Source organism: Populus trichocarpa, chromosome 2 (assembly GCF_000002775.5).
Source record: "Populus trichocarpa isolate Nisqually-1 chromosome 2, P.trichocarpa_v4.1, whole genome shotgun sequence".
NCBI lineage: Eukaryota > Viridiplantae > Streptophyta > Magnoliopsida > Malpighiales > Salicaceae > Populus > Populus trichocarpa.
In genome coordinates this window covers 18,116,463-18,188,551 of record NC_037286.2, presented here as the reverse complement: position 1 = coordinate 18,188,551, position 72,089 = coordinate 18,116,463, and the positions used below count along the sequence as shown (strand labels likewise).

At 33.6% G+C, this 72,089-nt stretch overlaps 3 protein-coding genes across 6 annotated transcripts; 1 reads left to right on the top strand and 2 right to left on the bottom strand.

Annotated features, from left to right (window-relative positions):
- Window positions 1-10,722: 10,722 nt before the first annotated feature.
- LOC18111291 (classical arabinogalactan protein 26) lies at window positions 10,723-11,507 on the bottom strand. The gene has a single exon (XM_006389604.3). It carries the CDS (start codon window positions 11,366-11,368, stop codon window positions 10,943-10,945), a length of 426 nt encoding a protein of 141 aa, XP_006389666.2. The 5' UTR covers window positions 11,369-11,507; the 3' UTR covers window positions 10,723-10,942.
- Window positions 11,508-38,133: 26,626 nt separating this feature from the next.
- Window positions 38,134-41,638, top strand: LOC18111290 (probable indole-3-pyruvate monooxygenase YUCCA10). 2 transcript variants are annotated; one of them, XR_008058500.1, is made up of 5 exons: window positions 38,134-38,934; window positions 39,120-39,353; window positions 39,954-40,076; window positions 40,197-41,268; window positions 41,417-41,638. XR_008058500.1 is itself a non-coding variant. In XM_006389603.3 (4 exons), the coding sequence occupies exons 1-4, from the start codon at window positions 38,323-38,325 to the stop codon at window positions 40,359-40,361; spliced, it is 1,134 nt and encodes a 377-aa protein (XP_006389665.1). In that variant the 5' UTR covers window positions 38,134-38,322; the 3' UTR covers window positions 40,362-41,638. The 2 variants fall into 2 exon arrangements, 1 of the variants encoding a protein (XP_006389665.1); XM_006389603.3 differs by having other exon boundaries at window positions 40,197-41,638.
- Window positions 41,639-42,209: 571 nt separating this feature from the next.
- Window positions 42,210-50,909, bottom strand: LOC18111288 (protease Do-like 2, chloroplastic). 3 transcript variants are annotated; one of them, XM_024595221.2, is made up of 21 exons: window positions 50,569-50,909; window positions 50,088-50,270; window positions 49,956-50,006; window positions 49,139-49,212; window positions 48,882-48,945; window positions 48,426-48,470; window positions 47,806-47,913; window positions 47,361-47,438; window positions 47,156-47,222; window positions 46,875-46,933; window positions 46,526-46,625; window positions 45,852-45,931; window positions 44,654-44,710; window positions 44,081-44,184; window positions 43,833-43,920; window positions 43,652-43,737; window positions 43,517-43,541; window positions 43,352-43,423; window positions 43,106-43,156; window positions 42,959-43,019; window positions 42,210-42,876 (listed from the first exon to the last, which is right to left on the bottom strand). In XM_024595221.2, exons 1-21 carry the CDS (start codon window positions 50,743-50,745, stop codon window positions 42,632-42,634), a joined length of 1,875 nt encoding a protein of 624 aa, XP_024450989.1. In that variant the 5' UTR covers window positions 50,746-50,909; the 3' UTR covers window positions 42,210-42,631. The 3 variants fall into 3 exon arrangements, with proteins under 3 accessions (XP_024450989.1, XP_024450988.1, XP_024450990.1); XM_024595220.2 differs by having other exon boundaries at window positions 50,088-50,273; window positions 50,569-50,908; XM_024595222.2 differs by lacking the exons at window positions 43,652-43,737; window positions 43,833-43,920 and having other exon boundaries at window positions 50,088-50,273; window positions 50,569-50,908.
- Window positions 50,910-72,089: the final 21,180 nt, after the last annotated feature.

Sequence of the window (72,089 nt, the reverse complement as noted above, 5' to 3'; positions counted from 1 at the left end):
GGAAGAGCATGGAAATCGCAGCCTTCAAAGTCAAATCTCGCAATCTGCCAGTGTTGACCTTCGGCCATTCCAACTTGAATATCTGGCGCTACAGAAATCCAATTGATGCAAACTCAACTTTCTTGGATTCATGACTCAAAGGTCTATAAACGCTCCAAATTTCAGCCAAAACAGATGTCATATGAGGGAGATATGATTTTTCAAAGATGACATCTGAATTCTGCCAGCAAACAGGTTTCGTGAAGAAACGAGTCCAAATTACGTTCCGAAGCATCTAAATCGATATCCAAGTTTTTATTTCAGCAATTTAGCTCCTCTAAGTCAAAGCTTGAAGATTTCATGCAAGGCTATTTCTCCTTTTTTAGGAAAATAGTTATTGAAGTACTTAAATGTAAACAGTCTACTTAATGGAGGACTATTTTGTAAAATAGAGACCTAGGGTTTCCTAGGATATAAAAAGAATGAGAGAAGAGAAGGGGGCAACCAGCCAAGAAGAGAAAAACGCCCCCTTCCTCTTAGAAACCCTAAATTATGCATTCTTCCTTCTTTTTGATTAGTTGTTCAACAAACATGCAAGGCTAAACACTTTTTCTTGATTGCAAGGACACAAAAACCTTCGGATTTCAAGAACTGTGAGATTTATTTTACCTTTTCTTTTCAATTTATATGATGAATATGTTTGTTCTCCTATGCTTATTTTTCCTATGATTGTTTATTTTAATTGCTAGAGCGGACTCTAAGTTATTATTGTAGACAATCTATTGCTAAGTTTGGTATCAAAACCGGAGTTGTGGTATATGAACTTGTAAAGCAACTGAGTTTAATAATTGTGGCGGATCTACGTTATTAATCTTAGGGAGAACATTCAATCAAATCAAACATAGACTGCGGACAGTTATGTTTTCTTGATTAATCAACTTATCTAGTTCTTAAAGCTGCCATTAAATTAAATTACTAGTGCGGACACTGTGGTTGTTTGATGGTTAGGGTTAGTTATATGGCGGATCCGTTAACTAACCAATGTTAAGAAGAGATAAATATTCAGAATATAAATTGATGTTTCGTTTTCATGATCAGTTCTGATTTCTGTAGGTGGATGTGTGCTTGTGACCAAGGTTTGTTCTCTTGATAATTTTCTGATTTTATTAAATTTCGTTTGATAGTTTTCTGTTTTCTTTTGCTTTAGCCTAGATAACGTCCAAACCCCCCCAAATTGCATATTATCTAGCATAAAAATCTGACTTGAATCTTCCTCGTGGGATTGACCCCTTGCTTGCTCTATACTATCTTGTGTGTTGTGTTTAAAGCTAGGGTAATTAATTTGTGCGACCGCGACATCGCAACAGTGCATCAAAGCCATTAACATGAGAATGAGACCTAATACTCATTTTGACGAAGCTGGTTGGAAATTTCTTATGACATCCTTCAAAGAACAAACCAATCATGCATTCACCAAAACACAACTAAAAAATAAATAGGATGGATTCAAAAAGGATTGGAGGATATGGACAAAGCTCATTTCTGAGACTAGTGTGGGCTGAAATAGTGAATTAGGAACAATCCTTGCTAGTGATGAGTGGTGGAAAGAGAAAATCCATTCGTGATCTCTACTATTTTATTTGTTTTTATCTTGTTTCATTAATTCCTAAAATATTTAATGTTGCATTAATTACTTGAACTTCTTATATATAGGAAATAAGAGGAGCAAAAAAGTTTAGACATGCTAGTATTGAACCATTGTTAATGTTCGAATTTGATCGAATGTTCTCCAATATTGTTGCTATTAGATAGTATGTGTAGGCATCATCATCAAGAGTCTTTGGTGGCAAAGATGTTGGTGATGATGGCACTAGCAATGCCAATATTGCTGAGAATGATTTGGAAGAAGAAAACGATGATTCAGAGGAGGATAACATTCCAAATTTTATGAATGACATTTCTAAAATGGTTGGTGGGGTTAATATGCCCAGCAACAGCAACACAAAAAGCAGTGGCAAGAAAAAATAAAGAGATCATTTTGAGGTTTGAGCTGGAAAGAAAAAAAACTTTTGGAATTAGCTTACAACTATTGTCACGGTGGGATCAACTAGTTGTGAGCATGTCGACCAAGAGTGATTCGACATCTTTGCATATGGATTGGAAAGGGTATAGTATCTTAGAGGTTATGATTGAGCTTCACTGCATTCCACGAGTCACAATTGAAGATAATTTTTATGACTTTGCTAGTGAGTATCTAAGTTTAAGAATGAAGAGAGAAATGTGGGCTAGTATGGGAAATCTTGAAAAAAAAATTAAAATGGTTATGGAGATGTATACGCGAAGTAAACATCCTTAATTGATAGGGTATGTACTTTTTTTTCCTAATACATGAATTTATTTGTTCTTTATAAATGTAAGCTAAATTGAATGTGGTATGTTATTTAACATGTTTGATAATTTATTTAAATATTTTTACACGTGCATATCAGTGATCTGGCAATTTTGATAAGATGAATTTCCATTTTATGCTTTCTTGAAGTTGGTCCGATGTTGTGTTGTAATTCAACATTTGAACCTATCAGTTTTTGGCATCTACATGTCGGTAACTTTTCATTGTATTATTTCTTTATTTCAATGTTATGGAAGTTAGAAACTTTTAAGTTTGTTGGTTGATTGTTGGTTTGGATGTGTTTGTCAATTTTTAGCTTGTGATTTTAGAGACTAGTTGTTAACGGTTTTAAAGAAATGTTTGTATTATAGATGTTTTATAAATCCATTAGAAACTAAACTTTGTTTAATTAACCTTAAACATGTATTATAATAGTCTGTATGTCATTGTTACAATTCTTTGTAAGATGACAATGCATGTGCTGCAATGGAGATACGATGTCGTGTGATTTACATAAGTGTTTAAAAAATTAATTAATGGTGTTGCTTATGTGATGTAAACCTCATGATTATGTGGTCATGCAACCCACAATCAAGATTTAGATATGATCCTAGAAAGCCAAAATAGATCTGATAGGAGTGTGACACAATGAAAACTTGTCTTAGAGTACCAGCACTATTGGAATGAAGTCGAATGATGTCACAAAGCCAGTTAATCTTTGATAAGTCAAATTAAGTTTGTTCAAGAACTAAAAAATTACAAAAATCTCTCTCACATGAAAACTAAAAAATTCATAAGTATTACTCATCAATGGCTTTCTTTAAATTTAGTCTTACATGTATTTAAATAGATCTGAAAAAATTAACTGTAATGGATCTATCATTGTTGGCTGAATTGACCCACATATAAAAACTGACTCAAAACCTTTACTAGTAAACCCAAACCCTAATCAAAACAAGCCTTGGATCCTAGCTGAAAACAAAATATTCATTAAACTCAAACAAGCTTTGGGTTGTAGCTAACAAAATAAAAATAAAACCCGAAGTCCTACATCTTTATCTATTATGAGATGAGAAGAAGAAGAAAAGAAAACATTGTAAGTCTGAGACAAGACTTATTTATAGCTTATAAAGTTGCTCAATAATCCTAGGAACTAAAGGAGAAATTATCACCCCTTTGGTTTTCAAGTTAGAATAGGATTCTGATTTCAGCCTTGTATTTATCCTTCTTTTGGATGGAAAAAAATGTTTCTTTAATGCTCATATTTGCCACCTCTTGGTATCCTTTCAATATTAGAAAACACAATTAAGTTAAATTATTCTCCTTGCACAACAAAGAGACTATGTCGGCCATGTGTTTCCTAAGTCATCTTGAATTCCTTTATTTCTTTTGATGTGTTTTCTCCTCACATGATAAGAAAATAAAATAATAAATCCTAATATTTAAATAAAATAATCAATGTTCTCACACATAATAGAAAAATCAATATTAGTTAGGACTCCACAAAACACATAGAAACATTACATAATAAGGCTAGCCGAAACTAATACAAAATTAACAGCTTTTTTGTCAAAACTTCATGGCTAAAATAAGAAAGGATTAGGCCCCTCTTGTATATGGATTAAATGTACTAAGACATCCTCTTAATGCTCTAAAAGATCCTCAAGTTTAGTCCTAGCCGAAATTTGCACAACCAGTTCATTCAATATTTCTTTCAAGGCCTTCACTTTAGACCAAATGATGGGCCCACTTGGAACGTGTAATGGGTCCTTGGTGTTCACAGGTTGATTCACATCATTATAGTTAAACAACTATGCTGCAAAGTTGTTTTTGTAAAGGTTTTTTTATTTTTTTCCCCCCTTTTTACATGGAGCTAGAACACCATCAAAACCAGAAAGTAATGTCCAATTAGAATGAAAAAAAAAAAAAGAAGAAGAAGAAAAGAACAGAACTGTCGGTATCTAGACCACAATGTAAGCAAAGTTGTTGACACAACATTGCCTGCTTGCAGGTTTGTCAAAAGCAAACAAAAAGGGTGATGTGCCGCATCTTTTGGAGACTTTCATGTCAATTATTCAAGCATGTGATATTGTAACTTGAATCAATTGTTTTTTTATACAAGCAAACCGACAGTAAAAGGAAAGAAAGTCCGAAACTTTAAGGACTTGAAATCGTGAACAATTGAGATAAAACAGAATCTTGGCAGCTATCACATGCAGAAAATAAGGCAAAAAAAAGACAGGACACTGGAATCCAATTGTTCCAGCTCATAGACATAAGGTTGTAGTGGAGCAGACAATTAATCCCAATGCATACATAATCTATACAAAAGATACATAGATAATTATTGAGCATATTGAAATTTTCCTTATAGCATAAATAATTGGAAGCTCGCCTGAAATACAATATCGGCGAACAATTGCAATTGTTTCATGCCAAACATCATTTTCTTTATTCTATATAAGTCAAGGCTTCTATTCAGTATTCTGATAAATAAATAAAAAAACTACCTTGACTAGCAACATTAAGTAATAAGTTAAAGGATCTGGGGAATTCATTGTTCATCTATACTCAATATATTGTGAATTACAATAGTAATTTATAGTGTATTTTTGTTTTTATTTTTTTGTTCTTTTTTTTACTTTTTCTTTTTTTTTTTCCAACTTTCCCCCTTTTTTTCCGTTTCTTTTTTCTTTTTTTTTTCAAAAGTGCTTTCCTTTTTTCCAACTTTCCCCTTTTTTTTTGTTTATTTGTTTTTCTAAAATTATCTTTGTCGATTTTACTTTTTTAATATTGAGCTGGTTAAAAATTTCGCTTTGTAATTTTTTTTCCTTTAAAATATTGTGAATTGCTACGGTGTTTTCCCACATGGTTTTTCTATTTTATTTCTTTATTTTTTAAAATTGTATTTTTTATTATATTTTGTTAATATTGAGCTGATTGAGAATTTAGTTTTGTAATTTTTTTAAAAAAACATTATTGATTGCTATAGTATTTCTCCGCATGGTTTTTTTTTTTGAAGATTTTCTCTGAAATTATCTTTTTCGATTTTATTTTTTAATATTGAGCTGGTTAAAAATTACAGTTGCAATATGTGAGAAAAGCACTGTAACTTTCCTCGCAAATTACTGTGAATTGCCATAGTGTTTTTTCCCACATGGTTTTTTCCAGTTTCTTTTGTGTTTTTTTTTGTAATATTTTTTTTCAAAATTATCTTTGTCGATTTAATTTTTTTAATATTAAGCTGGTTAGAATTTAACTTTGTAATAAAGCTTAATCATGTGGGGAAAGCATTGTAGCTTTCCTCACAAAACACTGTGGATTGCTAGAGTGTCTCTCAACATGGTTTTTTTTTCTTATAATTTTTTCAAAATTATCTTTGTCAATTTTATTTTTTTAATATTGAGCTAGTTGAGAATTATAATTACAAGTCATTACAAATAAGGTTAAATCATGTGGAGAAGCACTGTAGCTTTCATCACAAAACACTGAATTGCTATAGTGTTTCCAAAATGGTTTTTTTTCCTTTTTTTTTTGTTTTTTGTTTTTGTTTTTTTTCTAAAATTGTCTCTGTCGATTTTATTTTTTTAATATTGAGCTTATTGAGAATTTAGCTTTGTAATTTTTTTCTTTAAAACACTGTGAATTATTGCGCAGTGTTTTTCCATATGATTTTTTTATGATTTTTTCTAAAATTATCTTTGTCAATTTTTTAAAAAAAATATTGAGTTGGTTAAGAATTATAATTACAATAAAGCTACATCATATGGGGAAAGCATTGTAGTTTTTCTCACAAAACACTGTGAATTGCTACAATATTTCTCTAAATGGTTTTTTTATGATTTTTTCTAAAATTATCTTTGTCGATTTTATTGGAGAAAACATTGTAGTTTTCCTCACAAAAATGTCAATTGCTACAACATTTTTCCTTATAGGTTTTTTTCTTCCAAAATTATCTTTGTTGGTTTTTTTTTTAATATTAAGTTGGTAGAGAATTTAGCTTTGTAATATTTTTTGCTTTTTATTAACAGAAAAGCTAAATCATGTGGCGAAAACACTATATCTTTCCTCACAAAACACTGTGGATGGCTACAAATCATTTTGTTCAGTCTCTAAGTTTTTGATCACCAGCACAACTTTTTTTTTCGTCATGAAATATTGGCTCCATCATACCTTTAGTTTTTATTACTTATCTAGCATTGGTTCACAATTATAACACTATAAGTACATTTGTTTTGTAAGCCCGCGGCAGCGCGCGGACATGTCATCTCGTCTCTACTAAAATAGTTATCTGCAATTAAGAGCACATTGGAGTTTTGATATGTAAGTCATAAATTCATTCTTTCCAATTGTTTATTAATTTTTTTCATGCATTCATATATATGTTTCTTAGGGTGTTTTTTAAAAACATTATTCATTTGTTTATTTACCCGTCATTATAGATATGGATGATCCACAGTTTAATGTTATATTTAACAAAGATTTTAATAATTATTATGAAAATATAATTAATCATGTTGTAGACCATATTAATTATCATGATTGTGAAGGCAGTGGTGCCTTTGGAAGGGTTAGTGATGATGGAGACGACGAAGAAAACGACAATGACAATGATAACAAAGACGATGATGATGACAATAACAAAAACGACGATGACAATAACAATGATGAGGATGGTGAATCATTATTTAGGTGACAATTTGATATGCAAAAATTAAGTTTATGCATAGCTCGAGCTATAAACATGTATTATATTAATTATATGCATAAAGAACCTTGAATGGTTTCATACAATACAAGCATGTGTTGGTTGAACGAAGTTTTAAGAGGACATTGAAAATGATGTGTTAACATGATTAAGATGGACACTACAACTTTCTTGAGCCTTTGTAACGATTTAGAAATACAGTATGGGTTAAAACCTTAAAGAAAGAAGAGTGTTCTTGAGAAAATGACAATATTTCTATACAATAGGATTAAGGGCTTCAAATAGGAAAGTGCATAAGAGATTTCAGCATTCTAGTGAAACTATTAGTAGATGCATAAAAGAAGTCCTTAAAGTAGTATGTTTGTTTGTGGTAAATGTCATAAACCTGACGATTCTGAATTTACAAACACTCAAAGAGAAATTGCAATGAATCCAAGATACATGTCTCATTTCAAGGTAAGACGTATGTTTTTTTTTTATTGTTAAAGTCAACCTAAATTGTTTAATGAATGTTGTTAAATAATTACAATCTAATAGTCATTTATTTATTCATATAGAATTGTATTGGTATAATTGATGGCACACATGTTCGTACTTGCATATCATATGAAAATCAAATTCCATTTATTAGAAGAAACGGTTCACTGACATTAAAATTATGGTTACTTGTATTTTGACATGCAATTCATGTTTGTGTGGGAAGGATGGAAAGGTAGTGCACACAACATATATATTTTTCTTGAGGCTATTGACAATAGCAATATAAAATTCCCAAAACCACCGGAAGGTAGTAATATGATAGAAATTGAACCACAACTAATGTAAGTTTAATAATATGCATTTTTATTTACTGATTTAATGTAAAATTTAGCATGTTGTTTTTAATTGTATGTAAATACTATTTGATTGATGTTGGATATCCCAATGAGTATGGGTATTTAGGTTCATATAAAGGTGCGAGATATCACTTATAAGATTTTAGGCGTTGTGGACAACCAAAAGGTCGGGAAGAAGTATTTAATCGTGCACACTCATCACTACGTAATGTGATAGAACGTTCTTTTGGAGTATGGAAACAGAGGTGGAGAATTTTACAAAACATGACTGCTTATCCATGCAAAATGCAAGTTCAAATTGTAGTTGCATTAATGACATTATATAATTACATTAGAAGGAGATCACAAGATGATGTGGCATTTGTAAAATTTGATCGCAATCCTAATTTTGTTCCCGATGATTTTTTACTTAATGTTGTTGCACGCTCAAAAAGTCATGGATCGTAAAGGCCTTCCCGTATGGATTTTGTGCACGATGGAATTGTAAATAGTTTAATGAGATAAAAGAATAATCTTTTCCTAAAGGATTATTCATTTCATGATGTAATAATAATTAAATCTATATTATTTTAATTAAAAAACAATATTAATATATGTTCTTTTCAGTCATTTTATTACCAAACCTCAATATGAAAAACATTTTTAACTAAACAAATTAAACTGTTTTTTGTTCAACTTCAATTTAAAACCACAATTTTAGCCAAATTCATATTTTATAAAGCCAACCTTAACTAAAAGTGATTTTTATTAAATAGTTTTTTTTTTCAAATCACAACCACAAAAACTACCACAATGCCAAACACGCCCAAATTTGTCCTCCAGCGATGGCAACAACTACCGTTAAAGAAGAAACAAAACAGAGAGGGAAACAAAACAGAGAGAGAAAAGAGCTTAAGCTTAAAGTGGTTAGATCTCTTTCCTTAGTTTGTTTGCCTCACCGTAGGCCAAAGAAGAAAGAGGAGTTGATGATCTACCCAATCTAGTGGATCTCAGTTTGTTCGGGTCATTAGAGCGTGATTGCACACACCACCATCCATGGACATGCGTGAGCTGCACGCACCAAAGTTGTTTTAGTGACTTCAAGTTGATTTCAATCTACTTTAACCTCCTAGAAAGATTGATTTTGCACATAAATGTTTTTTTGAACATGCATGATGAATTGTGGGATTTTTGTGATATTGATTTGTTTATGGATAATGATCTTTAATTTGATGTGAATTATTAGGATTATTGGGTGTGTTTTTGAATGATTGGATTGTTTTTTTTTATGATGTTGTGATATTGTGTGGTTTGTGTGCCCAATGTGAATTTAATGTGGTGGATATGTGCGGATAAATAATTGTGTTGCGCATTCATGAGTTTATTATAATAGATTAATATAGGATAAATAAAAATCAATGATTTTTATCCTTAGAACTCGATCTAAAAATGGTAAGAAGATCATTTTGAAAAAAAAAATTATTTTTGACTCGTAAACATGGGTTTATGGTTTTAGTATTGATATAGGATAAAAAAAAACCCTCAACGATTTTATCCTTAGAAGTTAATTAGAAATGATAATAAGATCACTTTAAGAAAATATATATATATTTTCAACTCGTAAATATTTGTGAATGGTTTTATTATCATATATTGACAGAAGATAAAAAATAAATCTCCAAAGGGTTTTATCCTTAGAAGTCGATTTATAAATGATAATATATATATCAATTCATAAATATTTATTTGTGGTTTTTTATCATAGATGGATATTAGATAAAAAAAAAAAAACCTAAAAATGGTTTTTATTCTATAAATCAACAAAAATAAAATATTTTTTTTCAAACAACAATAACAACAACAACAACAATAATAATATATTTTTAACTTGTAAGTATTTTTTTTTAAGGTTTTATTATTCATGGATCGACATAGAATAAATAAACTATTGATAGTTTTATCCTTAGAAGTTGACCAAGAAAATAATAAAATTACTTGGAAAAAATATTTTCTACTCATCTTTCAAATAAATAATTATTGAAGTTTTGGTTAAGGATTTTATTAATCATGATCTACTAAGGATAAGTAAACTGGCATTATCCTAAAATGTTTTCTGAAAGGATAGCAAAAAAATTTAATATGAAACTTTATTATAAATATCCGCATAAAAAATATTTTTATGACATGTTAATTGTATTTATTTGTTCACGCAATATAAGATTTATGAACCATCATTGGACATTATCCTAAAAAATTGCTTAAGGGATAATAAAAGCAATTAATATGTAATTTTATATTTCATAATAAAGAATAAACATATATCACTTTAGAAAAATCTCAACATGAAAGCACATTAAATATATTTTATCATTAAAAACTAACAACAATACAACTTATTTTAAATAAAATATATATGGTGATATGTTTATCTTTTTTATTATATAATCAATTTCTTATAAAAAAAACTTCTAAAAACTAGTTAAGGGTTCTAAATATTATAAAATTAGATAACTTTTTTTCCTGATATTAAGTAAAATATCAAATCTTATCAGGTAATCTATAGTTTTAGAAGGTAAATGATATTAAGTAAATTGTTTTTGGTTGGAAATATAGAATATGCAACCTCACAGACGAGTTGTCAATAAAACATGGCACAGTAGAAAGGAAAACAGAGAGAACTATACATTAGTGATTAGAGAATACTCATGGCTAGCAAAGCATGCAATCAAACAAGCACTGTGACAGAATCAAAATTTACTACTTCACCATCTAGATAAACCTCCTGTAATCTACAAATAAACCCTCATTATGTCTCCCCAAGAACACTGAGATGCAAAGAAATGGGACTACAACTTTAATAAATTACAGTTTGTCTTTTGAAGGGAATTCCTATCACAAACTCACAACAATGCCATTCACTTTCATTCACCTAACAACACAACAAAACATATACAATATATGCTAGTATATGAAAAAGAAGAAATGTCGAAACGTTAAAAAAATAAAATTGGAACCACTATTAACAATAATTGAGCTGTCACCGAGAGGACCTCACATGATACCAGAAGGCTGCACTAAGCAAAACACCAGCAAACCAAGAAAAACAGCTAAGTTTAAAGGTCCTGATGAAGTTAGAGACACTGAAGAATAGGCTGGCAAAGAACCAGATGGTGAAATTGACGATCCTGCAGGGCCAGGAGCTAGCATGTCATCTGGATTTGGAGGGCTTGGATTTGAAGGAATGGTTGGTATTGATGACTCAGTAGGAGAAGGTGCTCCAACTCCAGGAGTAGGAAACAACGGTTCAATATCTGGTGATAAAGTTGGAGGAGAGAATGAGGGGGCATCATGCAAAAATGCAGGGGCTGCTGATATAGTAGAGAACTGTACGTGTATTTGAGATGTCAAAGCTGGTGAGGAAAAATAGGCCATAAAGACCGTGAACATTGCCAAGAATATTGAGCAAAAGGAAGCCATTAATTTATTATGAAATCAATACACCTATGATTAAGTAACTTCAATAAATGTGTCTAAAGAAGATGATGGAGGGCAAGGGGAGCAAAGGTGTTTTTATAGGAGAATGTGAGTAGGATCATGGACATGGCTAAGGCTTAAAAGCTATCAGCAGGTGACAGGCTGAGAAGTGCTGGGTGGGAACTGAGTGCTAGGAGCCAAAAGGTTATTGGGACCCTATTCGACAGTACAGCTCTGCATTTTGGCTAAGGGACAAAAGATTGATGAGCAAAAATCAACTAATAAATCACATGAAAGTTGGGTGTCTTTTATCCTCTTTTACTCCGTGAAATCCTGTTTTTGAGGTTTAATAAATTTCTGTCATATTTATAATGACTCTAGGATTAAGTTAAGTTGTTTCTTGTTGCAGTGATTTTCTGTTTCTTTCTTGAGGTGATGCCATTAAAATCAATACTATATACGTCTGTATTATTGATTAGAATGACTTTCTCCTACTTGAGGTCTAAAAAGAGGGGCGGAAATACTTTCAGAAAGAAAAAAATAAAGGAAGCAGGAGAAAGGCAAGGAGTTAGAGCAGCAGCTGCTCAATGGGGTAAAAGATTCGTATCCAGTTGGCTAATTGGGTAATCAATCATCAACTAAACAAATAAAGCATCCAGTTCCTGTTTCTTCACAAGATTAATAATCTTTGGAACAAGGTGGTTTGACCATATACTTTACCTTTCTGTGTATTTGGTTTTTCCCCTTCCTCTGTGCTTAATGACCCGTTTGTTTGTTTTTATGTTTTAAAAATATTTTTAAAAAAATTTAAATTTTTTTTTTAAAAATTAATATTTTTATATCATTTTCATTCGTTAATATCAAAAATAATTTTAAAAAAATAAAAAATATATTATTTCATTATATTTTTAAATAAAAAATATTTCAAAACAAAAAATATTTTAAAACGACTACATTTACATTTTAAAAAAAACTTTCTGGCCACCATGGTCAGGTACGGTAAGACGATGGTGGCCAAAGAAAGTGCCAAATGATGCCACAGGTAGACAGCTCACTACACTATAATGACTTTTGTTCTATTAGACTTTTGCATTTTGTAAGAGACGGCTGTGAGTGGACCACGGATGGATGGGTGTTTTAGGCTCCATTTATCTCTTTGGCTGTGAAGACGTTTTTATTCTGACTATAATTTTAAAAATTATTTGGATATAAAAAGTATTCGTAGGGTTCATTTTAAATTATGATAAAAACTATATTTTAAATAAATTATAATTATAAAAGTTATTACAACGTCAAGTACACATAGCAATCTTATAAACTTTCATTCTGGAAAAAACAAATCTCAATCTAAAAATATATATACACACACAAACACACACATGGAAGATAAGAATGTCTCGTGTCGCTGAGTTATTCAATCATCGTGTCGTCAACCTTGTATTTTTTTGTGCAAGTGTTTTCATCATTACACGTTTTTCCTGTCTTTTCTTTTTGATAGTTTTATTCAATAAATTGAAACTTCTTACTCCAAAATGTAGGTAGAGAGTGGAGCGGATTTCCTTCTCCCAAGTTTCTTGATCTCCGTGGGTGTGTTTTTTTTTGCCCTTTTTAGTTTGAGAGGAGACTAGGTGCCATGGAAAAATTGTTTAAGATGTACTGTGCTTTATGCTATTTTTGTTTTTTGATGTTTGCTGAATTTATTTACTCGAATTCATGGAAAGCCTAAGAGATGTTTAAGGACATGACAAGGTAGCTTTAGTCCTGATTCACGTTGGTCTACTTAAATTAACCCTAAAAAAATAATTAAAATTATGTTATTTTGATAAAAAAAAAATAATAAAATTTATGGGTAAAGAGCTAGGTTTTAACTAGGTAATAGGTTAACTCAAGATTTTTTCTTTAGTTAGTCAAGTTTTTTTTTTTGTTCAACTCAGATCGATCCAGGCTCCAGGTAAACCTGTTGGGTTGATCCGAGTTTAACAATAATGATAAAGACAACAAGGCTAAAAGTAGTTTTTTTATTGAAAGTATTTTTCATGAAAAATGAATTATTTTTTTTATATTTGACAGTGTCATGAAAAATGAGTTAGAAAACACTTTCTAGTATTTAGTTGTACTATGAAAAATAAACTGAAAAACAACTTTTTAATATTTTGATTTTTTTTCAAGTTTATTAAAAGAATAGGGATCAAAACTGACAGAAAAAAAAAGTTAAAAGATGATGAAATTGAAAAAAATATATTTTAATTTTATAAATGATTTTAAATGAAATAAATAGTAATTATAAAAATAGAAACCAAATATGATAGATGAAAAGGTTCAAGGAGGATGAACTTGAAAAAAAAATTCAAGTTAATTAATTATTTCAAATAAAATAAATAGCATTAAAAAAGATCAAATGTGATAGATAAAAAAAATCTAAATTAAACAACGGATAAAAGAAAAACAAATAACAATAGAAAAAATAAGAACTAAAATTGATACAAAAATTAAATTAAATCAAATTTTAAGGGATGAAATTAAAAAAACTCATATATATATATATAACAACCAAAAGATTGATATAATCAATAAATAATATGTTATTTTAAAATTTATTTTCAACTTATTGAAAGTGTATCCCGTTTAAAATAGAAGAAAATTTTATTTTTAGAAACCAAACTAAAACTGAAAAAAAAAATTCATTATTAATTTTCACAATAATAAACATTAAACAAACATAAAAAATATATTTTAGAAAATCATTTATCATGAAACAAGCGGAGCTAACACCCCAACCTACTTCATCGGAAGAAAAAAGAAAACTGTCAGATATATAAATGCTAGATCTGTCTGAGCGCTTGACCAAAGTCGGAGTGTCCACCATTTATGGATAAGCGACTTCATGATTGAAGATTTTAACCAGTATTTAAATGTTGTTCTATGAACAGTATGAGAGTTTTGCGAGAAGTGGGCTGGGTATTACAAGTTGAGGAAACAAAGCTATAGAGTAAGTAATTCAGGCTTTGCTCTCAAAGCAGATTCAAGGCCTCAGGTTCTCCCAGCCCTATACCAAAATGGCACAAGGAAAAACTCTCCAGCAAGCCTCGAACTGAAGGCTTTTTTAGAGTCCATTTTCTCTAAATTGGAGAGCTCGAGTGCAACTAAGCAAAAAGATTCTTTGCTGGACATAGACACCTTTAGGAGAAAGTAAAGGTGAAAAGATGAAAAAATTATTATGTTTCAGTAAATAAAATAAAAATAGAGAGAAGCATCAGATGACATGACGAGAGGAACTTAGGTGGTAACAGTTGTTCGCACCCAAATCTGATTTTGGGTTTTTGCGACAAGTTAATATTGAGTTGAATTAGAATCTAAGAGTTATAGATCAGGCCTCGGTCGGTATTGGATTGCAGATCAGGTCTCGGTTAGTATCAGGTTGGATTGGAATCTGTGGGTTTCGAATAAGGCCGAATTTTTGGAATTTAAGTGATATGTTTTTAAAATAACGTGGAGTTGGAGGACTCAAAGTTATTAATTCAGAAAACACATTAGGGGTTAAAGCTAATTAGCACATTGCTTGTTCTCCTTTACTCCATTCATTATAGATTCTACCACCACAGGAAATCCTAGCAAATCTACTAAAGCTTATGTTATCGATTCGTTGTCTTATAAATCCGGATTTAATCAAGCTGAGTGGCGTGGTTTGTTTTGGCTTAGGATGTTTCCATATCAAGGTACATACACAACCACATGGTTCTCAAGGTGCACCTAAACTTCAATCTTTTTATTAGTGATTGATTCAACTATTAATCGATTTAATTGACTTAACTTATAGCTTTATTGAAGAAGAATTAAGTTTGAAAGCCTAATTCATGTTAATTAAATTGCATGAACTATAAGTTTTGGGGATCAATTTTAAATTTTAATAAGTTAATTGGTCAATTCAAAGGCTTAACTTCATAGAAAAAAAAGTTAAAGGCCAATTAAGATTTTAATTGAAGAGATTCAAAACTAAAAACTTAAGTGCAGGTGTAAATTCAGAGACCAAGATTGACTATATTAGGAGTTAAATTGAGACAAATTGAAAGTTTAATGGTCAATTAGGGATCAAATTGCATAATCTGAAAATCAATGATCAAGTTATTAAAAGCGCGCGAATTAGAGGATTCCATTTGACATTTCCAAGGATCTAATTGCATGATTCAAAAAGTTTTTTAGGTTAATTGAAGGTGCATGCACTTAAATTTAAAGTCCAGGGACTGGAATGAAAACCCTAATTTTTAGGGATTCAAAACAAGCGACATGATGTTTGGGGTTTTATTGAAGAGAAGGGATAACACGTCATTCATCCATTGTTCTATTTTTTTTTTCCGGTTGAGAAGTTGAATTGAGGAGCCACCTTTAATTAAATGAATGTAGTGTCTTTGACCACTTTAAAAGTTGTAATCAGCACTAAATATCTATTACAGACTTTATCTACAAGAATCATTTATCTTTATTAAACATTTATACCTATTTGTCTTGAAGAAATCGCCAACATCTTTGATTAGAAGAGTATTATAAGTTAAATCCCACCTTTGCATTTATAATTTATAAGAGAATATGTTAAATATTTTTATAAAAATTCAAAGTAGTTGTTATAGAAAAATAACCAAAAGCATAAACATTTTTCTTGGCATTTTATTTTTATTTTTTAGGTCTCAAATACACTACCCTATTTTTTCAACCTCTAACATGTAATGCCTGATGCATGTAAACAAAGGATCTCAATTTTAAGAGGCAGAGAGTTGAGTTGTTTCTTTCTACCTCGTATTAGGCTCCACAAATAGCATATACTCGTATATAAGCTTGAGGTATGTTGCAGTTGAATTAGATTTTTTTTTTAATACAATTAAAAATATATAGCTTATAGAGAATTATTTGATATTATTATTAATTTTGATCTAGCATGTAAATCTTAAAATTATTTGATGTGACTTATTATCTAATTTAAATTTAAAATTAAATTATACATAAATTATTTCATAGTAATTTAATTAACTTAATTGACCTAACAAAACTTGACCTATCTATAAAATAAATCTAAAAATAAAAATAAAATTAATATAAATAAAAAAAACTCAAAACCCAATTCCTTTAATAGCATGAATTTCAATATAAACAATGTTACCCTTAAATAATGAACATTAAACAATGTCACATCACTATCAACGTGTTTAATTTGCACATGATTATTAAATGCTTCCACCTAATTAGATATGAGAGAGATCCCAGCATGTCTGAAGGGAACATTGTAGGACGATATCATAATAAAGTATCCTCTACATCTCTCCTTCTATACAGATTATTATAATTTGTATAATAATTTTAAATAAAAATAATATATTTTTGCAAAACACAGTACCATCGCTGCATTGGGCTACAATGTTTTTTGTTTTTTCATGAGATGAAATGACGTGGAGTAGAATGTACATGAGATTAAAATGCTCCAAAAGACATCACCACAGGCACATGTTTCCTCAGAGTTCTTGTGGTATATATAGTGTCGTACCCTGTTCAACATGATCCGCGCCTCATTTATATCTTTTTTGGACAGCAAACATATAGTACAAACCTCTCATCTAAATAATTCACAGTCGCAGCCACTGCAAGCAAAATGGTTGATGATGTTATTATCACTAAGACTTATATGATTGTTAATTTTAAGTTTTATGAAATTAGTTGAGGTGTGTATAAGCTGATCCGGATACCCACATTAAACTAAAAAAAAAAAAAATTACCTCGTGACCATATAATAAATAGTTTGGAATAAAAAAGTTTTTTTTTTGTGATCTCAGGTTTAAAATTTATGGTTGCTAATATAATGACCACTAAAACTTATATGCTCGTTAATTTTAGGATCTATAAGATTAGTTAAAGTACGTGCAAGCTGGCTCGTACATCCAAACCTTATGTATGGTTAATTCTCTAATAGTAATAATGCTTACAGCCCTCTCTATTTTATTTTTAATTTTCTACGCGCACAATTAGAGAACTCAAACACCTTTTTTATACCTGTGTTTCTACGTTCCAACACAACAAGATCTTTACTATATTTTGTAATGGCACAACCAACCTTGGAGAGTCTTAGAATATTATATATAATGGAGAAGAGATAAAAACATTATAATTTGTTGTTGGGATTGTCTTTTATGGTAAATTTATTAAGGTTTAGTTTGGTATTTTAGACAGAAGCTCTTAATTAGTAAAAGCAAATTGATTTAAATCTTTTAAATGTCATCAATAATAGATGAGATGAAATTTTTATTTGAGAAAAATTGATAAAATAAAATGGTTTAAAATTTAATTGATAATAAAGTAAATTAGATTCCGAAACTTCCACTAGCTAGTTAGAGCTATAATAGTAGCGGTACTAGATTAATGCTCTCAAAACACCATTGGTCAGATTAAATTTTTCTTGATATAAAAAAAAAATCAAATGATACTAGTGTTAAAGGTACACGACATAAGTAATTTACTGGTTGAATAAGTTTGATTAATTTAATAGTATGATTAAAAAAATTATTAATAGTAAATAAAGTGAAAAAAATTATTAATAGTAAATAAAATGAAAAAAATGAGATAATGACTCGTCACTCCATTGTGGACACCTTCCACTACTAGAAAAAGCTCACTGAGACTATACATGCTGTTACAGCAATGACTCGAAAAACAAACCAATCAAAATATCATGAAGTTGATCATCTCATACTTATATTTAATCAATTAATTTAAATTAATTAAAAAACAAAAATAAATTAAAAATAAATTCAACAAAGAATAACAATAAAAAAGACCTAAAAGAACCTGAATTATTTTCAACATTAGTGAAAAATCCTATAGAAAACAAAAAAAAAAAAACAACAAAGCACAATTTGTAATTAAATAAATGTTGAAGATTGAAATTGAAAAAAACATAAGCTTAAAAAAAAGAAAAAAACAAGTAAACTCGGGTGAATCTTCTAAACCTAAATTAATCTTCCAAACTCGCAACTTATGAAATTCTAGACTTGAACTCAATCAAGAAACTCAATTCTCAATCAATTTAATTTTAAATGATGAAATGAAAAAAAATATCAATTTTTAATTTTTTTCAAAGCAAAAAAATAGCAATCAAAAGAATGAGAATCATATGAGATAGAAAGAAAAATGAAAAATGATGAAATTATAAAAAAATAATTTTAAAAATAATCTTAAATAAAACAAATAATAATAATAATAAAATAAGGATCAAATCTGACATATGAAAAAAAAATAAAAGGAAGTTGGAATTGAGAGAAATTCAATTCTATAAATAACTTCAAATAAAACTAATAGTAATAAAAAAAAACAGTGATTGAATATGAAGAAAAAAAATTAAAGAGCTGCAATTAAAAATCAGAGGGTCAGGAGTGGAAATTAAGAGGAAAGAGAAAAGAAAAAAAATAGTTATTTGTGTCATACCAAAGGTCCTTTGTGCACATGTGTTGTTCGGGGAAGGAGAGGGTTGCTAAGACGGTTCTAACATCACCCTGAAAGCCACTATTTGGCAACTGGACAACTCCACACGTATCATCCGAATGATGCGGAAACACCCCCACACACTAGTTATTTTCTGTCTTTAAATAATATTTTATATTTATTAAAATATCCATTTGTCCTTTTAATCCAAATGATTAAAACAAGAAGTAGCAGGATAAAAATAAATAAAAAAGCATTGAACAGTAGTTAAAGAATTTTTAAATTTAAAGGTAATTAAGTTATTGTATTGTGTTTTAAACAATGAAAAGTTGAAACAGCCCTAGATGCAAATTTAATATTTTTTGTTTTGAAGAATAATATAGTTATTTTACTGTGTAAAGAAATTTTTGAAGATTATATTGTCCTTAATAGTTAGGACAATTGTTTTTGTTCGCAGAGGCAAAATTGTTTAAAGACAAAATAGTTATTTGACTGTCGTAATTCATACTGTTTAATTATAGTACTTTATACTGTTTAAAACCATGTTCCGTTGAGATAGTTGATTCATCCTGTCCTACACGTAGAGACTCTCTGCTCTTCCTTTTCATATTCCCCAACCAACTTTTGCGTCCAAATTAAGTTTACTTTCTCTAATCTTATTACAAAAAAAGTCAAGGGAATGGTGAGTTATTATTATCTCTCTCTGTGCAGTCATTTTCAAAGAATCTGATCAATTTGGAGTTGTGCTGTGCCCGTCAATTTAACAAGACACATGCTTCTCTCTTAATAATTTAATAAATCTTTATTTGGTGGTTGCTCCTTGCTTTTTCCTTCACGTAGCTGATGTCTTAAGTGGTCATTGTCCTACGATTGGCCAACCGAATCCCAATCAAGCTGGCAAGTAAACATGCATGGGGTCCGAACAACATTAAGATATGTTAGTTTATATATTAATCAAGATTATTTTTTCAGAAAATCTTTTTCAAATATTAATTTTATATATACTGGAGGCATTTAATGAAGATGCCGTGGTTTATATTCTTTGTGTGCGTGTTGCGTGTATATATACACATAATTGAAGTCTTGCGAATTTTTTGTCATACTTATATTGACCAGAAAAGGGGGCGGCAATGACAAAGTCCAGATGCTTTATTATAATATCAGAGAAAATAGAGTAGCACGTCTTCCTTGTCATTTAAGAAAAATAAATGGGCCTTTCTTGCCATGGAACCCACGTCATGTGCCCGAAATCAAATCATGACACGCCCTCAGATCGAGAAAGGTTTGGATAGTAAACAGAATAATTAGTCTTGACGATGCAAAGATTATACAGCCAAAGGGTGGAGTGGTCAAGAAAGTCAGCTAACTCTTCCAACTTATTGAGTTATAGTCCTGAGATTACTTAAGGTAATTTATTTTTTTTGAATTTATTAAATAAATATAAAGAATGTGTTTCTAAAATCATACATAAAAACTTTAGTTTATGATGAGCGGTTCATTCTCTATCTTTTGAGGTTGTAAGATGGATTGGGTCCAAGATCTTCACGAAGACGTTGGTGCTTAATCACCTTTTTATTATAATGAATTTAATGGTTAAGTTAGAGTATTATTAAAAAAATAAATTATGTCCATGAATGGTCTATTCTAAACCTTTTATTTTGTTTTGTATTATTCTATTTATTCCATGTATAATATTTATACAATTAATATGAATAATAATTTAAGGATATGCCAATTTAATTTTCTTTTGTAAAGCAGTAATAAATAATATTTAAAACATATTAGGAGGCAATGACCATCTCAATATCAAACTTACACAGGTTCTATTAAAATATAGTAAAAATAAAAAACAATAATTGTCAATCTAATAATAATTTGATTCAACTAATAGAGATAGCCAAGGTTTTTAGATGAAAGAATCTAATAACCTGAGAAGATTTTTTTAGCCTGAAAACCTAAAAAAAACTAGAATAATTTTTTTTAAAAAAAGAGTTGAATAATAGAGATAATTATATTGAAACATATATAGTATTGGCCACTGATTACAAGAAAAGAATTCTCTATTTATAAAAAACACTAGACATGGACCCGCGTTGCGTTGTGTCAAAGTGCTGGAATTTGTTATTTTTTAATGAAAAAATAATGTTTAAGTGCCAAAATATATTTTAAAAAGGAAAACAAATTCACAACTGATAAAAAAACCAACTATAGAAAATTGACTAAATAAAAAAAATCATGATAACCTGAAAACAAAAAACCTAAGTTAACATGACAAACATGTAATCTGAGTAATAAGGGTCAAACCAACCTAGGTCAACCCACCAAACTTGTGATCCAAGTCATGAGATCATGATAACTTGAGAAAAATAAAATAAATAAAATCATAAAGTCTATTTAAAAAATAATAATGTTAAATGATGAAATTGAAAAAGAAAATAAGTAAAAAAAACAAAAACAATAGTGTTAATTCACATTAACTTTTCAAACTCGTGAATTGCGTCATTAGACTGGAAGCATCCTATTTGGAATAGCCATGAAACTCAATTCCTAACCAATCAAATGTTGAAGGATGAAATTAGAAAAAAATTCAATTATACAAAAGGATCTAAAATAAAAAAATATAGCAATTAAAAGAATGAGGATCAAAATTGAAATAAAATAAATAAATTAGAGGAAAACTATAATTTTTTTATTGAAGGGTGAAATTGAAAAGAAAAATCAATTTTAAAAAAAAACAACCAAAATAATGAGGACCAAATTGAGAAAAATAACATATCACAAATTAGGATTGAGCAATGAAATTGAAATTTTAAATAAATTTCAAAAACAAAAATTAGAAATAAAAAAAACAAGGACCGAAGTTGAAATATTAATATAGATTAACATGACAAACCTGTAACCTGAATAATAAGGATCAAACCAACTCAGGTCAACCTGTCAAACTCGTGGCTCAGGTCATGAGATCAAGACAACTTGGTATAAAATAAAACAAAGAAAATCACAAAGCTCAGTTAAAAATAAACTAATGTCAAATGATAAAATCGAAAAAGAAAATAAGTGAAATAGGATATCAATCCACATTAACTTTTCAAACTCATGACCTGAGTCATTAGACCGAAATATCCTATTAAGAAAAACCATGGAGCCAAACTCCCAACCAATCAAATATTGATGATGAAATTAGGAAAACAAAAATCAATTATATAGAAGGATCTAAAATAATAAAAAAAATAAAAGAATGAGGATTAAAATTAAAATAAATTAAATTAATTAAAGGACAACTACAATATTTTTATTGAAGGGTCATATTAAAAAGAAAACAAAATCAAAATAATGAGGATAAATGTTTTTTTAAAAAATAACATATCACAAATTGAGATTGAACAATGAAATTGAAAAAAAAAATTTAAAATCAAAAGAATAAAGACCGAAGTTGAAATATTAGCATACGTTAACATAACAAACTTGTAACTCGAGTAATAAGATCAAACCAACCCAAGTCAACCTGCCAAACTCGTGACTCAAGTCATGAGATTATGATAACTTGATAGAAAATAAAACAAAGAAAATCTTTAAGCCCATTTTTTTTATAAAAAAAACTAATGTCAAATGATGAAATCGAAAAAGAAAAAAATTAAAAAAATGATGTTAATCCACATTAACTTTTCAAACTCGTGACCTGGATCATTAGACCAGAAGCACCCTATTTAGAAAAACCACGGAGTCCAACTCTCAACCAAATAAATATTGAAGGATGGAATTAGAAAACAAATTCCATTATACAAAAGGATCTAAAAAAATAGCAATTAAAAGAATGAGGATCAAAATTAAATTAAAATAAATAAATTAGAGAAAAACTATAATATTTTTATTAAAGGGTCAAATTAAAAAGAAAAATCAATTTAAAAAAAAGGAAAAAAACAATAAAAATAATGAGGACCAAATTGAAAAAAAATAACGTATCACAAATTGGGATTGAACAATGAAATTGAAAAGAAATTAAAATTTTATAAAAGGTCCAAGAACAAAAATTTAAAATTAAAAGAATAAGGACCGAAGTTAAAATATCAACCTAGGTTAACATGACAAACTTGTAACCCTAGTAATAAGGGTCAAACCAACCCAAGTCAACCCGCCAAACTCGTGGCACATGTCATGAGATCAAGATAACTTGATAGAAAATAAAACAAAAAAAATCATAAAGCTTATTTTTTTTCTAAAAAAAAAACTAATTTCAAATGATGAAATCGAAAAAGAAAATAAGTAAAAAAAAATGATTTCAATCCACATTAACTTTTCAAACTCGTGACCTGGGTTATTAGAGCGGAAACATCCAATTTTAAATAACTATGGAGCCCAACTCCTCCCAACCAATCAAATATTGAAGGATGAAATTAGAAGAAAATATCAATTATACAAAAGTATCTAAAACAAAAAAAAATCAATTAAAAGAATGAGGATCAAAATTAAAATAAACTAAATAAATTAGAAGAAAATTATAATTTTTTTATTGAAGGGTGAAATTGAAAAGAAAAATCAATTTAAAAAAAAATCAAAAGAATAAAGATCAAATTTGAAAAAATAACATATCACAAATTGGGATGGAACAATGAAATTGAAATTTTACAAAAGCTCCAAGAAAAAAAATTATGAATAAAAAGAATAAGGATCAAAGTTGAAATATTAATAAATAAGAGGACAACTCTAGAATTTTGAATGGTCAATGCAAATTTTAAGAGGATAAAAGAGAAAAGATAGAAAGAAAAAAGAAAACACCTATAATGAGCCTATTTTTAATATAGTAAAATTATGGAATTTAGGGTTGAATTTTCTAAAAAGATTCAGGTTGTTTTTATTGAAATAAGAATTTGAGAGATAATGGATTGAATGGAAATTAAAGAACTAGGGACTTAATTGCAAAAACTAAGATGAAAAGAAAAGAACTTTGTTGGGCATATTTGAGGTAGCCCGGACCTCTAAGGTCTAAAATAAAAGTTTAGAAATAATTCATTGCTTACTATTCTTACTTAAATCTATTAACACTATTTATAATGGAAATTGCTAACATTTTATTTGAATTTAAAAGGCTAATCTTGTTTATTGAATCAAATTTGGGGTCCTTGATTTGCGGAAGACTATTTTTTTTTTGTTGGTTCAAATGTTGTCATTTTCCTCTACATAAATATCTTGTTCCACGTGTTTACCATGCAAGATACCTGAATAGTAATTGTCCACTTGTCATCATCTACACCTAGCCTTCATGTTTTCCTTTTTCTTTCCTTTAACGTCCATCATTATGTTAAAAATATTTTCAAACATGTTTTTTTCGATATGCATGATATCTAGATTATGATGGAGAAGATTAGTCTTCTAATAAGGAAGCTCGTAAAAAATTCTTCGCTTTACCTAATTGTCGGTCACACGAAAACCAAGAAACTTCTGCTTACCAGATTGAAAATCAAATATAATGCCCTCGTACTGCGAGACCATGTCATAAAACTCTTCACTCAACGGTACTGGCGGTGCAATATCTCTTTCAACTCTACCTACAAAGAAGTCTTTTATGTTATTTCTGTATTTGTGATCGGTTAGCAAAAACATTTGTTGATAATAAAAAAAGATGCTTTACCACCATTTTTAAGGTGAAAGCCTTGTTATTTTTCACACAGTATGGACATGCTAATTTTCCATGCATGCTCCAACCAGAAACTCACTGGAAAATCATTGACGGTCAACATAAAAGTTGTCTTTATCTAAAAAAATTTGTTTCCTTGAGACATCATACATCAAAGTCTCTAATGACCACAACTAATTTAACTCATCAATCAATGGTCAAAGACAAACATCTATATTCATACTTAGACTATTAGAACTGTATATGATCGTAGATAAGAACATGAACTTTTGTCTCATACACATCCTCGATGGAAAGTTATAAACCATGAGTATCATCAACTAACAAGAATAGGATGCAATAAATGACATGAATGGATTGAATCCATCTATACATAACCCAACAGGTACATTTGTTAGTTCCATTGAAAATTGAGGATGAACCCTATTAAACTACTTCCAGGCTTCACTATCAGAAGGGATCATGACTCTATCTGCCGCATCATGTGAATGATTTCATATTATGTACTCAACAATCTTTGAAAACATGAATAACCTTTGCAATCTAAGAGTGATTGGAAACTATCTTAGCTTTCTATATATGAAAGAAATGTTTTCCCAATAGTTATAGGTTCATATCGAGCATATCTACAGGTTTTGCACTCGGTCAAATCTGTATTTTCAAGGTAGTACAACTTTTAGAAGTTTGAACACATGTTGATTTTCTGGTATCCTAGGCTAAAAGGTTTCATCATAGATTTAACAACATTAAAGTTCTTTTTCTGTCTATTCCCTTCAAGTAAAATGTTTCTCTCACATTCAACGATTCTTTCATAACTGGCCTCACTCAGGTCATGACCTGATTTGATGGTGAACACCAATGCGATGACCAATAATTTATTATGATTTGTGCATGTATCCCATAATGGTTTGTTAGAATCTTTCAAGAGATCAGAAAACCTAGCCGCATCTGCATTTGGTTCTTAATCTATGATTGAACATTCAATTATATAACCATGATTCATTAATATTGCATCCATAACCTACTCCTATAACAATTATTATTATCATTTATAATAATAATTATTGAACATATATGCAAGTTGTTAAACTAGAAGTTGATCTAATCTTCCTTTCTACCATGGTCTTCTAAGGAACATATGATTCTCTGTATGTAAACTAACATAAGTATTTTTCTATGAACCCTTTTTGTAAAGGATACATCATAACAATATTTGGATCAAGAAATATTTTATTTTTACACCTCTTACATGGACATCTAATATCACCTCCACTAATTGATACACTTTAGGTTCAACCTTGGATTCCATATAGTAAGCATTCGGTTATGTGTTTGAGATTGGTTGTTAATACGGTTCAATAAATGGTTCATCCTTGGGTTTTCCATGATGCGTTTTTACTTAAGGATGCATTCTGTCATATTAAGGTTCTTATGGATGATGGGTTTAGTCCAATTCTTTTAGTGGGTAATTCGGCTAAATCAAGATAGGTTATGCATGAGATGTTTTTAGGCAGTAAAGAAAGTTTATTTGGAGTGTATTTTGGGTCTGGTTTGGTCCCTATCAATGAATATGGATTTGGACCACAAGAGGTCCAAAGTTGGCTTGGGTTAATTAAGATGTTGGGATCAGATCAAATTTGTTTGGGGTTGATTTTCTAATTCTACAAGGACTTAAATCAACAAAATATTCTCTTAAAATTCAAGGAAATTTCATTTATTATTTTCCCTATTATTTAGAAGAATGTTTATCAAAAAAGAAAAGAAGAAAGTTTCTTAGTCAACAAAGGATGTTAGGGGGGCTGTCAGATCTAATTTTTTAAGATATGGAGGATTAATTAATGATTCTTCTAGTTTATGAAGAAAACTAAATTAGCAGGTATAAAAAAAGAAGATTTTCTTCATTAATTGTCCATGTAAAATAAGGAAACCAAGCACAACAAGGTAATAAGACTTTAAAATTAATTTCACATTCAGATCAAATTTCCTAGTCTATTTGGGACTTTCTAGGGGTGACAAATCTGATTCTAGCATATCTAGGATATTAACTTTGGATTTTTATTATTTTTATTATTTTCTTCTTAGTATTTGGTTTATTATTACTCATTTGGGTCAATTTTGTAAGTGAGCTCAAATCAGCCCATATATGGGGATCCATTAGGGTTATTTGAAACATTATATAAGTGTTTCGTATGTTGAAAAGTAGGTAGCCATGGATTTATAAAATAAATTTGTGTTTTGCCCGATGCAACATGTTATCTTTGCTGGGAAAAAGATCAAATCTGACTTATCAAGGTATAAGTGACCTTGTGGCATCATTCAATTCAATTTCAATAGTGTTGGTGCCTCCGAACAGGTTTACATCATGTCACACTTCTCAAACTTGATTTTCAGTTTCCTTAGGGAAGTATCATCTTTGTTGGGGGTTGTTTGATCACGTGATCAAGAGGTTCGCATCACTAATATTTTTTTGGATTAGATAATGTATAATTAATAAAACCCATTCTCATTGCAATAATCCATTTTACGCAACCCTTCGGGTGAAACTCGATACATCTAAGAACGATAATCAATTATTTATATCGCACATGTATGACGTCGTGGCGAACATCGTTATGAACTAGGATCATCAATATATGGGTTGAAAAGAAAAGAAATTCTTGTCCTTTATCAGTATAAAAGGGATGGAGTCGCCACTTAGTATTTTGGTCATTAGAAACCCTAATTGGTCTCAAAGTCTAGATAAGAGGAATGGTTGTATATAGGAAGGATATATCATTCCTAGTACACCTTACCAAAGGTGAGTTGTATTGTTTATTTTCTAATATAAACTAAGGTAGTGTTCTGTTTTCTAACCGTTGGTCTTATCAGGTTAAAACCTAATTATTCTTTTAATATTGAGAATACATGTTATGTATAAGTTTATAATCCTTGATATTTGAACAAACAAAATAATTTTTTTTGGTATTTTAAAATGTAGGTCGAGTTCTCATGGTTTTTATAAATTGATTATTAAATAGAAAAACATGTAAAGATATCAGTAAAACTATTTTTCTTGATTTTTTGTATTTAAAGATGTTAAATCATGCCTTGTATTTTTTTTTTATGCAAATGTGATTGTTTTTTTAATTTTGGGAGACTTGGCCATATGCAATTTAAAATAAAGTTGTATTTTTTTAGAAGAAATATATTTGTTGTTTTTGTGGAAGGGAAGCAATTTAATATTGAAAAAACACCTTACGTGTAGGTTAGGTTACAATTCCAGTTATTAAATATGGAAAGGTAAAAAAGTGGGGAATTCAAAATCAATTGCAAAATGATCTTCCAAAAATAAAAAATTTATTAAAAACTGGAGTAAGACCATGTTCAAAAAGAGAGGCGATGATAGATGGCTGACTGATGAGCTTGCGATTGATGATTATGACAATGGAAGTTGCTAGAGTCAGGTAATGGGTGTTGGTTGTTTTAGGGATGTGGAGTGAATGGCTGCTGGTTTAGGAAGATATGCTGGATTTATGGTGGACAGAAACTATCTTGAGATGAAGCTGAAAAGTCTATGTTTTTCTATACTACCAACATAAAGCAAGATAAACTATGGGGGAATGAGATGATCCAAATAAAAAATAATAATGAAAATGGCCTCTCTTGTGATTTTTTTAGAGAAAGGAAATCATGGCCATTTTTTTTTCTTTTTTTTTTGTTGTGTGAGGAGAATGAGAGCGGGTCGTGAATGGTCTCTGTTTAGGCGAACTACTCATGGTTCGTCATCGGGTAACTAACATATGGTCTCTAATTGGGTAACCTACTAATGGTTTATATTCAGGTATCCTGCCCTTAATTTCTGATCAGATGACCTTCTTGTGGTTTGTTTTCAGGTAACTTGCCTGTGGTCTCTAATCGGGTGACCTGTCCGTGGTTTATGATTGAGTAACTTACCTATGGTCTCTGATTGGGTGACTTATTCATGGTTTGTATTTGAGTAACCTATTTATGGTCTTTGATGGGGTAACCTACCTGTGGTCTCTAATTAGGTGACCTACTCGTGGATTGTGTTCAAATAGCCTACTCGTGATCTCTGATTGGGTGACTTGTCTATGGTTTCCAATCAGGTAACTTGCCCTTGGGATGTGTTCGAGTAGCCTGTCCATGGTCTTTAATTGGGTGACTTGCTAGTGGATTTTGTTCGGGTAACCTGCCCGTGATCTCTGATCGGGTGACCTGCTCATGGTTTGTGTTCCGGTAACCTGCTCATTGTGAAAAATTTATAGGATTTTTCATAGATAATTGGTGATAATGTCTTGGAAATGTCTTATTGTCCTTTTCTAAAATGGACTATCTTTTTATTTTTCTTTGGATTGTCCGTATTAGACTTCTTGTCATCTATTAGAGCCTTATTGGTTTTAGAATCTTGGTGGGTAATTTTTACTTGTTGGACTTTTCTTTACTGGAACCTTGCTGGGTTTTTGATCAATTGGAGCCTTGTTGAGCTCGGATCCTTGCCAGAGTTCTAATCAACAGAAACTTTGCTAAACTTAGAATCTTGTCTGGTCCTAATTTGCAAGAATTTTACTGGACTCTTTTTTTAAAACCTTGTCGGGTCATAATTTGTTGGAGTCTTGCTGGACTCTTTCTTTAAAACCTTACTAGGTTTTTCATCAATCGGAGCCTCACTAGGCTCAAAACCTTGTCAGGTCTTAATTTGGTGGAGTCCTACTAAACTCTTTTATTAAAACCTTGATGGGTTTTTAATTAATTAAAGCCCTGTTAGGCTTAAAACCTTGTAGGGTTTTAATTTGTTGGAATCTTGCTAAACTCTTTCTTTGTTAAACCTTGCTGGGTTTTTAATTGCCAGAGCCTTGCTAGGCTCAAAACCTTCTCGGGTCCTAATTTATTGGAGTCTTGTTGGACTTTTTATTTGTTGAAACCTTGCTGGTTTTTAATCATTGAAGCCTTGTTGGACTTAGAATCTTGCTGAGTTCTAATTAGTTGGAGTCTTATTGGACTTCATTGAAGATTCTTTCTTGTGTAATTTCTGTGCGAAACTTTGTATAATGCTTTAAATGTTATGCATGCATATTTACCTGGTTTGAAATATAGGTCCCCTTTTCTTGCCATCTCTCTATTGCTTGATGAATAAGGTTAGTAATTTATAAGATAAGTTTTCTTGGTCTTTTGACTCTTCAACTTACATGGCTTTTACTCATGTGGCTAATATGTTTGATTGCCTCTTTGTCGCACTACCTGGACGTTTAGGCAATAAATGAAGCTTTACTCAGTTAATCATTCTTTGAGAAGTGAACCTCTCTTACCTATGATGTTGTCCCCTAGTCGGACGGTGCCCTAGTATGAGGTGTGATCCTAGTTATAATTGACCTTTGACTTTTAGAATTTTCATTTACCCTCTAGTGTGGGGTGTGATCCTAGTTATAATTGACCTTTGACTTTTAGAATTTTCATTTGCCCTCTAGTGTGGGGTTTGATCCTAATTAGGATCAATTATTGATCATTGGAATTTCCATTTACCCCTCAGTATGGAGTGTGATTCTAGTCAAGGTTTTATAAAGAAAAAATATCTTATATAATGGTTTAGAACTCGCATAAGATTTTAAGTTTCTATGAATTAATGACTAGTGAACGAACTAAATGAGATTATGCATACAACTAAAAATATGGCCCAAGAGTTATATGATATGAGTTTTTTATTTTTTGTGTCTTGATTCAAAATTGTTTGGTCATCTCAAAATAGAAATTGGTTGAATGATTTGTTTACCACCTTATAAAAAGGTGTCTAAATACTGTTTTAAGAAAACATCAAATTATTTCTAAAATAAAAAAGAAAAAGCAATTTTTCAAAATTATTTTGGAGAAAAAGGTATTTTACAAAACTGATGTGGTCAAAATATTTTGAATAGAGTCATAAGATCAGTAATAAGGGTCAATTTTGTGAGTTTCAAAGGGGTTGCCTCTTAGCGTTTTGTATGGCACGCCTTGGGGTTCGATCATTTTTGACATTATATTTATCCAATCATAAACAACAATGTAATGTCAAGTTATTATTTTCACAAAAACATCTTTTGATTTCAAAATAATAAAAAGGTAGAAAAGGCATATCTCATTAAAAAGATGAGATGCAATCCCAAAACAAAAATATAGAATAGCAAAGTTCCATAAAAAAATAATTGAAAATGTAACACCCTTCTCAGATCAGCTTCCCCAATAATATATGTGTCTCGTTAGAGTTTACTAACCACCTGTTATGTTGATGATGTTCCAATGACAATGTGGTAGATTACATTATCTTTCACAAACTCAACTTGTCCCTTGCTCATCAACTTACAAGCTTGATATTCTAAAATTCTTGTGATTCTTAGTTGAGTAGCTTTGGAAAAAGGTGAAGACGTTTTATGAATCTAGTTTGCAGTAAATTGTAGTGAATTTCAAGGCAAGACAATATGAATATTTGAATAACTTGAGGTGTTGAAGGCAATAATTTGCAAACTTTGATTAATCAGGTAAGTATCAGAAACAAATTTTTGATGAAGTTGTGAAAAGGGATAAATGGGCATATTCATAGTGAGCTTCTCAGCAATGGCTTCCATATATGGGGGCTTCCTTTTGGAGTGAATGGTTTGTCTTATCAAATCGGTTAACCAAGCCATTTTCTTTCTTAGAAAGTTATTTTGTTTTTGTTCAGGCTGGACTCTCATATTTGCCTCTTGTAGATCAGTAGGGGTTGGTGTTTAAAGGTGGGCCTATATTTCTTCTACAAATAAAAGATATGCAATATTGTAAAGTTAATAAATATGATATGCTTGCAAAAAAAAAAGTAAATTGAATACAATTTTGCCCTTCAAAGGGTGGCAATAGTCATCATCCAATATTTTATTACACCGACAAGGAAATTCATATACATCTCAATCAATTTGTAATAAACTAGACTTTTGTAGAATCTATATAATGACTATTTACCACTTAAAAGTCATGGAATTCAGGATGCTACATGTTAGGCTTTCCTTGATGCAATTTATACATAACACATACAGCCTAAGGATAGGTTTTAATCTTTAAGTGAACATGAGTATATTTTCTACCTAGTCTCAAAAGGGTCTTAAATGTCCAATGACAGTCTTTGTAAAGACAATGTGGGGGAATTGCGAGGAATGGTTAAGGCATGTATGTCCACCATTACCAAGTAGGTGCTCAAATATGAGTTGAGTATTTTACGCATCTGAACTTTGACCAATAGTCATAGGGTAAATTGTTAATCCCTACTTAACTTAGTAGATTATGTATGCTCTAAAAAATTAAAGCAAGTGATGTATGAGACATTAATTTGTATTCAATATATAAATGTATGTGCAATATAAGAAAATCAAAGCATAAAAAGTATGCATGCTGATAATAAAAATGTATAGACCAAAAATATAAAACACATCAATCAGATAAACAACAAAGTTTAGTCCATAAGTGTTCCTAGTAGAGTCACCATTTTGTCGCATGTATGCGACATCGTGGCAAACGTCCTCTTAGACCGGGATCTTCGGGATGTCGATGGAAAAGATAAGGAATTATGTCCTTTATTAGTAAAAAAAAAAAGAAGGATGGAGCCTTTACCTAGCATTTTGGTTACTAGAAACCCTAACTGGTCTTGGAGTCTAGATAAAGGAATTGATTGTGTATAAGGAGAATGTATCATCCCTAGTACACCTTACCTAAGGTAAACTGCATTGTTTATTTTTCTAATATAAACTAAGGTAATGTTGTGTTTTCTAATTGTTGGTCTGTCTAAGGTTTTAAAAAAATCTTTCTCGGTGCAGAGGTCCTTATTTTATCAGGTTTTAACCATTCTAATGTCAAAAAATATCTTTTTGTATTTTTCTTTTAATAAAAGGAATACATCTTACGTATAAGTTTATAATCCTTGATATTCAAACAAAAAAAATAAAGTTTTTTGGTATTATATATGCAAATATGATTTTTTTAATTTTCAGAGACTTGACCATTTGCAATTTAAAATAAAATTGTATTTTTTAAAGAAAGATTTTTGTTATTTTTATAGAAGGAACCAATTTAATATAGAAAGAGTGCCTCGTGTGTAAGTTATAATTCTAAGTATTAAATATGGGAGGGTAAAAAAGTAGAGAATCCAAAATCAATTACAAAATAATCTTCAAAAAATTCAAAATTTATTAAAAACTGGACTAAGACGCAAATAAAATGTTTTTATCAAGCTATTTTAAACATGATATCAACTCAAGACGAATTATCGTTCATGAACTCAAAACCGAGTAACACAAAAAATCCACATGAATCTTATTAATTTCACGAACTTCGTTCAAATTTCATGTCAATTCTAATAAATCTACAAAAACCTAAACATAACTCATGTACCAACATTTAACGTTCAAAAACAATCACAACCCAAAAAAAAATAAACTCGCAATTCAACATAAATTATCAAATAAAAAATACAAATCACTTCAAATCAAATAATGTCCAAACACTCCTGAATTTATACACAATAATGAGATTTCGTTCAAAAATTCTTAACATTTTATCAATTTGTCCAAAAAATAATTTGAGGTTATTGATCGGTCTTTTGAGGTGTTTCGCATGCTCGAAAACTACTAGAATCAAGCCTGAAGATTGCTTGAGGTACAATAACATTCCAGAAAGCTTTTGGAAGTGGTGGAACAGTGACGACGCGTGGTCTCCACACGCCATAGCCACTAGCGGCGCGTGGGTTCACGTGCCATCGCTCATGGAAGGCCAAGACCTGGTGGATCTAGAGCAGTTCCTCATCTTCTTCCTCTTTATGCTGGCAATGGAGATCATCACTACCTACAAAAGCATAAAAAATCCACAAACAATCTATTTTATTTCTTTTTTCTTCTCAATTGTTTTTTACCCACTACCTATTGGTTTAACCTTTTTTTTCTTTATTGTTTCTCGTTGCTATCGATCACCACCATCATTTATGGCTGAGTTAGGATGTTGTTGTGGTCTTCGGTTAGGTGGATGCTATCTGTGGCGGGACTCACAACAACTAGTGGTGACAAGGGTAGTATAGAGATGGGTTTTTTTTTTTTTAATGATGATAGTGGTGGATGAGGAAAGAGACAATGGTGAGGGGATTGGTTTGTTTGTGGTGAAAAGGAGACGATAGGCTTGGTGATGATTGTTGATGTTGTCGTTGGAGATGGTGGTGGGTGAACTTGTGGTGGTCGTGAGTTGTGATGAAGAGGAGAAGGGTCAGTGTGAAATGGGTCAATTCAGGTTAAAAGACGGTTGTCAGTTTTTAAGAGTGAGTGAGAAAAGGGTTGTCTTTATTTTTGTTGGTTTGGAGGTGAAGGAGAGACCAAAGAGGTGCGGTAGTTGTTAAAGGTAGTCTTGGTGATTGGTTCCAATCGTTGGTGGCAAGGAGCCGATCACGACAGGGAAAAAGTAGAGGAAAAAGTTGGTATGTTTTGACTTTGTCAAAGAGAGGCAATGATGGATGGTTGACTTATGTGTTTGCGGTTAAAGATTGTGGCAATGGAAGTTGTTGGAGTCAGGCAATAGGTGTTAGTTCTTTTAGGGATTGAGAGTGAAGAGAGGTTGATTTGCTTTTGGTGGAGAGTGAATAGCTGCTAGTTTAGGAAGATGTGCTTGATTGTGATGGACAAAAACTATCTTCAAAGGGAGGTGAAGAGTCTGTGTTTTTCTATATTATTGGCAGAGAGCAAGATAAATCATGGGGGAAGGAGATGATCTAGAAAAAAAAATGAAAATGACCTCTCTTGTGATTTTTTAGAGAAGGGAAATCATGGCCATTTCTTCTTTTTTTTCTTCTTTTTTTATTGTTTTGTGTGTGGTATGTGAGGAGAACGAGAGCGGGTCATATTTTTTGGTTCTTTTCTTGGTTTTGGAATTTTTTTGGGAGCTGTGTTTTGGTGTGTGTGATAAATGCTCTTAACTAATTGCTCTCTCTTTTTATGTGTGAGATTCCCTCATTATTTATAGACAAAATAATTTGCCTTTTTCCTCCCAATTGCTTGGTTTCTAAGCAAACTTGGTGACTAAGCAACCCAAAATCACTTTGGTCCCTCACTGTCTTTCTTTCTTTACACTTTGGTCCCCTTGTCCAAATATGTTTTCCTTTTTGATGTATCTTATTTTTTGTATTTTGAAATTTTTTTTGGAATGCAATGTCAACGTCAACTCAATAAGAAAAATTTATCGATGATTTTGAAATGAGCGCGTTAAAAACCGAACTCGTCAAAAGTAAATTTTTAAATTTTTTATTCTTTTGAAAAGACATTAAGAATGTCAAAAACAATGCAAATACATCATAAATATATTTTTTGAATTCTTTGTTGTTTTTTTGCTATTTTTTGGATTTTTTTTAAAAAAAAGGGGTAAAAAATCGGGTTATAACAATTTATATAAAACTTAGAGAAAATATTGATGACAACATGTATTATAAGTAATCTGAACGAAAAAGATTATTTGTACCCAACTAATTAGCTATCATTAGTTTAATTCAAACTTATTTAATCTATTGTAATAATACTCTTAAATCATTATCAATTTTCTCTAAAAAATCAAATTCCTCTAAATTTACCAAAATTTTCAACTTAATAATTAAATTGATTAAATGTGAAACACACCCATTAAATAAATCATTATTTATTTCATTATAAAAAACATAAGTTACAAAATCAAAACCAATTTCATCAAATGACAAATAGATAATTTTTTAAAAAATCTCAAACAAACCCTAATATGTACAAATCATACATTCATATAACAAATTTCTATAGGAAAAAACTATAATACAAGTAAACACATAAACAAATTACATATACTACATAAAAATGCTAAAAATTAACATTTTCAAAATGGGTTACAACAACAAATGGGTAGTTTTGCTTACTTGATGTGGTGAATCTTCAAAAACAAAATTAAACCAGAATAGGGGTACTGACAGACTAAGTGTTGAGATGGCTGGATTTGTGATAATGAGAGCTTGATTTGTGACAAAATAAGGAGGGCAAGGATATTGTATGTTGTTTTCTGCAGAATAAGAAGGAAGGAAAAAAAATGAGAGAGAGAGGAGAGGGGTTGTCTGTTATATTATAATTTAAATATTACTGATGGAATTAGCTATTGACATATTTCATTGGTAATTCCATATGTAATAATGACACGTCACTTTTCTATATATTTTTTTGTTTTTCATTCTTTAACTTCCAACTGTAATTTCCTCAGTATTCACCAATAGAATATTTTCATCGGTAAACCGAGACAAATAGTAACATCATTTTCTGTCGGTAAATGTCACTATAATATACCAACAATATTATTTCCATCAATATTTTTATTTGTATTTTTTTTTTGTTTTTCATTCATTAATTTTCAATTGTAATTTCCTCAATATTCACCAATGAAATATTTTCATCGGTATACCAAGAGAAATAATGACATCATATTCCGTCGGTAAATATCACTATAATTTAGTAACGTATTATTTCCGTCTTTATTTGATAATTTTCTGGTAGTATAACTATCAAAAACATGCCATTGGACCAAATCGATTTTAATGAATCCAAATCTATAAAAACAATAATAAATTTATATGATGTAATAAAATATCAAAATAATAACGAATTTATATCTTAGTTTAGTATAAAACTAGGTGTTGGAAAAGTGATGGTGACTTTTCATTTCCTTATACTGGTGTTCAGAAATCTTTGTTGTGTTAAAGGTGGCCTAACTCGAGTAAGTGGCTACTTATGTCGACATATATGCATCTGGAAATTTAATTTTGTAGACCTAAACCATGGTTTAATGCTTGTTATATAAACTTCTCCTAGTTTTAATTGATGAAGAATGTTTTGCTTGATATGGTGGGCGATTGAGATTTTTCTTCATTCCATGTATGGGTTTTAGAAATCCAAACCTAGACGAAGCTTGCCTTTTCAACGTGAGTGGCTTTCTTATTTATTTATTTATTTTTGGATTACATTTGATGGGTTGATTTTCTAGGTCAAGAGAATACCTAATGCTTGATGAGTTATTTCCTAATCTTTTTTTCTTGCGCTAATTGCTGAAGATTTTGCTACTTTCTTGGAACTATTCCAAAACTGTTTCAACAATCGACTGATTAGGAAGCCGCCGGCCCGCCCTTGCGAAACAACTATATTTTATCATGTTTGGTTATTATGAAGGGAATGCAGGATAATTTTAAATCTGTGCAATATCAATTCGATCAAGGATATTATCAAGAAATCTGTACAGTGACTAAGGAGGTCAGCTCTTTTATCATTTTTTTAAGTTCAAATCTTTGGACAAACTGTAGTACGGATTGAAAAACAATTAACATAAAAAAAAATATTCAAGTTTTAGAAAATTATTTAGTATTTATTATTAATCAAACTAAGCAAATCAACTTTAAAATCTTATAATGTGACTCCTTATCTAACCTGTATTTAAAATTAAATCGTGTGTGGAAGTTGTTATGACGTGATTCAATCGACTTGATTGTTACAAAAATAACTCGGTTGACCGATAAAAAAATCTAAGGATAAAATTGACAGAAAAACCTTCCCAACCCAACTTCTTGTTTAGCTTAGGTTTAAAATTAAATCGTGTGTAAGTTACCATAATATAACCTAATCAACTTGGTTGGTCCAAAGACAGCCCACACTTGAGTGGTAAAAAAAATACAAGGAAACAAATTATGAAATTAATAGGAAAAAAAACATTTTAACCAAATTTCTTGTCTAACATGATTTTAAAATTATACTGTGTGAGAATTATCTTGATGTGATCCAGTCGACTTAATCCTTTCAAAAGCAATCTGAATAATTGTTAAAATTTATAATAAAATTGAAGAAACAAAAAACACTATTTATATACATATATACTGAATATACATGAAATTTTCCAAATGTTTTAAGTAGAGGAGCTTAATAAAACACAAAAAAACTAATTTTATCCAGTGATGTGTTTTGTACTATCTAAATCATTACTAGACGAACAATATCATGCATCAATCAATCAACGAAATTCTCTCCTTTTTTCTACATAATAAAAAATTTCAGCTTATATATGCTTTCTTTTGGTCATATATTTGAAATATAATGTTAGAAAATAATTTAATTATAAAATTGATGTTTATAAATTCAAGTTTACTCCAAGTTTTGTAACTAGCTAGTTCTTCTAAATTTATGGTAATGTAAACTGACAAATGGATGAATATGTTAAACTATAGAAAGCTTGGGGATGATTTTAAAAGTTGGGGACTGATTTATTAGAAACTGCAGTTGAGGACTGATTAATTTTTAGTTATCTCAAAAACTTAAAAAATAATAATCTGATAGTTGTAGTAATTTTTGGAGTGTTTTCTGAAAAACAGCATTTTTCAAAAAATAAAATAAAATGGAAACTAGCATAGTTCAATTTTTTTTTTAAGAAAATAGCAGATAACATTGGATTATATTATTGATAACAACGCAACCTTTTTTTTTAATATACAATTTTTTAATTTTTAATTAAATCATCAAAATTATGTTGTTTTGGTTGGTAGAGGACAAGTTTTACTTAAAATCTTAAGTTAAACTAAAAAACTTGTATATAATGCTCAATAACGTATTAAATTGCATTAATTTATGTGGCTGTGTTATTTCCTTATTTTGTGCTACTTTTCCATTTTTGAGAGTGCTATTCAAAGAAAATTTAATCTGTGTTCATATAAAGCCACTCGATCTCTGTGCTTTCTTCCATACTCCTTATCCAACAACCTTGTCTTGTTCTATCGTTTCTCGAGAACGAAAATCAAAGGAAACGAGATCGAAAGAGGGCGCACTCATTCCCCGAAAAGATGCAAGACCCAGTTGCAATCATAGTTGGAGCTGGTCCCTCTGGCTTAGCCACCTCTGCCTGCCTAAACCAGCATTCAATCCCTCACATACTCCTTGAAAGAGAAGATTGCTATGCTTCTCTTTGGAAAAAATACTCGTATGATCGTCTACGCCTTCACTTGAGAAAACAGTTCTGCGAGCTACCTCGCATGTCATTTCCTGACTCATACCCCACGTATGTCCCAAAAGATCAGTTCTTACAATACTTAGATGACTATGTTTCCCACTTCAAGATCAGTCCCATGTACCAGAGAAGTGTTGAGTTTGCGAGTTTCGATGAAGAAGCCAAGAAATGGAATGTTAAGGCTAGAAATGTGAGTTCTGGGGAGATTGAGGAATACTCTGCGAGGTTTTTGGTGGTGGCTAGTGGAGAAACGAGCAATCCTTTTATACCAGAGTTCGAAGGATTGAACACTTTCACTGGAGAGGTTCTTCACTCTACTGAATTCAAAAATGGAAAGACTTACTGTGATAAGAATGTTTTGGTTGTTGGGTCTGGTAATTCTGGCATGGAAATTGCATTAGACCTCGCAAACCATGGTGCAAGAACATCAATCGCCATCCGTAGTCCGGTAACTTAGCATTTGGCTCGATCAATCTTTAATTTGTTTATTTCGAGTATAAATTATTAAATGTTTCTAATACTCTGTTTTTTTTTTCTTCTTTCAGAAAATGGTTTGATCTCAAATTATGATAACTAACTAGTATGTGTAGATTAATGAATTGTATATGATTGGACCCATGTTCATGCTTGCAGATTCACATTCTATCGAGGGAGATGGTATACTTGGGATTGAATATGTTGAAGTATTTTTCATGTGGCATGGTGGACAAAGTTATGGTGATGCTTAGCAAACTTGTTTATGGAGACTTAAGCAAGCATGGGATAAAGAGACCAAAAGAGGGGCCGTTTTTCATGAAAGTTGCTTACGGGAAGTATCCAGTTTTCGATGTCGGTACCTGCAACAAAATCAAGTCCGGAGAGATCCAGGTATGTTATACATGTATGAATTAGAGAGAGCAAGTAATGGATTTCTTTTCGGCTTAATTAGCTAGCAAGTCCTTAAATATACCCAAAAAAAAAAAAAAATGGCTCACAACGGAGAAATTCTTACATTAATCCGGTTTACCATGAGTCCCACACACACACATGATGGGTTCAGTAATCATTTTGGTAGCTTCTAACTTAGTTATCAGCAATCAATTTGCTACTAATTTGGTGTCAATGACGTGCTGTCGTGCTCAACTCCTCTTTTTGCACACAAAAGTAATGAGATCTCAAATTTATACAGCTGTTGACAACAGTTGGTTCCATGAATGGACGACAACAACTATCATCATCATCATGCTATTTAAAGATTTGTCGTCTTGTTCACCTAAATCATAAGAGTTTATATAATGCGTATGGATCACCTTGGACACATTTAACTTGGAAATTACTTCATTTGTCTAGTAAAGTTCTCTGCAAAACCATGTTGTATTGCCAGAAAGTTCCATTCGGCTAATAATTGACTGTGTTTGTGCTTGCGTGTATGCCGACAGATGATTATGATGATGCTAAGCTCGTGAATTTTGGCTTTTGTGTGCCCAGGTCTTGCCCGCACTAGAAAGCATAAGAGGCAATGAGGTGGTATTTGAAAATGGCAAGTCACACCCCTTTGACACCATTGTTTTTTGTACTGGCTTCGAGAGATCAACTAATAAGTGGCTCAAGGTGGGTAGCTTTATTAAACCAGCAGAAAGTTACCTCACTATTTATGAATCAGTCAGCATAAAGAGATGGAAATACTGCATGTGTTTACGCGCTTTGACCAATTATAGTTGTTTTGACCAGGGGGATGATTACCTTTTGAATGAAGATGGGATTCCAAAGCCAGGTTACCCTAACCATTGGAAGGGGAAGGACGGTTTGTATTGCATTGGATTATCAAGGAGAGGTTTGTATGGAGCTAGCGCGGATGCACAGAATGTAGTCAACGATATCAAGGCACTCATTTAGATGGCTTTTGGTTAATGCCCTGAATTAAAAAGATGGAAATAATAATTAAAAAAAAAAGAGAAAGTTGAAGAGAGACATGATTGTGTTTGATAATAGTGTATAAAAGAGAGTGATTATCTTTTTATTATATTATATTTAATTGATAGTAAATAAGACTATAAAATGTAAAATGTATTATTCTTAAACTTATATATTTTAAAAAAAATTAAATATTATTATTTTTTTCCTTAGTTTTTAATTTAATAATAGTATAATAACCAGTGTTTTAAAACCCGGCCCGGCTCGGCGGGTCGACCCGGGATCCGGCTGACCCGGTGCCGGAACCGGGCCGGGTTGATGAAAAGACCCGTTAGGGAATTGACCTGGCAAAACCCGGTCGACCCGGTGGTTCGACCCGGGACCCGGTTGACCCGGTAGTTCGACCCGGGACCCGGTTGACCCGGGTAAACCCAGCTGAGACCTGGCTGCTGTTTTATATAGATATATATATGTTCAACGACGTCGTTTTTAGCTTTAGCTTTTTAATAAGCCTTATTAATTTTTGGCAAGCCTTCTGCCTCTCTCCCTCTCCCTCTCTCTCTCGCACTCTCCCACAATCTCACTTAGTTAGCCAAGACTGCAAAAATGGGAAGAAACAATTTCTCGATCTTAAGTCTTAACAATTCTATCTGTCACACTCCTTCCCATTCTCTCCCTCTCTTTCTCCACATATTCCCCAACAGATCATCGCTTCTTAGTCCTCCTCAACGACTTGTCACTCAAATCTTCTCACTCAATCTTCTTCAATTCTCTCAAATCTCGTGGTTTCGATCTTGATTTCAAGCTTGCTGATGACCCAAACTCGCCCTTCAACGTTATGGCCAGTACTTATATGATGACTTAATTCTGTTCTTTCCTTCAATCGAAAGTAAGTTGTTGAATCCAAACAAATTGTTGTTTGTTGTTATCAAGTTGTGATTTTTATGATTCAGTTTTCGTTTTGAGAAAATGGGTTTTGTTACGATTTTGTTTTTTTAGTTTTCTTGGAATAATTTGTAATTTGGGATTTTTTTTAGGATTTGGTGGTGCGTTGGATTTAGCTCTAGCTACTGAATGTGGGGTTGATTTCAATGAGGCTGGTGTAGAATTTATGATGCATTGAATGTTTTTATCATTTTATTTTATAAGAGTCTGTCATTGACGATTTGGCTTGAAAAAAAAAGAGAGCAGGTCCAGGCTTGAAAGCTCGCTGGAATGAGTTTATATAAAGCAGATAATAGAATTATTTTGTTTATCGAGTTTACGTTATATTGTTGGATCCATTGCCTATTTGCCTTGGTTATTGATCAATGATCATAAAAGTTTTTTTTTTGGGTTGACCCAGGTTGGCCCGGGTCAACCCATCTGACCCGTGACCCGGTCATTATACCGGGTCAACCACCGGGTCGGGTTTTAAAACTATGATAATAACTTGATTAGAAAACACGAATTAGCCCAATAGATTAAATCAGGTCTAAATTTTAAAAACAAATTTAAAAAAATGGGAGAGAATTAACCCAATAAAAAAACCTAAACGCTTTCATAGTAATAAATATCATGAAACATCCATCCCTCGCGTGTGATTGTATACGTGAGGGTACAAGACGTCTATGGTGTTGCATACTCGACTTTGTTTGAAAAAGATAGGTTTGAAGGTCCTGGAAGGTTTCAGTTGCTCGAGTAGTGGTGAATATATTACCTGTGCGTTTCATTTTCCTAGTTAGCTATTCTCAATCAACTTACCATTTCAGAGCAATTAAGATCGGAGACAGACCGGTTTCGTAAATCCACGATCCCCTGCTAGTAATTCAAAGCCCAAAACAGACACTCTCCAAAACTTATCTTCCCGGTAGCAAACTGGATGTATTATATGCCGCGTCAAATGTAACAATAAATAATTTAATTACACATTTTTTTCTAATCGTTACATCAAATAACTTCAAGGCTGACAAGAAAAATGAGCCCTTCACTAATTAGGCTTTGCCTAATTGATGTCTAAACATGCAAATTGGTTAAAATCTATCTATCTGGGAATGCCCAGCCAACCAAACGGAATGAAAGGATAATTGAATGGAAAGAACGGAAGACCATGATCATGTGATTGCACCAGAAAAGGAGCTCGTGTAATGACCTTGAAAAATGAGCAGAAGCATGGCATTTATCAATTTGGTGTCTTTTGAGGTTATAACCATACTTCCCAACTATTGAGTGTCGTGATAGAGCTCAACTCAGATTGACCTCCCAATTCGGTATCATGCCCAGAGGAGTCCATCAAAGCCAATTTCCAGATTTGAAATTGGGCTGTTGCCAAAATCCTGAACTGCAGCTTGGTTGTCTTTCAATGAATCCACATATGGCTCCGATAGATCGGAAGATCGTTCAGATGGGATTCCATAATCTTTGAGAATGTAGAATGAAGAAGCACTCGCTGCTTCTCTCTCCAGCACAACAAGGTAATTGTCTTCAAACTCGAAAACTAAATATTTGTTCTTGCATGCTGATTAAAATCACAAAAACATGAGGACAAAAGTGAAAAAGGAGTAAGGAACAAAAAAACAGAGAAGGGGCAGTCTGCTTACAATCGACAAGGTGTGCTAGGTGATGGATGTTTTTTATTTGAGTTCCATTGAACTTCAAAACCTGCAAGTTTTTATTCTTCTTAGTACGTGTGCAAATAATGGCAAGCAGGTGCAGATAACAGTTGTTGCTGGTTATAGATAACGTGCCTGTTGATTGCTCATTTCCTCATATCCAAAGTTGACTTCATTTGCCAAGACCTGTCAATAGAATGAAAATAATCAAGGCAGTGCTGTACTGAGATATGCCAACAGTTCGTTAAATTTTTCAATAAAACAAGAATCTTGGCAATGAGATATGATCCTCCTTCAGTAAAACAAAGATTTAATAAGTACAGAAAACTTGCCACTGTAATTAAAGCACACGAGATAGTAGCATCGCATCTGCAAACTTACCTGTGATACGATAACAATTTGCTCCCCTTTGAACCTTGCCAGAGAATAACGTGACTTTGCTAGCAGTTTCAACTGAAGGAAGATAAAACCAATCAAATTAAAAACTATAAAAGTGTATTGGTGACCAATGCAAAAGGTGTTAAAGCAACCTGTCATGGGACTTACCCCTATAGAGTCTTCACATTCCTCCCTGTCAACAGGGGAACAAAATCTCTTGCATTAGCATTATCACTTACAGCAAGAATACTATTATAAATTAACAGATTAATCACATTACTGAGTGCTTGGAAGTATTCATACTCCATCAGTGGTTCCGAAAGTGGGGTAAACACCAAACCAGCAATTATTAAATACGAAGGCTGACCTCCATCAACATGATATGGAACCTTGAAGCAAGAAGATAAGAATCCAATTTTTTTGATATATGAATCTGATAAATCAACTCATATATGATGTAGAGCCAAGATTCTAATGGCATTACCAAATTCACTCTTGGATTAAGAACTACTTTAACTTTCATGAATGACCCAGCTCTAATTATGCCAAGCTCTGCCACATCACCTGTGAATCTGTTTAGAAACACCATTATATACATACAAAAAAGCATGAAGCCCAAAGAACATTGACTATTTGGATATTAAAGAACAGGCTCAAACAAGGTTATGAAGAGACTGAGAAAAAATTCAAAGCCTAACATAAAGAAATAATGGTTGAACTAAAGCCCTTTACTTTTGACTAATAAGATAACGGAATGCAATGCGCTCATTTGATCGAAATGGCACTGTTCCTTCACATCCTACATTAACATCATCAAAGCTCACAATCACGTCCCCCTGAACAGAACAACTACAATCAAAATTCTCAACAGATAAAAATTAGAGGTAGAAAGGAAAATCCATCTCAAGAAGAAATTACTTATTCAAGCTTTTAGTATTATTCATAAATCAAATCACACCACTAACCAATGCAAGAAAATGAGGACTACCAATTCACACAAAGACTGAATCTTGTGTAAAAATAAATTTGCCTGTCTAGAGTTGGTTTTTGGTGTGGCATTATTAGGGAGCTTTTTTATGAAACATAAGTATTGCTATTACATTTTCTTCTATCTTCAGTATTCCTTAATCCTATTGCAGTCCGAACACCAAAAAAATGCAGCATGGATATTTATATATAGATTAGTTTGGCTGACAATATTGAGAAGCACGATAACAATAATCCAAGGTTTTCCTTCCTGATAACATGTTAGCAAGAATAGACTAGTTGCAATTCAAGCTTTGAAGCCACTAATGGCCACTGTACCTCCTTTAAGACTCTATTAGCATCAGAGATTGGTTCAACTCTTCGTACCAACACACCCTGCACAAACCAGATGTTATAAGGGAACTGCTCGACAGATTCATGCTATGAAGTTGCAAGGACATAACTTTCACCGGATATACCAATTGGAGGTTACTGGGGGGGGGGGGGGGGGGGGGGGGTGGGTTGAATGCTTCACAAATTACTTGAAGAAAGCAAACAAAGGCTACAAATGAATTGATTCCTCCATTTTCCATTTTTACAGGAACATTGAAAAACTCCCCCTTCTCTACTAATTGAAAATGTGCAAGTTTTTCACAACATTCAGCAGAATGTTCCATACATTGGCAACATACATGAAACAATCTACAAAATGATACCACAGTTTAATCACATGATAAGTAAAGCTTGAAATTTGTAGAGAAAATATGAAAGTGTACTTCACTTTTAAGGTAATTATAAATGTCTATTAGTTTAGGTACCAAGGAGGTGCTAACCATTCGCTAAAGCAAGAGGAATGAGGTAACAAAGAAGGCTGACTATACATCACATAAACTATATGCAGAATCAGTATGTGGAGAACTCATAAGGGGGCGAGGAAAAAAACTGTCAGTGTGTATAGTTTTAACCCAAAAATCCTCCATACTTCATCCCCCTGAAATAGAGATTTTCATCTCTTTTCATAAACCCAAAAATATTGCTGAAAGTACACAACCACATGAATCACTTTTTCCCCACAACATCTCTAAACTTTTTAGCTCTCAATACACTGAACTGACATAAACTAACAACAACCAACCGTCCCATAAATAACAGCTGCATTTCAAAATTCACTTTTTCCCCATGCGGTTAACCACCTCCAGTACCACTTTCCACCTCCATCATTACTCCTCGATCTGCTCCAGCAACCTCGCATTAGCTGCTGAATTATCCTTCCAAACCTAACTTGATCCACCCATTGGCAAACCACCCATATTCACAAAAAAAAAAAAAAAGTCTCCGGTACTCAGAATTCGTTTTAGCAAGTCACCATAGTAATGCCACCCCAAGCTCATAAAGTTAAACTTGTGTTACCTTGAATTTACAAAAGCACATCCACAGTTTCAAAAGAAAAAAAAAAGACCAGAAAAAATTACAAATTACATGAACAATGCCAGACAATCTGAAAGCCAAAAAAAAAGTGCTTGACAAAGAGGCATACCTCATTAGAATTTACTTTTAACCATGCACGTAATGCTGGATTCTCCAACTTTTGCAGCAACACACCAAGGGAAGGAAAGCCTAGAAGTCAGGCAAAAGGAGTTTTATTGGGACAATCCCAAATCAACTGCATGACCAAGGTACATGCTAGGTTTGCATTACAAAAATCAATCAGGTACCAGTACGTGAAAAGAAAAGCAGAGCAATGGTTAATCTAGAAAGCAACAAGAGATATCATAAATGTTACTAAATAGATTCAAAAGGAATTCAGAACATTCCAAGGCACTGATATATGTCTATAAATACTCTCAACAACCTTCACAACAACAAATGAGAACTAAGAGTATCTACACCAGAGAATAGCCTGCAGGGACCTATTAAAGAACAAGGGTAAGATAATAGTCACATGAAACTAGCAAGTTAAAAGTGGTTATTGAAGAGCCAAAACGAGCAAGAAGCCATTACTACCTTTGCACAAACTTGATAACTAGTAGTTCTATATGATGTTGGTCAAAATAAGAGCATGAAATTTTTAGAGGAAGCTTGGTCCTTAAAATTGGCATGCCTTTCATGCTTGTCAACATTCAAATTCTACACATTGACTTTCAATGCCAGAACACAGCATAGACAATACAAGGAATACACCATATAAACATATGCAAAAAAGTATCTCACCAGTGTATCTCCCAGTTCTCTCATAGTCATTTAGAAAATGAGATACAACTGTTGTTGGAATCACATATCCAATATTCTCGACCTCTTCAGATCTGTATACCTAAAAGAAATGTCTCATGAAAATGTCACAAGGAAAGAGATGCAGCAAATGGAATATGAGTTGTTTGCTAAATCAACAGCAAAATATGTGGAGAACTTGCTTTTGTTTAAAAACAAGAAAATTATAAACATGATGTAATATCAAGAAGAAACTGCCTGGGGGAACCCTCATTCTTAGAATCTAGTCATATGGAAAAATAATTCTAGACCAAATGAAAACTGGTGCATATCAGCTAGCCAGAGAACCTACCTGAAATGCTACTCCAATGCACTCCCCCTGGTCACTGAATGCAGGACCACCACTGTTACCTATAACTAACTAGTATAAGCAGTAGCTATCACAGAATGGACTAAAGCCCTGAAATAAATAAAAGATGCAGACAAACACACATGCATACACCCATAGAGAGTTGTAATAGTGATGCACCCAGATATATGCAATCTCCAAAATGCAAATATATAACCTGGAGAAGTTTTGACACACGGAATGGATAGACAAATAAATAAGAACATGCATATGTACATACTAACCAGGATTTATTGCTGCATCAATTTGAATGCCCAACAAATCAGATGATCCATGCGCATAAGATGTAACCTGATAATAATAAATTTGATAGCATGATACAGAAAATTTGCTTAAACATGTTGGTCAAGGGAGAACATCACACAGACAATCATAGACATGTCAGAAATAGATGAACAATCATATGATTTCAATGATGGGTAATCAAACCTCTATACGAGACACAACCCCCTTTGTCACTGAAATGGTGTCTCCACCAAGGGGATATCCTACAACTGTTACTGCATCCTGCCCATTTAAAATGCAGCAGAAAATGACTCTCAAAAAGAGAAGTACATACAAAACAATTTGAAACTTATAAGTTAGAATTAGGGCATCAGTCTGCATTTTCATAGGAAAAGTACATGACCTCAGCGTAAACAGTAAATTAAACTATCACTCCAAAGAACTGCTATGATGAACCCCAAAGGTTTATTCTCATGAGCCCAAAAACATTTGATGCAGGTTTAAGTAGCACCAAAATTATAGTTTCTACAATCATTTAACGGGGTGTGATAATTTAGGGCTGTTGCAAATGCTAGGCCAAAAAAGTCTGTAGACCTAAGAAACATGAGGGGAGAGGGCACTGCGACCCTAAGTGAAAGGGTAATTTGACCTGAAGACGTGGTAAGCATCCAAACTCGAGTGGTTCTGCTCCTTCCCAGAATTCCTCACTTTCTACTGAAAGCAAAGCTATATCGCAATCAACTCCTCTGGCCAGTACCTGTGTACAAAATCACTGAGAGGAAAGTAAGTTGCAATACCTTGTATGTCTCACAAGCAAGATCAATCCATGCCTTGGTTTGTTTCCTTTGTTCTATAGCGAATACCATGTCAACAGAAGCATGAGAACTTTGAGAAACTAGTGACAGGTTGAAACAATCATATCGTTTGTTTCCAAAGATGGCAGGCGCAACTGCTAGTAAGAAAGTGCTGGAAGTCATAGCAGACACCAATTTCTCTACACCATGCTTCTTGTAAAAGATGCTTTTTGTTTTTCCAAAAAAAATAACTTCGAACAGATCCACTGAAACTCATTAATATTGGGATTTTCATCCAATTTTCTCAAGATCTATGTACACTTGCTCTCAAAGTACATCTAACACACCCTTATCACTTCCATTTATGGTTTGGGACTTTAAATAATATGGAAAAAGATTAAAAAAGAAAGGGTATAGATACGGAGCTATTAAGATCATTAAAATATCTTGCAACTTCCATAGGATAAAGAAGTACCTTAGCCACATATTTGGTATCATCTCCCCTTCTCTTCACTTTGACCTGCAATCAGAAAAGGAATTTTTAAAAGTTAATTTGACAATCTTTACCTAAATATCATGTCTCAAACTGAAGAAAACACAAATGATTCTTTTGGTTGTATTGAGCAAGTCTCTACCAGTGGCAGGGTGCTCTTATAGGAATTCCAAGCCGGTATTCCATATATATCCCCATGTCCAGTCCCTATGCATCATGCACTTTCTAGCATGTCTATCAAATGGAAAAGGGATGGCCAGAGTTCTCAAGGGCTGTTGATTAGTGACTTAGTCCTTTTGATTTGCTATTATTCTATCTCTAAACACAGCTACCTAGATGTTCTGGTCTTTTGAGGGCTTTTCTTGTGGTTTGATCACTTATGGTAAAAGGCAATTGATAAAATCCAAACTAAGATTGAAAGTTTAGGCATGAAATAACCTGTGTATAATGTTCAACACAATGAGCATTTGTCAAAAGCTTTCCATTGCCGATCATAAAAGCACTGCATAACAAACAAGTAAAGAAATGAAGAAATCAATTTGCAAGACAATGTCGATTCAATAAATAGCATGCACAGCAGAAACGAAATATGAACAGAAATACATCTTAACAGAGCCTGCTGCGACCAAGAATTTCTTATTACCTTAAAAGAAATTTATGGAAGACCTAACATGTAAATATTTCAGAAAACTCACCTTCCTGTGCTTGTGTATTGCCTTTGCTTTTGCCAGGGAAGGGAATAATCAGGCTCAGTATGGGTGCAGTAGACCTAGACACAAAAAAAAAAACATTTTCTAGCAAAGTGCAAGCACATGCAGGAAAAAATAAGTCAATTCTACAAATTTGTGTCAAGGAATTGAAATAGGTAGGCATATTATTGAGAACCAACAGTTGAGAATATTAGTAAATGGTGACGTAAAACTTAGCTTCACACATTAGTTTGGATAGCAATAATTGCTGCTCCCAAACCTCAAGCTTCCGAGGAATATAAAAGAAGAAAGACAATCACATGCACCCTTGTGATAATATGCCCAGTTACTCGGTTATGAATGTATCAACATCTATCAAGATAGAAGGAATTTCTCCTCCAAGTAGTTGTTAAAGTAGCTGAGAGCAATATCTTAGACATCCTTGATGCATCATCTAGCTCTTTGGACAAGACTCATGTTGAATTCTAAAACTACGTAGGACATTCATGGACTGTAAGATAGTTGTGTCAATTGGATTGTCCCATATCTAGTTAGTCACTCATTGCAATTTTAGTAACGAATACAAGAGTAATATCCTGATGAAAACTATACTAATTATGAAGCACAGATTGCAAATAATGATTAACGTGGAGCTTAACAAATAGATGGAATCTGCAAGCATCTACATCTAATAGAACGTAGCATGTTCAAAGACAAAATTAGCAATCACAGGACCTTAACCATCAATTGAATGTCAAAAAGACAGGAAATGACAGAACATAAAATTGCAAGGAAATGGAGTAAAATGTGAAAAAATTATCACCTTGACAACTGCATCTAAAAAAGCTGCATCTTTAAGATTCTGTGGCTCAATCTGAATCAAGAGATGAATAAAAAAAACTTATCTAAATTACTAAAAGCAACAAATGGGAAAAAGGAGAGCATGGAATCACACCTGTTGTTCCTTCATATCAAACTTAGACTCATTCTTATCTTTTCTTTGCCCTCCGAATGACTTAAAAGCCGCTGATTGGGATCTGCCTGCTTTCCTTTTACCCCTGATTCCATCATCATCATCGAGTATATAGGACCTCTCGTCCTTCGATTTCCTCGAAGATTTCTTCTGTGAAACACCTTCCTTCTAAACACAACCAAACCAAGATTTCACAAAATAATCGGTTAAACAGGATAATTTTGACCTTTCTTCTTTTTTAAAAGAAAAAAAAATATCAATTCTAGCTGTGTTAAAGCAGAGATAGTTCCTATTTATGACTTAGAGAGCTGAATTTGTTCAACTAATTAGAATTCCTAGGGTTTTGACTAAAATGACAGTCGATTATGATTCTAATCCAGTACTGAAAGTGCGTTTATTTATTTATAAATGCAAAAAATGAAAAGAAAGAAGGGGGAGAGAGAGAGATAGATTATGGTTTTACAAGTTCTCTATCTCGATTAGAAGAAGGGCGTCTCTTGTGATTGACGACGGCTTTACAAGTGACCGAAGCAATGGAATGATGCGACGTGGCGAGATATCGTTGGGAAGAAACACAGCAACGGAATTTAACGGTGGAGGTGAGAACAGAGAAGCAGCAGTTGGCGACTGCCGTGGCCATGGTTAAAATGATGTAGCTGCTGAGTGAGTGACTCTCTTTCAGCTCAGTCTTGGCTCACTACCTCACTCAGTTTTCTTATCTCTGCCTGCCTGCCTGCCTAGCTAACAAAATGGGATTGGATCAGGTCCCTGGTTTTGGCGCCTTGATATTTGGCCATTTGGAGTGCTTCTTTGATACTTGAGTGACTACTCTACAAAGGTTATGCGCTGTCGTTTAAGGCTCGCCTCGCGATACGATATTACGAGCTGCGCTTCTTCAGTCTCTCCATTTGTTTCGGGTTAAAAATTAAAATAATAATATTATAATTATTTCCCATTTTATTTTATCAAATGTTAAGAGCCACCCCCCTCCCACCTATGAAAACGTAAAAACTTGTTCAGAGAAAAAAATGTTTTATCATAAAACGAAAATAAGGTCAAAATGTTGAGACCTTAAAACTGAGTCTGGAATTCGCAAATGATAAAGTTTTGGCTTTTAATAGCAGATGTATAAAAAAAACCGGATTATATGTAATATTTGTATTATTTAACTTGACTTAACTTATTAAAATTTGATAATATTGATATTTCAAATGATAATAAATTAAAAAATCTAATAAATAAATATCATGGATAGGGTGCAAGTTGAGATCTTTTAATCCCACTCAACCCGACCCAACCCGTATAACTTAATGTAATCAATCTTAATCCTATGTATAAATAATATTTTTCCTTCTCTCTCTTACTTTTTCCCCTCTCTTTCCTTTTAATTTTATCATTCAAATTTTATGTGCTTAATTAATTATTATTTTTTGTCTTTTACTCATATAATCGGTTCTCTTTTGCATCTCAAAATTTTTTTAAATCGTCAAATAATAATGAAATTAATATGCTTAGCCCACAAATATATGTAAAATCCATGAAAGATTGATCGTCAGGGTCTTCTCTAGGAAATACAACATGAACAAAAATAGAAAAAGATTAACATATCTTGCAATGTGTTGCCCTAGATAAAATAAGTTTCAAGGATTGTATCTCTATTTATATAAGAGAATCTTTTGAACTTTTCAATAAACAAATTAATATTTTATCTCCAAGTAGTCTTGTTAGATTTTTTTTTCATGATGTTGCATATCTCTATATCTATAATGAAATTGTCATGTCTTTAAACAAAATCATCATGTCTCCAACGAAAATATCCACGCATCTAACGATGTCTTTAAATGAATTCTCCAAGTCTCCAATAAAATCTTCATATCTCCAATAAAATATTTATGTCTCTAAGTAATGAGCTTTCTAAACCATCATCATGATAATTTCTCTATTGATTCTCCATTATTTTTCACTCTCCAAGGGAAAGCGTTTTTTGTCCTCGAAGGAATAAACAACTCAAACAAATTTCAAAACTTCTACGTGACATGTTAAAAAAACCACGTGAAAGTAATATGACCTTAAAGTAAATGTTTTTTTCCCTTTTTACTTTTGGTGGTTAAGTCTTTAAACATAAATGTTTGAAAAACTAGGAGGATGGTTATCCAAAAAAATGTTTCTTAATGGTTAGAAATCTGTCCATTTTAGGACAACAAGTTATGACCTAGCTTACCTAGATGTTCGCTATGTTTTTTGCCTTAAACAATCTTATAAGCGGTCCAAGGGACCATTATTCATCTCAAAAGGCTGCTTTCCAGCCTAAAAGACTACTCTCTAGCAAGGTTGTCAATTCCGTTTCGGTAGGTGTTTTGTTTTTTCAATTGGAATGGAATGTTTCAGTTTCGGAGTGTTTCGATGTGCCGTTTCGGGGTTATACTGTTCATATATATATATATAACAAACATAATTCAAATTCATGATAAATTAATTATAAATTATGCAATACAAACACAATGTCAAACAAATATAATTTCAAAATTTAAAATATTTCTAAATAGTCAAGATTAAATAGATCTTTAACTTAAAGTAATTCAACTTAAACAAAATATCAAAATATTATGAAAGTAAAATATTTTAACACAAATATTTTAAATATAAAGTTAGGTCAATGTTATTAAGGCTAATAGAATCTAAAGTATCCCTTGTTTTGCTCAAATTCCTACAAAGTATAAACATAAAAAAAAAACAACATGAATATAAACCATATATATTAATGATAAATCTAATTTTAAAAAATTAATATCATTGTTAATGAAAATAGTAATAATAATTTTCAATATTATTATCAATATCATTGTTATTGAAAATAGTAATGAAAAAGAGCTTTTTATAATTAGGTGGTTTAATTAATTAAATTGAACAAGGTTCAATTTGATTCAATGACTTTTCAAGAGCGGAACGGAACATGTGGAATGAAACCGGAACGTTCCGAGCGGAATTTAGCCGAAAAATCCGGAACGGACCAAGATTTAAAATGAGATGAAATTTGTTTCGTTTTGTTCCGTTTTTTGAATTGGTATGGAATGTTTTGGCCTTTTCGGGCGAAACGGAACGGAATTGACAACCTTGCTCTCTAGTCCAAGTGGACTACTTTTCAGCCTAAGCATTTGCTCCAAACTAGACCTTGTCCTAACCATGCTGAGACCAAATCCATATGTGCAAAATCCTAAAGCCTAGTGACTGACACATACAATAATGCAAAGTTACGACATTCAAGAAAGTCAATACAATGTTACACTCTCATACACTTACATTTGAATTATTAGTACGCCACTTATCTTTTTTGTCAATGGCTATCTTCCACCAATTTGTCTCTTCAATAAGCATTAATATTTCTTGTCAATCACCTACAAGTGTCAACCTTTTCCATAAATGGCACAAACCAATAATTCATCTTCTAAGGTTACTTATAAAAGAAAACAATTATTCTTAATCATTACTTCACTCTCTATAAGGTAATATCATATGATTATTTTGTATAAATACCTTAAGTCACCAAGTAAACAAATTCATTTAAGAACACGAGTTTATACAAAAACACACATTATTCATAAATACACTCTTTCATGTTCTTTGCTCTCATTCTCTTTCCTGTATATTATTTTCCTCCTACAATTTACTAATTTAGGCATTAAAGAGTCTTTTATTTTGATAGAGGACTTCTATTAGAGGGAAAACCAAGCCCAATGATAAAGTCCTCATTCAAAACCATATATCTCAAGCTAAGTCATAGCAATGTAAAGCCCAAATCTGATATGAAATTTTAAAAATGTCATTAATAGAAATATATCCTAAATTCTTCATAGTTTTTTAATTCTATTTAATTGAACTCAATTGTAAACAAACTCTAAATTGCATTGGTAAGTCTTTTAGTGATGGAAATTAATGGCCACATGTCACTAAATTTCAATTTTATGCTCAACAATTGAGATTTTAGATAATTTTAGAAAATAAAAATTCTCAACTACTAAAATTCTAGAACATTTTAAAAAATACTAAAATAATATTTTTTTTTAAAAAAAATAAAAAATATTCAAGAAATAAAAAAATAAAAAAAACTTGGCCAAAAAGTTTTTGAACAATTTTAATAAACAAAATATATACTTTCAAAAACATTATTTTTTTTTAATAAAGATACATATTTAATAATGCAATACCTTAATTTTGGTATTTATTAAATATTTTCAAAAATTCTAATTAACAACAAGGATCATAATTGTTAAAACCAGTTTAGATCACAGAATTGACTTGAAAACTTAATGATAAGGCCTAAGTTGGATTAGGTTTAACATTAAACCAATCAAGGAATTGACTTTGTTGACTAACCTAATCCAATCCACACTTGTGATGTGGACCTTTTGATGACATGATCAAGCAACCCAACAAAGATGATACTTTCCTAAAAAATCAAAAATCAGGTTTGAGAACCTTAACCCAAAGTTAACATATAACTAAGAACAAAAGATATTGGGATTTGTGAATTGACACCAGATGGTTAGTTATACCTTGATATGTTAGGTTTTCTTTTTTGTCATAACAAATAACATGTTTCCTTTAAGCAAAATACAATAATATTATTAATATAAAGGCTGCTGAAATTAGCAGCAAGGAAAATATTATATAGTTCTAAAATAATTAACTCTAATAAACCCATGTTGGGTTACAAACCATTGAGCTTTCAGCTAACACAAGTCTAATGCTAAAATAGACCTGAAACACTTAATTTGGGCCAACACAAACTCAATTGAACTAAAAACCTAAACTGAAATATTATGGTTCAAATAATACTTAAAACAACATAAAAACTAAGTAAAATATTCAGAAAAATATAAGAAAACAATTAGCCTTTAAAACCATCCATAGCTTGATTAATTTTCTTATGTAGTCAGGTTTGACTTGTGTTTACCGCTCGTTTTTAGACCTCTTTCCATGCTTGGAACATGCTGTTTTGAATGTTTGATCTTCTTCTTTTGTTTGGTTGAATTAATGCTCTAAAAAATAAGGAAGAGAGTTATTGAATTCTTTCCTTTTAAAAGCCCTTCATAATCTCCCTTTAAAGTAAGGAAATCCTGCAAGAGAAATGAATGAAAACAATGAGGAAAGTCCTCAAAATTTGGCCACCTTTTGTTCTCCTTGTAAGGAAAGGAATCCTTGCTTATAATGGAGAAATAAGTAGGGGAATTTACTCCTACACACTATTGTCATTTGGTTTCCATGTTAGATATGGAATCCTTTTCCAATATAGAGACACAATAATCCCTCTCCAATTCAACCTTGTAACTGCCCATCATGAACCCAAACTTAGCTAGGGTTTTTGACAAATCATAGGAAAAAAAACCCAATACCTTAATTATTAATTAATCCTGGCCACTTTTGGACCTTATATAGCCCAAGCCCATACACATCCACAAGGCCCAAATCAGATCTGACCAAAACCAACTCCTCTATAATTGGGTTAAACCCATTAACACCAACAAACCCATTCTGGCCGAATGCAATCGTAAGGTGAAAACCCAATATGGATGAATGGAATACAAGCTAAAACCTAAGGAAAAACCCCCCACTTGGCCTAATGATTTTTCCCTTAAACCCAAGCTCTCAACCGAATCCCCATCATGAGGAACCCAAGGTCATACCATAGGCTAAACTGTATCAACTTGGCTAAACCAATTCATTGATATTAAAAATAACTTCAAAACCATGTCACTTTTGTCTTTTATAAAAAATAAGAAAATAAAATGGATTGACTTGATGACTTAATGATTAACTTGAAGACCTGGGACCCGAGTCCTTTACTGAATTAGATCTTGAGTCAGGTTTGGCTATTATGATCAAGAGTAGTTACTATATCCAAATGGCTACAAAATTCTACTTTTATAACAATTAGTAGGTAATTGAAAGTGATAAGAATCATCAAGCAACAACATATGATCTATTAGACCTATTAAAAGGTCAAGGATCAAAAGGATTAAGAAGGCATTCAATAAGCTTATTCAAGATATTTGGGCCAAGTCAAGTTTTAAGACTTTAACAAGGGATGATCATACTTTAATTAATATGATCCATGTAAAAAAAAAGGAGATTTTTATCGGGTTCAAAGTATTTGGTAACCTTGGTAGCATAGAGAGGTGACAATAGCTTGTGTTTCCTTTTGTTTTGTAGATTTCCTCTTTAGTAAGGTTTTTTTTATTATTCAAGGACATTAGAGGAGGTTTTGAGTTTATTTTTTCTATTGCACATTTTTGTACTAACAATGATAACTTTTGATCTGACCGTTGGATCAAGCTAAAATTTTATTAGAATATTATAAATGGTTATTTTATATAGGGTTGAACTTTCATAGAAATTAGATTTCAAGAAGGTTTTGAGATAAAGCTCAAAAGCTATTGTGTGAGAATTGCTTATTTTCCTAGATGGTTTAGGAATATTTTTTCTATTTTATTTAGATCTTTTTTTTTTCAACCTTTTTTAGAACATTTTACCTAGTTTAGATAGAGTTATTTTACTTGTATTTGGAATTTTTTTGGAAAGACTTGGTTATTGATTTTAGAATAATATTTTATGTGTGGTAAGATTGCTTATACTCTTGGCTCTTCATCAAACTTTTTAGGACTTATCAAATATTAATTGTCTTTATAACATTTTTCTTTATACTTCCAATTCTTGAATATTTAAAATCAATGAGTTGGGACCTTTCATCCAATAACTTCAATTTCTTGATTCAGGTAATTATTAGGTCAATTTTTTTTTTATCAATTTGATTTTAGCTTTCTTGAGTTATTTTTTATCTTGATTGTGGGTTATATGGTTCTCACCTTCCAGGTTTGCATCAGAAAGTTTGTTTATCATTAAGTCCAAATGAGTGAAATTAATGAAATACGATAAATATTGGATAAATTTGATAAAATGTTTTTATATAGGGACTTTTACAAATCGATGCAAGACTAAGAGTAGAAATAAGTGGTTTTTATTCTCCTTTCTTTGTACACATCGAAAGCAAATATCTATGCATTATGCAGCAGTAATCAAAACATCTCACTTCATAGATAGAGAGGTGACCAATAGCCTGCCTTTTGAAATCCTATTGTGGTGGCATTTAGACCCTTGTTTTGGTAGGGTAGAAAAGTTTAAGTGCATGTTCGCTACCCTATCATGTTAAAACAACCCTTTGTGTGCCTCACTTCCACTAACAATATTAGGCTGCTTGGTTTATCTTTGAAAAATAAAGTTTTCATTAACTTAAACATTAGAAAATATCATAATTTCCAATAAGATATTTTTCATGTTAGTTGATGGTGCAAAAGAAATTAATAAAAAAAATATAGTCATTTAGACTACCAGTTAGGATTTTTATACCTAGCCCCCCTCCAAAATTAATTCTTATCCCCCTTTAACTATGCATTTCTCCTTAAAACCAATGAACATATTTCATAGTCAAAATAGACTTAGTATGAAAATCCAACGACCAAGAAAAAAAAGGAGAAACCTAACAGCTAAATAAGAGAATAAGTCTGCACAAAAACTAAACATAGGATGTTAGAGACACACTCAAGCTCTAATGATGAAGAAGACTATTAAAAAGATCATGGAAAAAAAGTATAGACACCAAGGAAGACTATTGGATGAGGTCGTAGTGGGTCACACTACTCCACCCAAAGACAGTGATTGACCCACTAGTCTAACATTTGCATTACACGTGCCAGTGTTGAAACTTGCCATTTGGGCCATGCCCAAATGACCAACCCTCTCCATATCCTTTCTTTTCTCTCTCTAATTATTCTTCATTGCCAAGTAAAAATATATTCATGGCATACACCTCTATGATTCTTTGCAAGCACCACTTAACACATACACAAACTTTTATTGCAACAATATTTTTCTATACATGTAATGTTTTCTATGTTATGCAAAGCAAACACCATTTTTCTTCACTAATGACATAACCAATATCACAACTGTAACAACATTAATCTTGTAAACTCAAAATATATGACATATATTTGTAGTTACCAATTTTTTTTATATATACTTATATGTTTTACTAACAATTCGGTAAAGTTTCCTTTGTATTCTTTCGATACCAATGTTGTAACCCATTTTTGGGTCCCCCATACAAAGATAAAAATAAATATAAATATATAGCCGGAAGAAATTAGAAAATAATAAGAGGTGGGAGCGCTCAGGAAAGGATCAGAAAAATTGATTAAGGAGGTCCAAAAATACAAGGATTGAAATTTTTTACAGTATATACTTGAATGATGAGAGCCCTGTGGCAAAAAGGAAATTTAATTTAAAGAGAAAAGTCTAAAATTGGATGTTTATGGACTTAATTAGATTTTATTGAAGGTTTAATTGAATTTATAGAGGGTTTGATGGCAAGAAAAATTGCTTTTTAAGTCAATTTGAGCTTTAATTGGAAGAAATTAAAGTTTTGGGGTCAATTTATAATTTTTGAGAGTTGATTTGGTTAAATCAGGGGTTCAATTGCATAAATATTGAAGTTTAATGGCCAATTAGGGACTTAATTAAGAAAATCCGAAACCAAGGACCAAATTGGAAAAGGCGCGTAAATATAGGGGTTGTAATTAACAAAATCAGGGGCCAAATTGAAGAAATTAGAAGTTTATTGATCAATTGGGGGTCTAATTGCATAAATCAGAGGCCAAGGATCAAAGTGGAAAACGCGGCCAACTATAGGGGCAGATACCGAATTTGCAGGGATGCAATTGAATTATTTCTTAAAATCGAAATTTACATTGTGAGGACTTAAAAGAACAAAGGATAAATTAAGGACTAGTTTGAAAAAAGGATGCTGGCGCCACCTTTAAATGAAACGACGCGTTTTTCATAAAACGGCGCCGTTTCATGTAAAAAAAAAAAAGGTGCAGAACAGTGTCGTTTTGAACGACACTGTTCCCCTTTCTCCTTCCCCTGGACGTGCAGCAGGGGAAGGTAATTTTTTTCTTCTTTCCTCGTTGACCCGACACGCCACCTGCCTGCCAAAGCCGCCCCCCCATGCACTCTCATGATCAAAAAAACCAAGGAAGTCGCGCCCTGCCAGCCCCACCCATTGGCCAGCCAACCCGGTGCTGTGGCAGGGCAGCAAAGCCCTACTCCCCAGGCGCTGCTATAGGGTGGCAATAGGGACGCCCCCGCTCCCTTTTGCCCTATAAAGACTCCACCACAACGCCAGCACGCGAGAGGACGAGAGAGGGAGAAAAAGGGGGAGAGGCAGAGAGAATTAACAAAGGAAAAGAGAGAAGGGCACGAACCGAAGAGAGGAAAACGGACCAAAGAAGGAAAGAAAACCGGGAAAGCCATAAACAGGAGAGGGACTGTGAGGGTTAGAAGAGAGGGAAAACGAACCGAAAGGGAAAAGAAAGAACCGACCGAGAGGGACAGTTAGAGGTAAAGGAGAGTGGATCGTGAGGGTTAGAAAAAAAAGGGGTGCTGACGAGGTCGGGTCTTGGAAAGAAACATCACCTAAACCAGAACAAAGGGAAAAGGAAACGCAGCAGAAGAAAAGGAGGAGAACGGAGGAGAGGGGAAGAACAGGAGCCGCTTTCTCCACCGCTTGAAACAGTAAAGTTATTGCTTGGAGCTGCCGTCCGTGAGCCACGACACTGCCACCGGCCTCCACCATAGCGCCGCCAGCGAAGCAGTTCAACCAGCAGGGCACCACCTCCTCCGCATCAGGTACACTTTTCTTCCCCCTTTATTTCTTTTGGTTTTCTGCGTTTTCCTCCTGCATGCAGAACGTTCGTTCTGCATGCAGGAGGATGGGGGGAAATAATTCCCCCCACTGGTTGATTTTCCAATGCTGGGCCAGGCCGGTTCTGGCCCAGCAATGATGGGTTCCTTTCACTGGGCCAGGCTGGTTCTGGCCCATTTCTGATGTGTTTGTGGGCCAGACTGACTCTGGCCCAGCCCGGCTGTCTGGGCCAGGTCTGGCCCAGACGGAAATAGAAGACTTTGTTGGGCCGAGATTGGCCCAAATCCCTGATGGGCCGAGATCGGCCCACCCCTTTTTTGGGCTGAGTCCAGCCCAGTTAGTTGGGCCGGCCCAGCCTAGCCCACCTAACATTATTTATTATTTATTATAATGTTTTATATATTATTTTTATATAGATATATATCGAAAAAAAATAAAAAAAAATCCTGAAAAATCCTTGAAAATATTGTTGATTTTCCTGCATATTTTTATCAAAAATGGTTTAATATTGGTTTGTATTTTTATACTGTAAAGATACAAATCCAGTATAAAAAACATCGAAAAGTTGTAAAAAAAAATGTGTTTTTGCTTTCAAAAAATCTGAAAGATCCTTAAAAAATATGGTTGATTTTTCGGCATATTTTCATCAAAATTGCCTAATATTGGTTTATATTTTTATACCGTAAAGATACAAATCCAGTATTAAAATACCCGGTTTTCGTCAAAAACAAAAAAAAAATACATAAAAAAAAATGTTTTTGGTTTTAATGCATACGGCCTAGTCTCTCCAAAATTAACAAAAAAAAAATCATCACATCATATTTTCATATAACAAAAAATATATATGTATTAGCATGCACTTTGGTTTTAACAACAAGTTTGTTAGAACCACGAGAACTAGGCCAATATTTCAAAAATTCTAAAAAATCTTTTTGTCTTCCTTTAGTATTGGGAATTACGAATTTATACGTAAAACGTATTCCTGATATTAATATATATTTTTTTCCTATAGACGTTAGAACGGTTAGGTTTTTACCCGATAAGATAATTACCCGATAAGATAAGAACCTCCTTACTGAGGAGGACTTTTCTTAAACCATAGACAGACCAACAACTAGAAATACGATAACACCTTAGCTTTTTATCAGACAATCAAACAATGCAGCTTACCTTAGGTAAGGTGTATTTGGGGTGCTAATACCTTCCCATTACGCAACCAGTCCCCGTACCCGATCTTTGAGACCAGTTAGGGTTCCTAGTGACCAAAATACTAGGTGGAGACTCCCATTCCATTTTCGACCAATAGACGACAAGAATTTCTTGTCTCCCCATATTTGCCAAATAAGTTTACATTTTAGATTTAAAGTGGGAATCATATTATTTCGTCGCGACGCCGCACACGTGCGACAGAATGGCGACTCCACTGGGGACCTTGTAGACTAAGCTTTGTTTTTGTCTGATTTGTTTTTGTTTTCGTGTGTTTATTGTTAATATGCCTTTCCTTTTGTTATCTGCTTATGTGCTTTAAATATTTTACAAATATTGTCTCATGCATCTTATAGAATTGTCACATGCATCACATACTTTGATTTTAAGAAGCACACACAAGCTTTAAGTTAGGTGGGGGATTAGCGATCTGCCCTATGACTATTGGTCAGGGTTCAGATGCGTGAAACACCCAACTCATATCTGAGTGTCTGCTTGGTAATGGTGGGTATACGTACCTTAACTGTTCCTTGCAACGCCCCCATACTGTCTTTACGAAGAACGTCACTGGGCAGATATGAGACCCTTCAAGACCAGATAGAAAACCTACCAATTCTCACTTAATAAATAGAGCTTGTCCTTAGGATGTGTATCTTACATTCATTTGCATCATGATTAATAATGTTAAATTCATCAATCCAGGTTTTTGAGCTAAAATCATGACTAAGTACCTATCTTTCCAAGAGTTTGGGCAAGAATCCGAGTTGACTCAGGTAGCTGAAGGGAAATGCCCAAGAATCGATGCTAGTAGGTTGCCTTGCATTACCAAGATAAATCACATGGTAAATGACTTGGGGAAGTTATTGTCTATTATGGAATATATTGATGAGACTATTTTTGAAAGGCGATATGGGAGAATTGCACAACTAATGAGGTTACCCGTACAAGCAGCAGTAATCAAAGCCCTACTGAATTTTTAGGATCCTAGTTATCGGAGTTTTACCTTTGGGAATATTGATATGACACCGACTTTGGAGGAATATGAAAGGATTCTAGATTTTCCAAACAACAGCCACAGGATCTACCTAAGGCGAAGATTTGAAGACACAGCTTCGGAGGTAGTCAGTTTATTAGGCCTGGGAAAGATCAGCCAATGTAGAGTCGCCGAGGGGGGATTCAAATGGAAGGTCATTGAAGCCCGAATGAAGAAAAATGCTGAAGAAGGCAAGTTGGGAGAGGAACGATACAGGTTGGTGGCCTTCGCCATTTTTGGACTAGTATTGTTCCCTTTCGAAATCGGAGTCATCAGTTTGGAAGCAACAAGTGTCTTCATAGAATACGAGCGTGACCGGATCAATCCCTCGTCAGCCATTTTGGGAGAAACCATGTTATCACTCAACCACTGCAGAATGCATGGAAAAGGAGCCATGAGATGTTGCATCCCTATGTTGTATTTATGGATTATCAGTCATATCGAAACACCAAGGGACATCTTTAACAACTTTTGGTGGTTTGACTTGCGACCGTTAAAGGTTACCATGGATGAGACTTGGAAGAATTGGGATGAGAAAGCATGGATAGATAAATACGCAGCATTGCCAAGGAGCAACTTCAAATGGAAAGCACCATGGATGAACAACGCCATCTGCACAATGAGCTGTGGAAGCAAGATATGGGTTCCTTTGATTGGTGTAACTGGGTACATCAGTTACGCCCCCGCCCTCGTAACAAGGCAGTTGGGTGGAATGCAGTATGCACCAAGAACTCTAGGTTTAGCTGATTTCATCGGTTTATTCAAGCACCAACCGTTCCTCGAAGAGATGGAGCTTATCCGACAAGATTGGGAAAGACCCCTAATGGTAAAAAGGGAAGAAGGGAGCAATTTTGAAACATCATTCAGCCAGAATTATGCAGTTTGGAGGAATGAAGCGCTTTCTGAAGTGAGGGATTTCTCAACACAAGAACATCCAGAATCAGCGATGGAGCAGCCAAAAAGGAAAAGAACTGATAATGAGGAAGAGTTAAGAAAGCAGCTAGAACGATGTATAATTGATCTCAGCAAAAGTAAAGGGCAGCAACAGATATTAGAAAGTCAATTAGAGGAAGAAAATACGATGAGGGTTTACTTGAACCAGCGGTTGGAAAAACAGGATAAGCAGTTAACGTTTTTAAAGGAATGGTAGAAAAGGGTCGAGGTAGCTGAAGAAATAGCAAAAGGGGTCCAGGCTGAGTTAAAGAATCGAATGACCGAATATGATGAGCTGGTTAAGAAGAATGGGCTCACAGAAAAAGAGTTGGCAAAGGTTAAGAGATCAACAAAAGGCAAGATGAATGTTGACAAAGAGGTGATGGATTCCTGGAAGAAGGGAAAGAGCATTCTTTTAAGGAAAGTAGAAGTTGAAAAGGAGAAGAATCGGCTAGCCCAGCTCGACATAGAAGAGGAAAGAAGGATCAGAGCTCAATATATGGTGCAATTTGAGGAAGAGAGAAGTGCAAGAAAGGCCGCTGAGTCTGATATGAGAGATTACCAGAAGAGAGCTGAATCTTCGAAAGGAAGGATGATGGCTTTACAATCTGAGATCGAGATACGAGAAGGAGAGTTGAGGGAGTTGAGAAGCCATTACTTCGAGATGGAAGAGGAACTGAGTAAGGCTAAGCAAGAACGTCAAGAATGTCAAGACTACATGGACAGCTTTGCAGTTCAAATTAACTCCAAAATAGCCGAGCTGGATATAGAAAAGGAAGAACTGCAGAGGGTAAGGGATAAGTTAGCACGGTCGGAGGATATGGTTCGAGTGTTGGAAAGAAGTAATGAATCCTTAGGGGCTAGCAACGAAGTGATAATTGCAGATAACACCGTGTTCCATGATAAGATAAGGCATATGACAAAGCAGGTCGAGCAAGCAGCCCGCTATGCGGAAAGGTTGCAACAACAAGCCACCCAAGTTGGAAATAACGCTTCAAAGTATCGAGAATACATGGGGGCCATCACCTCTTTTATTGGGGACTTAGCTAATAGAGGAAATGCCTTTTAAGGCCATGACCTATCATTTTGTATGAGAAGGCGATGTATAAAGCCCTTTTCTATTATCATTTTGTATGAGCGACTTCTATTTATAAGAAGGCCATGACCTATCTTTCTTTCTAATGTGTTTTGGTAAGCTACTATGATAAGAACTTGGCAAACCCTCCTTTACAGTAATCAGGTCGACTCGGAAATCTTGCCTAAAGGATTACAAAAGTCATGAATCAGCTCTAAATTTTTTTTTTTCACATCATGTGCACCATATTTTCATCACGCATTTTGTTTTTAATTTACCATACGCATTTCAGATCGTGAAACATAGGTCCCAATCCAAAGTCCATCACACCCAGTCCAGATCGAGGATGGAGAACGAAGAAAGAGCTCACTTAGAGTCACATTATCAGACCGAGTTGGAATCTGTAAAAAATGAAGTTTCTCGGCTAACCGACCTACTCGAGCAACTTCTAAGAGCTAAGAATGGGGAGGGAACATCAGCACAACAACCTGAAGGAGCGCCGGCAGCTCACATCCCTCAAGCATCTCAAAACTAGAGGGCAAACTCGGCGAATGAACAACATTTTGTGCCTATTACCCCTATCCAGCCAAATCATGCTCCAATCACTGTGGACTTAACAGTGGAGGGAATCCCGGATAATAGATCTCCTAGTTTGATGGACCAAGACAAGTTGTTTGCTTTGGAAGAAAGATTAAGGGCAGTTGAGGGTAATGACTGGTTTGACCCTATGTGAGCAGCTGAAGTATGTTTGGTACCAAACATCGTGGTGCCAAAAGATTTTAGGATACCAGAGTTCATTAAGTACACTGGTTTGGAATGCCCAAACACTCACCTTCGATCCTACTGCAATAAAATGGCTGAAGTAATCCGCGATGATAAATTGCTAATCTACTTCTTTCAAGATAGCCTCGCAGGATCTGCTTTGAGCTGGTACATGAGGTTAGATAGTGTCAGGATCAGGAGCTGGAGAGATTTGGTAGAGGCCTTCCTTAAGCAGTACAAGTTTAACCTGGAAATCGCTCCTGATCGAACAAGTCTAATGTCAATGGAGAAAAGGACCCAAGAGTCGGTAAGGGCCTATGCGCAAAGATGGAGGGATGAGGCAATGCATGTCCAACCCCCTTTGGTAGAAACGAAGATGGTGACCTTGTTTGCAAATACCTTCAAGGCACCTTATTATGAGCATTTAATGGGTAGCTCCTCTCAGCATTTCTACGATGCGGTGCGCATAGCTGAAAGGATAGAGCAAGGGATTAAAGCTGGGCGTATAGCTGAGCCGTTGGAGAAGAAGGGTTTTATTAGAAGAAAGAGGGAAGGTGATATTAACAGCTTGGAAGGTGGATACAAAGGCAAGAGAGTAGATTCTTATAATCCACAAGTACCTACATCCCAATTCTCCCACATGAACATTAGCCAACCTTTCCCCCCCAATCGAACAAATAACCAGTCGAACAACCAAAACCACCACCAAAGACCAAATACAAGATACCCTTCAGAACAACTGTCGCCGTTACCCATGCCTTTGAAGGATATGTATGCCAAACTGTTGAGTATTGGACACATAGCTCCTATCCCTGCACTACCATTGCAACCACCATTCCCAATTTGGTACAAGCCCGAGTTGACTTGCGAGTACCATGCTGGTAATCCCGGGCATGGGATTGAAACTTGCTACGCTTTCAAGAAGAGGTTGTTGGAGCTTATTAAGATAGGATGGGTATCCTTTGAAGACAAGCCCAATGTTAATTCAAACCCATTGCCTAAGCACGCCCTAAGTAGTAGTGGAGTAGGCATGATAGAAGTAGGAAATCAATGCAAGGCGTTGAAGGTGTCCATGAAAAAGTTGTACGACATGTTGGTACAATCAGGATTTCTAAAGACAAATGTGGGGAGCCATTTGGAGGGATGTGATTACTGTGAATTCCATGAAAGAGATGGACATCATATCGAGGATTGCATCGAGTTTTGCGAAAAGATTGCAAAAATGCTGAAAATGGGCGAGTTGAGGATTGAACCCATGGAGAGCAGGGGTGAGGTGAGTATGATGGAAGGTCAAGATAAGATGACAGGAGTGTGTAGGGTCCAACAAACAGCTAACGGGCCACCAAGGCTAATCTTGGTTAAACCTTCCTGTGCAAAAGGAAATCACAATGCCATGCCTTATAATTATGGTTGGGCCTCCAACATTCGAGCTCCTCTTCCTTTGTTCCAAACTGAGATAAGTGGTTTGACCCGGAGTGGTCGGTGCTTTACGCCCGAGGAGTTGAGGAAGGCAAAGGGCAAAGAAGTGGTAGATCTTGACAAAGCACTAGAAGTTAATAAGCCGGTAACGGAAGAGGAGTCGAATGAATTTTTGAAGTTGATCAAGCATAGTGAATATTGCATAGTAGATCAATTAAAAAAGACTCCAGCTAGGATCTCCCTTATGTCCTTGATACTCAGCTCTGAGCCGCATCGAAACGCCTTGCAAAAGGTATTGAATGAGGCGTATGTACCCCAAGACATTGAACATAAAACCATGGAGCATCTCGTGGGGAGGATCCACGCAACTAATTACCTGTACTTCACGGCTGATGAGCTTGATGCTGAAGGTACCGGACATAACAAGCCCTTATACATTACGGTTAGGTGCAAGGATTGCATCATAGGAAAAGTGCTCATCGATAATGGCTCGGCTCTTAACGTATTGCCAAAGCACATTCTAAAAGAAATGCCGATCGATGAATCTCATATGAAGCCGAGTACTATGATGGCTAGAGCATATGATGGCTCACCTAGGCCAATAATTGGGACTTTAGAAGTGAAGCTATATGTGGGACCACAAATGTTCCTAGTGACACTTCAAGTTATGGATATCCACCTTTCCTATAGTATGTTGTTAGGAAGACCTTGGATTCATGCAGCGGGGGCCGTAGCTTCATCATTGCACCAATGCCTGAAGCATATCATGAATGGGATGTTGGTAACTGTCAAAGCTGAGGAGACAGTATCCATGATAAAGAATGTAGCTGTACCTTTTATCGAGGCAGATGATTGCAAGGATAACAATATCCATGCTTTTGAGATTGTGAACACTGACTGGGTGCCAGAGAACACAGTGCTGAGAAGGCCAAGGATCTCAGAAGCAGCAAGGATGTCAACTCAATGCTTCTTGGAACGAGGGATCCCATTTCAGTATAACCCTATCGCCGGGGTACCAGAAGGGGTTAATCCGGCAAAGATGACATGTGCTGATCAAAGATTCGGGCTAGGGTATAAACCTAACAAGGATGGTCATCGGTGGGCTGCTGGTCGGAGAAGGGAAAGAAGAATAGCTAGAATTGAAGGAAGGGAGCCTGAAGAAGAAAAACTAGAAATCCCTCCCCTTAGCGTGTCATTCCCAAAAGCTGTATACGTAATGCAACATGATAAAGAAGCCGAAAGCCTTGGTCAAGCACTGGCAAATATGAGCATAAACACCTTGGAGGAAAATGAGGTGGAAGGAGATGTCATGAAGACAGTAGCGGGAAAGGGAGATGAAGCACTGCCACAACTGACGGTCCACACATTAGAAGAAGTCTCCGCCAAGACCTTTGTGCGCAAGTTGGATCAGGGCGAGTAGTTTCAGAACTGGGTGACCCAAGAAGCTCCAGTAGTTTTCAAAATGTAAACCCACTTTGTTTGCCTTAACATGCTTTTTTCATTGCTTTTGTTTTCTCTAGTTGACTATCAAGGCTCATGATGTCAGCTAGATTTTGTGTTTGTCATTGAGCCCACTTTTCTTTAAATAAATGATGAGATCATGCACTTTTCAAAATTGTCTTTTTTATGCATTTACACCAAACACATACATTTAGCATCAAGAATAAATGGCCAAACTTGAACGAACATGTGATAGCTATGGAAGAAGAAGAGTGGGATGAAAGCAATATCAGTGAATTCACTAGGCTAGTAGAACAACGGGAACAGACTTGGAAGCCTGCCGCAGAGGAACTCGAAACCATCAATGTGGGTAGTGATCAGCTCGAGAAAGAGTTGAAAATAGGTACCTTAATTACTTCTGAACAAAGGACAAAAATGATCGCCCTATTACAAGAATATTCAGATGTCTTTGCTTGGTCCTATGAAGATATGCCCGGTTTGGATACAAATATTGTAGTACACAAGATACCATTGGAAGAAGGCTGTAAACCAGTCAAGCAGAAGCTGAGGAGGGCCCACCCGGATATCTGGATCAAGGTTAAGGCAGAACTCGAGAAGCAATGGGATGCTGGCGTGAATCATCTAGCCCTAAGGATGATTTTCCTCTACCACACATAGATGTTTTAGTGGACAACGCTGCCCGAAGTTCCACATATTCCTTTATGGATGGTTTTTCAGGATACAACCAGATAAAAATGGCTCCAGAAGATAAGGTGAAAACAACTTTTGTCACACCTTGGGGGACATACTGCTACAAGGTCATGCCATTCGGTTTGAAGAATGCAGGAGCAACCTATCAAAGAGCAATGGTGACTCTGTTCCACGATATGATGCACAAGGAAATTGAGGTGTATGTAGATGATATGATTGCCAAGTCTAAAAAGGGAGAGGATCATGTTGAAGTTTTGAGGAAGTTATTTAAGAGGTTGAGGAAGTATGAATTAAGGCTCAATCCTGCAAAATGTTCATTCGGAGTTAAATCAGGTAAGCTGTTAGGATTTGTGGTAAGTGATAGAGGTATAGAGGTGGATCCAGATAAAATAAGGGTCATTCAAGCTATGTCATCCCCTAAGACGGAGAAAGAAGTAAGAGGATTCTTGGGAAGGTTAAACTACATTGCTCGGTTTATAGCTCAGCTAACAACAACATGTGAACCTATATTCCGACTATTAAGGAAAAAGAATCCTGGAACCTGGAATGAGGAGTGTGAGGATGCATTCAATAAAATCAAACATTATTTACAAAATCCACCTTTACTGGTTCCTCCGGTATCAGGAAAACCTCTGGTATTATATTTAACAGTAACTGAAGCAGCCATGGGATGTGTATTAGGTCAGCATGATGAAACCGGAAGGAAGGAAAAAGCTATTTATTACTTGAGTAAGAAACTCACCGAATGTGAGTCTAGATACACTAAGATAGAAAGGCTCTGTTGTGCCCTGGTTTGGGCGGCAAAGAGATTACGACATTATATGTTATACTATACCACTTGGTTGATTTCAAAAGTGGATCCTCTGAGGTATATTTGTAACAAGCCCTTTCTCTCAAGCCGAATTGCAAGGTGGCAGGTTTTATTAGCAGAATATGACATAGTGTATATGACAAGGAAAGCCGTAAAAGGGAGTGCAATTGCGAACCATCTGGCTGATAATGCTGTTGAAGATTACGAACCTTTGGATTTTGATTTCCCCGATGAAGATATATTGGCAATAGAAAAAGAAGAAGTGAAGACAGATTGGTGGACCATGTTTTTTGATGGGGCCGTGAATGTATATGGTAACGGGGCCGGTGCGGTCATAATCTCTCCTAATAAGAAACAATATCCAGTTTCGGTTAAGCTGCATTTCGAGTGCACCAACAATACAGCTGAGTATGAAGCTTGTATCCTTGGTTTAGAAGCGGCATTAGAGCTAAAGATAAGGAAGATAGATGTTTATGGGGATTCAATGTTGATTATCTGTCAGGTTAAAGGGGAATGGCAGACCAAGGAAGAAAAGTTAAGGCCGTACCAGGAATACCTATCCACACTAACAAAGGAATTTGAAGAGATTAAATTCACCCATCTAGGAAGGGAGGGGAACCATTTTGCGGATGCTTTGGCCACGCTAGCTGCTATGACTACCATTGATCTTGAATATAAGGTACAACCTTTGCACATTGACATTAGAAACGACCCAGCTCACTGTTGCTTAGTTGAAGGAGAGATATACGGAAAGCCTTGGTATTACGATATCAAGAATCTTGTGCAGAATCATGAATATCCGGTGGGAGCTTCTAAAACGGATAGGAAAACCTTGAGGAGGTTGGCCATAGACTTCTATTTAGATGGAGAGATTTTATACAAAAGATCATTTGACGGAACCCTGCTAAGGTGTTTGAATGAAACAGATGCTAGAAAGGCATTGCGAGAGGTCCATGAAGGGATTTGCTCAACTCATGCTAGCGGGCATATGATAGCAAGGAAAATACAAAGGGCTGGTTATTTTTGGATGACGTTAGAGAAAGACTGCATCGACTATGTCAGGAAATGTCACAAGTGTCAAGTTTACAGTGATAAGGTCAATACACCGCCAGCTCCGCTATTTAATCTAATATCCCCTTGGCCATTTGCAATGTGGGGAATTGATGTGATCGGTCCTGTTAACCCAAAAGCTAGCAATGGGCATAGATTTATCCTCGTGGCTATAGACTACTTCACCAAATGGGTGGAAGCTAATTCGTATGCCCACGTAACACAGAAGGTAGTGAAGAGGTTTGTAGAAAAGGACTTGATTTGTCGATATGGTCCTCCGGAAAAGATAGTGACCGATAATGCACAAAATTTCAATGGAAAAATGATAGTGGAGTTGTGTACCAAGTGGAAGATCAAGCATTCGAATTCCTCGCCATACCGGCCAAAAATGAATGGCGTAGTAGAAGCCGCCAACAAGAACATCAAAAAGATTATTCAGAAAATGGTAGTCACGTATAGAGATTGGCATGAGATGTTGCCATTTGCTCTCCATGCATACCGCACTACAGTCAGGACCTCGACAAGGACTACCCCATATTCTCTGGTGTACGGTATGGAGGCAATGATGGCGTTGGAAGTGGAAATCCCATCGTTAAGAGTATTGATGGATTCCGAACTAGACGAGGCTGAGTGGGCCAAAGTGAGATATGAACAACTGAACCTAATCAGCGAAAAGAGGATAGCTGCAATATGTCATCATCAACTTTACCAGAAACGCATGGCCAAGGCATACGATAAAAAGGTTAGACCACGGTTGTTTCAAGAAGGGGATCTAGTGTTGAAGAAAATATTGTCGTTACCCGGAGAGGATCAAAGCAAATGAGCACCAAATTACGAGGGTCCTTACGTAGTAAAGAAGGCATTCTCAGGAGGAGCGCTGAAGTTGGCTAGAATGGATGGAGGAGATCTAGCTAGGCCTGTGAATTCCGACTCTGTAAAAAGATATTATGCTTGATGTATGCTTCTAAGTCAATAAAGCAAAGTTTGGCCATCGACTTCTTTCTTTTTTGCATTGATCTCACAAAACTCAATTTGTTTTCTAGAAAGAAGAACCTTAAAAGAGGAAGAGAAGATAAGAATAGAGAATCCTTTTTGCATTAACCCTAACAGTGCATTTTTAGAAAAAAAAAAAAATCACCTCTCGTTATCTCATCACTCACTAAAAAGTCTATTATTGGCTGAATGAAAGCCCAGACTAGGATCACACCCCTACACTGGGGGCAATAAGAGATGTTTCATGAAAAGTTTTACGTATTTGAAATGGGACGGAAGCCCATAGATTTGAAAATTAAGCTAAAGCAATTGGCAAGAGCATGACAAAGAAGGCAATGACAAATCATACATTTTCGAAAAAAGCTACTTATGAAAACTCGAAGAACTTTTTCTCAAAGATATGATAGGCGACACTAAAAAAGGCAAGAGAGAGTTTCGTGAAATAGAAGAAGATGATGGGACCTATGTTTCAAAACCGGGTAAGAATGCATGCATGACATCTAATCATAAATCATTGCATATATGTTTTTGAATCGTTATAGGAGGAATCCTTAATGTAATCCAATAAGATTGTGGACGAAGAAAGAATCAGTGGGTTAATGATAGCAAAGAATCACAATTTTGATTCTGGAACAACAATAAAGTGAGAAGAACCTATTAGGAAATTTTTAAAGAAAATGAAAGGTTTAAACCCTGCCATCAGGAAGAACGACATCGATATCAGCTTTGGTCAAAGGAGGTCGCCAGAAGGGATCTCATATTTCGGATTTGGTTAAAGGGAATCGCCAGAT

Bases quoted from the DNA above. Each gene is read 5' to 3' on its own strand.
- LOC18111291 (XM_006389604.3), bottom strand. From the start codon at position 11,368: ATGGCTTCCTTTTGCTCAATATTCTTGGCAATGTTCACGGTCTTTATG.
- LOC18111290 (XM_006389603.3), top strand. From the start codon at position 38,323: ATGCAAGACCCAGTTGCAATCATAGTTGGAGCTGGTCCCTCTGGCTTA. The intron at 39,354-39,953 runs GTATGTTATACA...TTGTGTGCCCAG, and splicing joins TCAAGTCCGGAGAGATCCAG to GTCTTGCCCGCACTAGAAAG. The intron at 40,077-40,196 runs GTGGGTAGCTTT...TGTTTTGACCAG, and splicing joins CAACTAATAAGTGGCTCAAG to GGGGATGATTACCTTTTGAA.
- LOC18111288 (XM_024595220.2), bottom strand. From the start codon at position 50,745: ATGGCCACGGCAGTCGCCAACTGCTGCTTCTCTGTTCTCACCTCCACC. The intron at 50,274-50,568 runs GTAAAACCATAA...GGTTGTGTTTAG, and splicing joins CTAATCGAGATAGAGAACTT to AAGGAAGGTGTTTCACAGAA. The intron at 43,738-43,832 runs GTAATGCCATTA...TCTTGCTTCAAG, and splicing joins TTAATCCAAGAGTGAATTTG to GTTCCATATCATGTTGATGG.